At 31.1% G+C, this 72,089-nt stretch overlaps 3 protein-coding genes and 1 long non-coding RNA gene across 5 annotated transcripts; 1 reads left to right on the top strand and 3 right to left on the bottom strand.

The window, feature by feature from the left end:
- Nucleotides 1–348: 348 nt before the first annotated feature.
- LOC119602308 lies at nucleotides 349–6,681 on the bottom strand. The gene is made up of 4 exons (XR_005231331.1): nucleotides 6,637–6,681; nucleotides 6,514–6,567; nucleotides 6,262–6,410; nucleotides 349–542 (listed from the first exon to the last, which is right to left on the bottom strand). It is a non-coding gene; the product is annotated as an uncharacterized LOC119602308 (long non-coding RNA).
- An 11,840-nt stretch (nucleotides 6,682–18,521) lies between these two features.
- LOC119602302 (condensin complex subunit 3) lies at nucleotides 18,522–33,371 on the bottom strand. Its single transcript, XM_037953735.1, has 11 exons — nucleotides 33,033–33,371; nucleotides 32,795–32,971; nucleotides 32,115–32,731; nucleotides 25,189–25,627; nucleotides 24,700–25,125; nucleotides 24,135–24,627; nucleotides 23,681–24,063; nucleotides 22,576–23,475; nucleotides 22,354–22,500; nucleotides 21,764–21,917; nucleotides 18,522–19,391 (listed from the first exon to the last, which is right to left on the bottom strand). The coding sequence occupies exons 1-11, from the start codon at nucleotides 33,225–33,227 to the stop codon at nucleotides 18,724–18,726; spliced, it is 4,599 nt and encodes a 1,532-aa protein (XP_037809663.1). The 5' UTR covers nucleotides 33,228–33,371; the 3' UTR covers nucleotides 18,522–18,723.
- Nucleotides 33,372–43,504: 10,133 nt separating this feature from the next.
- LOC119602299 lies at nucleotides 43,505–44,236 on the bottom strand. The gene has a single exon (XM_037953731.1). It carries the CDS (start codon nucleotides 44,234–44,236, stop codon nucleotides 43,505–43,507), a length of 732 nt encoding a protein of 243 aa, XP_037809659.1.
- A 6,123-nt stretch (nucleotides 44,237–50,359) lies between these two features.
- On the top strand, nucleotides 50,360–56,077 carry LOC119602304. 2 transcript variants are annotated; one of them, XM_037953737.1, is made up of 2 exons: nucleotides 50,360–53,173; nucleotides 53,234–56,077. In XM_037953737.1, exons 1-2 carry the CDS (start codon nucleotides 50,405–50,407, stop codon nucleotides 55,736–55,738), a joined length of 5,274 nt encoding a protein of 1,757 aa, XP_037809665.1. In that variant the 5' UTR covers nucleotides 50,360–50,404; the 3' UTR covers nucleotides 55,739–56,077. The 2 variants fall into 2 exon arrangements, with proteins under 2 accessions (XP_037809665.1, XP_037809666.1); XM_037953738.1 differs by having other exon boundaries at nucleotides 50,360–53,584; nucleotides 53,659–53,757.
- The last annotated feature ends 16,012 nt before the right edge of the window (nucleotides 56,078–72,089 follow it).

Raw genomic sequence — 72,089 nt, forward strand, 5'->3', positions numbered from 1 at the left:
ATTTTGTGAAAAAAAAATGCCATACACCTCAATACTTAAAACTTTAGGAAAAAATCGCATGTCCCGGAAGATGTTGAACCTACTACATCATGCCTGTGTTGCGGCGTTCTTATCCGAAAAGTTTTGGAATATTGAAGGACAATTTGGATCAAACCGATTTGCAACTTTGTAGTAAGTCATAAACATTATGACTAATAAAGTCAGTTGTTTATTTGCGACTCCAATAGTTCCAATGAGATGCGATCTAATGAGTTCTATAATTGTTTGTTTTGTATTGTGCTTCGTTTCAGTTTTCGTCCGCGCAAATATAAACAGATAATGAACACCATTTGATATATGCGAAATTTTATTTAGTTTTCCAAGAAGAAAACGAAAATTTTGAAAATTTTATTGAGACAAATAGGAAATTAGATTACATTGCATTTATCTTATGATTAACATCATGGAAACTTAGAATGTATTGGAATTCTTAATTATATTTGTTGATATGGAGGTTAGAGAATATTACAAACCCTTACATCCTTAGATGATTCGCACCAAACCTGAAAATAAAGAATAAAAAGAATAGAACAATTAAGTAAAACATTTATTATAATTATAAAAATAAAATAAAATATCTGTATATATCTAAATTAACTTATATATTTAACATAATTCTTACTAAAATTTATGTAGTTTTGGTTTTATTTGTGTATTATATATATATGCCTTATCTAACATTCTAAAACGATAATATTATTATTCCGAACAGAAACAACTGGACACTTATGGACATACTTATACAACATTAATTTACGACCATTTAAATATTTTTAAGAAAATACTATTCTGTCTAACATAGGTTGAATATTATTATTATCAAATCGCGTTTAGTTCTTAAGTCTTTTGTTTTTGTTTAATTATCTTCACAGAACAAACAAAACGTTTTTTTTTAAAACAAAGTTTTAGCTCATTAATGGTTAATTTGCTTGGATACATAATAGTTCAGATTCAAAAGATAAGTTTAAGTGCATTTCTACCGTTTTTGTCGTTATACTACTTTTAGGTACTAACAGTTTAGAGTTTAATTTTTTTGTTTCGATTAAATCTACATTTAAAATGGAAGAAGGTCGAGTTTTAAGGTCTAAAAATAAGAACCATGGTCAAAGTAGATCAACGCCTGCTGCAACAACAACAACAACTAATCCCCATACGGTCACTACTACAACAATGACAACTAATACCATTCCGACACTAATGTCGTTAGCGTTTCCACAAATACCTGTAACATATCAACAAAGGACGACACCAACAGACACAGACGGAACTATAACGTCACCCCCATTTAGTTCACAGTTCGCGCAAGAAATTAGGCAACAGTATAATTCCCAACGAGTGTTAGGTTTAGGTCAAAGTGTAGGAGGAGGAAATGAAACAGTAATAAACAATGATGGTCTAACTCTACGTGATTATGTCAGTGCATCTGTTGGCGCATCACAAGCTATGATTATGTCACAAGTTAAGGAAACACTCCAACAACTAGTTCCACAAATAGTAAGGGAAGTTGTACGTACAGAACGAAATTGTTCATTTGATTCAATCAACGTAACATCAAGTCAGCCAACACAGATAAGAAACTTAGGAGAACATTCTGAAAATAGGCCACAAGAGTGTTCGAATCACCAGCAGCAACACCACCAACAACCACAACCTTTTAACTTTCAACATGTTCAGTCTTATCAACGTTCAAATACTCCGCTTGAATTGGAAAAATGGGGAATAAAGTTTGATGGAAGCCGAAAATCGTTTACCGTGGAAGATTTTGTATTTAGAGTAGAATCTTTGCAATTGGATTATAATTGTCCCGTTACAACCCTAATGAAAGGCTTTCACCACCTACTAGCTGGCAACGCTTACGAATGGTTCTGGACATTCCGTCGTGAGAATCCATTTTGCGAATGGCCTCAACTAAAATATAATCTTATACGCAAGTTTAGAAGATTCGAAAGCGATTCTGAAATCCAGAGATGTATAATGGAGAGAAGACAACATCCCTCGGAGTCCTCTGAAGCATTCATTGGGGAAATTATCGCACTTAAAAATCAACTCAGTAGAAACATAAGAGAACAGGAATTAGTGAGAATAGTCAAAGATAATCTGAAAGACGGAATTTATCAACTGATATATCCCATAAATATTACCAGTTTCGATCATTTGTTGGAAGAGTGTAGGAGAGCCGAAAGAAATATTGCGAAAAGAAATAATTATCGTCCATACTCGAACAGACGTGTTAATGAAGTGGAATTTGCCGAAGTCGTGGAAACTAAAGTGAGCGATGTAGAGGCAATAAAACTAAATCCACCGAAACAGTTGATCTGCTGGAATTGTAAAATAGTTGGACACTCATTTGTAGACTGCAATTCCGAACAAAGAAATCTATTCTGCTACAAATGTGGGTTCGAGAATATGATAACTCCCAAATGTCCAAGATGCTCGGGAAACAAGTAGAAGAACATGGTGAGAACTGGGGCATCATGTTCGAGACAAAACCAGTGATAAGTACTCAAAAACAAACATCATCGAACGACCACAATGACAACGAAAACCTCATAACTAAACAGGATACGATTAATATAGCTAAGAATAATAACCAAACAACGAACAATATAGTAAAACATTTGAGTCTGAGAAGTGAACCAAGAGTGAACCTGAACAACACACCTGATCCTAGAATAACGGCCAATAAATTACAAAGCTACGAGCAACGTTTAGCAAACTATGAGAAAGTTCGTGAGAAAATATTTGAAGATTTTGTCCCGAAAACCAACGATAAAATCCACAAAACCAGAAACAGATATAAAAACAGAAAAGCTGAAAGGAAAGAAATAGCGTCAGCTCGATTAGAATTGGAAACAGACATACGACCGTACATGGACTTAGAGATTAACGGTGTAAAGTTAAAAGGTCTCATGGACAGTGGAGCCTCAATAAGCTGTCTAGGGAAAAATTGTTTAGAAAATGCTAGGAAAATGGAGTGCAAAATACTTGATTTTAAATCCTCAATCAGAACAGCTGATGGAAATGGTCATCAGATTATGGGAAAAGTTAAGGTTACAGCTAAAATAGGTTCTGAGGATAAGGAAATATTACTATACTTAGTTCCAAATTTACAACAAGAACTTATCTTAGGTTATGACTTTTGGAAACAAACTGGACTACAAATTTGTACCGGAAGTAAAATTATTAACGAAATTTCACAGGATATAGATGAAGAAAGCAAAATTCATCGATTGAATTCACATCAACTAAAAGTTTTGGAAAAAGTTAAAAGTTATTTCAAATGTTACACTAAACATGGTTTAGGAAAAACGGATTTAGAGACACATGTCATAGAAACAGGCGATGCAACACCAAAGAAGATGCGTTATTATCCCGTAAGCCCAGCAGTACAAAAATTAACATATGCAGAACTGGATAGAATGTTAGAATTGGACGTTATAGAAGTTGCTAAAGAAGCGGAATGGAACAATAGAACTACTCTGGTTATAAAACCGAATAAAAATAGGTTATGTTTGGATGCGAGAGAGCTCAACAAAGTGACTAAAAAAGACGCGTATCCGCTCCCAAACATTGATGGGTTACTTGCACGATTAGGAGACACGCACTACATATCAGCCATAGATCTAAAGGATGCATTTTGGCAGATTCCTTTAGAGGAATCAAGCCGGCCCAAAACAGCGTTTACAGTCCAAGGTAGACCACACTACCAATTTAAGGTGATGCCATTCGGTTTGTGCAACGCTGCACAACGCCTGTGCCGACTGATGGACAAAGTTGTACCATCGGAACTGAAGGATAAGATCTTTGTTTACTTAGATGATCTCCTAGTTGTGTCAAGTGATTTCGAAAGCCATATGGAATTGTTAAAAGTAGTAGGAGAAAGACTAACAGCAGCAGGATTGACAATTAACATGGAAAAGTCTAAATTTTGTCACAAGGAATTAAAATACCTAGGTTATATCGTTGGTGGAGGAACATTAAAACCAGATAGAGGCAAAATCGAAGCTATCCTAAACATAAATCCGCCAAAGAGCGCTAAAGATGTGAGAAAATTCCTGGGTACAGTAGGTTGGTACCGTAGATTCTTGCATGATTTCTCTACAATTACAGCACCATTAACGGATACACTTAAAAAGTCAACGAAGTTTGTATTAACCCCAGAAGCTAGCAAATCTTTCGAAGATCTAAAACAACGCTTGGTATCTAGTCCAATACTATCAAGCCCAGATTTCGAAAAACATTTCTATGTTCAATGCGACGCTTCTAATGTTGGAATAGGAGCAGTATTATTTCAGAAGGATGAAAATGAAGGAGAACATCCAATTGAGTATTTTTCAAAGAAACTCAACAGTGCTCAAAAGAACTATTCGACAACAGAAAAAGAGTGTTTAGCTGTCGTGTTGGCTATCGAAAAGTTTCGACAATATATTGAGTTAATGGACTTCACAGTCATAACAGACCACTCATCATTAAAATGGCTAATGAGACAACAAGATCTCAATGGACGACTAGCCAGGTGGAGCTTGAAACTCCAAGGATTTAAGTTCAACATTGAGCACCGAAAAGGTAGTAAAAACGTCGTACCTGACATGTTGTCTAGACTCGATATGGAGGAAATACAATTGCAACAAACTAAAAGCATAAATTTCAATTCGGAAGAGTTCAAAAGTCAACAATACACGACACTTATTGAAACTGTATTGCATAATCAAGAGATATTACCAGATCTGAAAGTTTTAGATAATATTATTTACAAAAAGGTGAAATTTAATCGAGAAGATGAAGATGACGGAAATAATTGCTGGAAAATATGGTTACCAGACGCCTTAACGGATGAAATTGTAAGAAAAGCACACATTAACAATACATCTCATGGAGGAACTGCGAAAACTTTATACAATGTTAGAGAATTTTTCTATTGGCCATCGATGGTGAAAGATATACGTAATTACATAAAATCTTGTGATGTCTGCAAAGAAACCAAACATCCAAAACAAACTTTAAGGCCATTGATGGGTAAGGAAGTTGTTACTGAAAGACCTTTTCAGAAAGTTTACGTAGACTTTCTGGGCCCATATCCTAGAACAAAAGCTGGTAATACTTTCATTTTTATTGTCCTAGACCACAAGACTAAATTTGTATTATTAAAAGCATTAGCCAAAGCTACAACAAAAGTTGTTAGTAAATTTCTAATAGATGAAGTGTTCTATAAATTCGGAGTTCCCGAACAACTTCATTCAGATAACGGCAAACAATTTACTTCTGAAGCTTTTAAAGAGTTAATGCAGTCTTTTGGAATCAAACATATTAGGACACCAATACATGCTCCACAAGCAAATGCAAGTGAACGGGTAAACCAATCGATCCTATCCAGTATAAGGAGTTACCTTCAGGAGGACCAATCGAGATGGGATGAAAACCTTAGTAAGATCGAGAATTCGTTAAGAACAAGTGTTCACGCATCAACAGGAGTGACACCGTACTTTGCTTTGACAGGATACAACATGATCACACATGCAGAAGCGTATGATATCATTAGGAAACTTAATTGTGTAGAAGATGGAGAAACACTAATATTACCGAGGTCTGGACAAATGCAAATATTACACCAAAAGATGAAAGACAAAATGCATGCAGCATATGAAAGAAATGCCAGAGCTTATAACAAAAGAGCTAAAATAATAAACTTCAGAGAGGGTCAAGAGGTCTATCGAAAAAACTTCATACAAAGCAATTTTTCAAAAGCATTAAATGCTAAATTATGCAAACCATGGCTAAAATGTCGAATCCGGAAGAAAATTGGACAAAACCAATATGAAGTGGAAAACCTAAAAGGGCAATTGATCGGTGTTTTTCACGCACAACACCTTAAACAATAAGTTCAATAATTGATACAACAAACTCTGATAAATGTTAAGGGAAATGTGTCTTCAATTCGAAAGTCAGATTTTTCTTTGAAAAAGTAGCTAGAATAAAATTTAGATAATTACAGTCTATAGTTTGTTAGTGATTACTTAAAATTCCAATATGAAATGCGATGAGTTGGAACTAAACTACTTAGAGATTGAAAACTTTTATCTATGTCTGACTATAAAATATAGCAGAGCTAAATGGGGTTTTATTGTTTTCAAGGCTATTTATAAAAAAACACCTAATCTAAATAAATCCTATTGATATCGAGTTTCCTTTTTTTTACGGATTAGGGATGTCAATATTACTCACCATAATTTAAACTAAACTTTTGATATACATAAATGCTTTCCATAGACAGACGTTGAAGGTTGAATATATCACGTTCTTCTTGCTTTTTGATGAACACACACAAATTGGAAACCAGTCAGACAGACATCAAACACTTGACGGAATAAAAACTAGGAAGAAAAAGGAAAAAGTCAATATTAATATATATAGTTTTGATATTGGAGGAAAATTGATATATATTGTGAGAATACTATATTAATTGATTTACGGAACCAATTTTTTTGTAATCCAACAGCACCATCGGACTGAAGTATAACAACACGGCACCTGAAAATATATAAATTAATTCATTATTTGTCGAAAAAAACAAATTTTCTAAAGTGATTGAAAACTTACCACATGTTGTTAGCCTTTTGCTTATTTTTCACGACCTTGAAATAATGTTTTTGTTTATATAAATTTCAAGTTCAAGGTTAGCATCACATTTTATCTTACCTCATTTTCGTAAACAAACCAAAACGTTCCCGGACTTCGTATAGTTCCCTACTTTTGTAGCTCCACAGGCTTTGCTACAAAAGCAGGCTTTGTGACGGTCACTTGTTTTTTTTTATTTTCTTTCTCTTTTTTAATTTTAAATTAAATACATTTTGAATTTTAATTCAAAACTTTTGCAACTTCATTGCAAGCTTGCCATTTCCATTTTAATTGTTTTTGTTGTGATTATCATTTTTCGTAATTGTGAAGATGTAATCATTGCTCCTTGACACCAGAGGGCGTCAGCTTAGGGGTATGCAGGCTTTGAAATCACAATAGCCATACAGTTTATGTCCAAATATGAGGACAAATGAAAATGACCTTAAGTTGATATTGACATTCCGATCAAAAACAACAAATATATTGATTTTTAACGATTGTATTAATTCTCTATGACAAAAAAAAAACGTATGATCAGCCCAACGATAGCTTACACATAGCTTATCGATCAAAGATCAATATAACTCCAGCAAAGCAAGTCGTAGTGATGAAGTGAATTACTTAAAATATTGCAAATGTTTGAAAATTTAAATAAATTATTGAAAATTTAAATAAAGTATTGAAAGTTTAAATAAATTATTAAAAAATTCTTATCTAAACTAGTGATCGCATGTTAAATATTTTCCTGAAAATTGTAACCTGATTTATGATTATAAATTATAATTATTTCAAATTATTTATATGCAAAGAAAGGTAAGGATTTTACAAAAAAAAAAAAATAGTGATTTTTATGGAACTATTATCCTAATAATACCTATAATTTTATACTTAATCTTATTTGTCATTTATTTAAAATTTAAAACAAAATTAAATCAGATTTTGTATGAAATTGTGGTTTACTAGTATAAATGTTCCAGAATTATTATATATAATGTAATTAAGATTTATTCGACAAGATTAGAAGTTAATTACAATATCTTAATACGATTTTTTTTAAAATTCCGTGTAGTTAAGTGAAAAGTCATATAGTTGATTTTTTTTTGTTATCAATAGAAAAGAAATAAATCGGAAGTCAAAATCAACGCCATCTATTGAGGAAAAAGTGAACTGCGGTATTTTAGCGAGGACATACGTACATGGTTTGGGATATTTGAAGTACCAAGCTATACAGTACTATAGCCCGAAAAGTTAAACAAAACCAGGTCTGGGTAAGCCGATGTATACGGTGAATTAGGTTAAGTTTCAAAATTTCACCAACTATAATTAAGAAAATAATCGCACTTAGCTGAGTCGGAAAAAGTAAGCAGATATATATCCCATTAGATCAAATTAACCTTAACCTCTAATCGACCTTGACGTGACCTTATACTTAATGTCTTTATGTAATGTTTGCCCGTCATTATGTAATATATGTTTCACAAGAACACATCCGAAAAGAAAATTATAAACTGAAATAATTAAAAATCGTTAAGAAAACTTAACATCAATTAAAACTTTTATCTAATTTCCTTTTTTTTTTTTTTTGTTAAATTTCGTTTTTTTTTTTTTTGTTTAAACTAATATCTAACTAAATTTAAATAAACTTATTATTACATTATCCATTATATTATATTATATGGCAAATCATCTAAAAGTTAAAATTTAAGAAAAGAAAGATAACTTTGAGCTATTACGTTATTGTATTTCATTTGTAAAATAATAATTGAATTAAGATTATAATTTTCCTTAAAATACTCTCTTGATTCAATAATTATTTTACAAAAACAAATACAAATTTTAATTTGAGATCATTATAACTAAGTCCAAGATTAATACATTTTAAGTACTATAAATAAATATAATAACAATACTAATAATAATAATAATAATACAAATGATAGTATAAAGAATATTAATAATACTAACAACGAAATAAATAAATAAATAATATATAATTTATAAATAACTAAATATAATTTCGATTTATTTAATTGATCAATTAACAAAAATCGTCCATACTTAAGTGTTTAAAAGAATAAAAGTAAAATAATATATACACTTAAAATTTATTTAAATATTTATTGAACATTAATTTGAATCTAAATTAATATAAGTTAACATTATAAACATATATTAAATATACATACAAATATGTGTATTGATTCTTTAATGACTAAGAGTTCAATAAATATTTAAACAAACAGAAAACTAAATATAATAAAACTAAATATAATAAAATAAAAAATATATATATATATGGATAATTAAACGCTAATAAAATAAAACCATAAAAGTAGAAAAATCATCAGTAATAATAAAACAAAATAACTGAATAAAAGTATAAATTATTTCAGATTATAGATATATACACAAACATTTTTGTAAATATACTTATAAATAACTGATAAATTAAAATCAAATCTCAATATAATATATATGTTTAAACCATTACATTTTTTTTTATGTTATTTTATTTATTAATAAGAAAATCTTTAATGTTATAATTTTTCATGTTTGTTAATTCATATTTTTTTTAGTAATAATTTTCTATATCATATTGTGTAAATTTATCATCGGTATTAAAACTCATTTATATTATTAGTTTAATATTAAATAAAAACCATGTTATATATACATTTTAATGAAATTTGAAAAGATTTAAGTTTATCAACATGGAAGAGTAAAAACAAACAAAAGGTAATGGTGTGAATCAGATGAAGGTGATGTGAGTTTATATAAGGGGCTTCTAGAATAGAGAGGAAAGGTGACCAGAAGCCAAGGATGGCTGGAACAATGCCATATTAGGGGTGGGCAACCTACGAAGACAATTTCAGCTCTGTCTTCTAAACCTAGCTTTCATTAGCATATGGAATAATAATATCTGTTGCAATTCCGTCCGCTACATCAGGTAATACTATTCCCAGTCTATTGTCCAATGTTTTATGTAAACCCCAGGCACGAATCTTTTTTTTTTAAATGTGCATGAACCTAGTGGAAAGAACCACTCCCAATCCGACGAGCTCAAGCCGTGCTAAGACCAGCGTGCCATATTCCACTACGATAACGGTTCATCACAATGTTCATATTTAAATCGTGAATATGGGGTAAGGGATATCTGTCTGGTACAGTTACTACATTCAAACGTCTAAACTCACCGCACGGGATTTGGTAGCGTTAATGCCTCAACAGATTCATGAATTCAAACACACGACAAAGATAAAAAACATTTCTGTAAGAAAAATAAACACTGACAAATTGGAATGACCTGCTCAGAGCATCGTCTTAGATCCAATAGATTATTTTTTGACCGCAATTGATCAAATATTCCGCTGAAATAGCGAACAAAAACGGATTTCTTTTGAAAATAATCGTATGGGGAAAAGCAAGGAGAAGGGAAGGCGATTGCGAACAATAATGGTAAATAAAATACAAAAATGTCTTAAGTAGATCCAGATATTCAAATCAGAATCAAAATATATAAAAAATGTTGATATACAAGAAATTTAAATAATGATATATAAAATTTACACTTTATTTTGTCCGACAAAAAAGTGAATTTACTTTAATTTTGGATGTTATACAGAAAAATTTTAAGTAAAATAATTTTATTTTATTGTTATTTTTGTAACATTGTATATTAACTAAATGATTTTGATAAATTTTTCCATATTCAAGAATCATTTAACAGATTTTTCGCTGAAATAATATAGCATGAGCACTTTTGCTCTTTATTTTGTCCGATAGTGTATGTTTGTTTGTGCAATTGTTTATTTCCATATAGGTGGCTATTGTCTTGAAGGATCAGTCACGAGAGATTGGATGAACCGAATTTCCACAAATCTACAAATCCGATACTCCCAATACCATTCAACGAGAAATAGCCAGGTAATTATACCCTACACCACTATAGTGGGGAGGGTATTATGCGTTTGTTCTGATGTTTGTAACACCCAAAAATATTGGTCTTACACCCACCTTAAAGTATACCAATCGGCTCAGAATCACTTCCTGAGTCGATTAAGCTATGTCCGTCCGTCTGTCTGTCTGTGTGTCCATGTAAACCTTGTGCGCACTCTACAGGTCGCAATTTTTGAGATAATTTGATGAAATTTGGAACATGCACTTCTCTTGGTCGAGGACGCTATTGAAAATGGTTGAAATCGGTCCATTATTTCACCTAGCCCCCATACAACCGGACCCCCCGAATAGGGCTTTTGACCTGATAATTATGTTAAATGATCCACTATATCTACAAAAATGGGACAAATTTAGTTTTATATATGTCTTAATAATTATAGTGATTTTCGTAAAGATCGGGCATTATTTGACCCTAGCCCCCCTACAAAGTCCCCCTCAGAAAATTACTTGAATGTTCACAATTCACTTATAAACACTAGTATCACGATGAAATTTGGCACAAATGAGTTTTATATAAACATAATTCCCAACAATAAATTTTATAGGGATCGGACCAAGTTTTACCCTAGCCCCCATATAACCGGACCTTCCGATTTGGGCCTTTTAGCTCATAACTTTGTCAAATATACTACTATCTCTCCAAAAATCGGCACAACTAAGTTTGATATAATTATAAATAACACTGTCGATTTTTATAATGATCGGGCATTATTTGACCCTATCCCCCATACAAAATTCCCTTCAGAAAATGACTTGAATGTCCACAATTCACTTATAAACACTAGTATCATGATAATATTTGCCACAAATAGATTTTTGCCCTAGCCCCCATACAACCGGACCTACCGATTTGGGCCTTTTAGCTCATAACTACTATAAAAATTGGAACAACTAAGTTTAATATAATTATAAATAACACTGTCATTTTTCGCCATGATCGGAAATAAAAAGTAGCCTATTGCCAGACATACAGGAATGTGCTGTGAAAATTTAAAGAAAATCGGTTTAACCGTTTAGTAGTCTATAACGTTCAAACATACAAACATATAAACCCACAAACAAACAAACATATAAACATACAAACAAACACACATTCGTTTTTATATATGTATATAGATAATTCCCAATAACACATTTTATAAGGATCGGCTCAATTTCTGCCTTAGCCCCCATACATCCGGACCTTCCGATTTCGGCCGTTTATCTTTTAACTACGTCTAATATACTACTATCTATCCAAAAGTCGGCACAATGTGGTGATGTTTGTAACACTGAAAAATATTTGTCCTTATTAAGCTATGTCCGTCTTTGTGACCGTATAAACCTTGTGTGCACGCAATACATCGCAATTTTGAATATAATTTGTTAAAATGGGTCACATACTATTTTCTGGATCCACTGACGATGGCTGTTGAAAATGATTGAAATCGGTCTTTTATTTCTCCTAGTCAGCATACAATCGAACATGAACATACATTATTTGGAACCTATATAAGATTAACAGAAATGCTTTATTATTGAAATTAATCACATTTAATATTCGCAATTGGTGTAGGGTATCATATGGTCGGCCACGCCCGACTATAATTTCTTACTTGTTTTTAAAGTATCTTCTTCAATTCTGTATGCCAGACCCTATAAAGAAATATATATTTATATAAAAAAAGACTGTGTGAGGAGACCTTAATGCGCATTAATAGCAAGGTTTAAAAGAAAAAAAGGAATCTAAACTCCATATTTCCTGTGAGCCAGGCCATTTGTCTATTTCAAAGAAAATTTATCCTCAATACAGCATCAAAAGTGTTTGAAACAATTCTGAAAAAGAACACAGAAAAAAAACATTATATAAAATAACAAGTAAGAAAGTATAGTCGGGCGTGACCGACCATATGATACCCTGCACCAGTTATAAATATTAAATTGGATTTATTTGTCATAATAAAGCATTTATCTTCTATTACCTTGTTCCGATACATTTAAGCAATTTATGGATGAAAAACTAATTTTCTGAAAGAGGCTTTATATGGGGGCTAGGGGCAAATATGGACCAAACCCGATAAAATTTTGTGAATATATTTATATTTACATAATATTTTATTGTGCTGAATTTCATCGCGATATTTGTGTTTATAAGTTAACTTTGGACATTCAAGTAATTTTCTGAAGGGGACATTGTATGGGAGCTAGGGCCAAATGAGGCCCGATCTCTATGAAAGTTGGCAGGGTCATCAAGGCTTGTATAAAACTTAGTTGTGCCGCTTTTTATCGATATACAGGCTTATTTAACATAATTATGAGCTCAGAAGCCCTTTTCGGGGTTTCTGTTGTATGGGGGCTAGGTGAAATAATGGACCGATTTTAATCATTTTCAATAGGCTTCGTACTTGGGAGAAAGTAGTGTGTGCCAAATTTCATCCAATTATCTTGAAAATTGCGACCTGTACCTTACGCACAAGGTTTACATGGACAGCCAGCCAGCCAGACGGACGGACATAGCTTAATCGACTCAGAAAACGATTCTAAGCCGATTGGTATACTTTAAGGTGGGTATAGGACGAATATTTTTGTATGTTACAAACATCAGCACAAACCCAATATACCCTCCCCACTAAAGTGGTGTAGGGTATACAAATAAAAAGTAGGACTTATATTTTTTTTATAATTTAGTCAGTTAAGCTAAATAAGTGATATTGTGTTAACATATCCAGAAGTGAGGGTAATTGGTTTGAGCGTTTAATGAAGAATAAGACAATTTTAAAAGAGAAGTAATTACGTACATTAAAGTAACATTAGATACGAAGATAATGGTGAAAGATATATACATATAGGCAGAAAGAAAAGGTTTATGTTTGAAATTTACGTCTAATAGATAAGTGTAGGAAAATAAAAGAATAGTATGTTTAATGTTAAATATAAGTTAGTATTTCAGATTAGATGTATATTAATAATGAATAAAATGTTTTAAGAAAGAAATAGTAATACATTATAAGTGAAGCTTAATTGATCAAGGTAATGGCAATGGTGAACGTGTAGTGATGTAGTGCGGTTGAGTGGCCATCGGGTCGTATAAGAGAAGGTAATAGGACTATGATTATATATACGACATGGTTGGGAGGGCAATATGGGAATAACACCTGTCCCAATACACTTTAGGTTGGGTGTGTGGTGGTTTCGTATTTAGTGACAGTTTTTGTTTTTGTGTTACTGTTTCAAGCCGAGCTAGCCGAAGGAGTCATTAGACCTAACAGACCGTAACATTGTTTAGAATTACTAGTATTTATGTTTGAATTAATGTTAGTGTTTTCGGTTACTGCTGGTTTCAATCGATCGATAGATAAAGTTGTTATTTTATTGTTTATATCAACTTTGAAGTACTTCTTGTTCTTTTCTACCACTATATACGGTCCCTCGTATGGTTGTTGTGAAGTTTTTTTTATTAATTACACGCACAAATACAAATTTGCAATCTTTTAGACCTTTTGGAATATGAATACCTGTTTTTGTATTACAGTGATGGCTTATATTAGATCTTACATTTTTAAAATGATCTTTTAATGTGAACAAAATATCAGAATCAAATATCAGAAGCATAAATGACAAATATCTGAAATGTTTTATATTTAAGTATATTGCCAATAATTCACGGTCAAAAGTACTATATTTTGTCTCACTAGGAGTTAATTTTTTAGAAAACAATGCTAACGGCTCTGAAATTCCCTTATGAACTTGTTGTAAGACATCACCTAGGCTACCTTTGAAGGATCTACAGTTAATATTAAATTTGCTTCATTGTTGAAATGATTCAACAAAACCCGAGATGCAAATGATTACTTTCTCTTCAGATGGTCTTATACCAGCATTCGAGATGTTGTGACCTAAAAAATCTATATTTGAAACACCAAATGTACACTTCCCTGGTTTGATATTCAACCCATATTCTTCTAATCGTTGAAAAACTTTTTCCAAGTGATATAAATGTTGTTCATTGTCTTCACTATATATAAGAATATCATCGATATACTCAAACACAAAATCTAAACCCGTAAAAACTTCATTTATAAATCTTTGAAATGTCTGTGCAAAATTTCGTAAACCAAATGGCATACGTTGGAAATCAATCATTCTGAATGGAGTTGTAATTGCCGTCTTAAATATATCTACTAAATCAATTTAAAAAAATATATTTTTATCTTTTATGTTCATATTTAAATCGTGAATATGGGGTAAGGGATATCTGTCTGGTACAGTTACTACATTCAAACGTCTAAACTCACCGCACGGACGCCATTCGTTTGGGTCTTTCTACATATACCTGCTTTTACAAGATACTCAAATTCCGTTTTCGCTACTTTATATTTTACGGGGTCTAAACGACGGGGTTTTGAAAAAGGTAAGGCTCCTTTTGTTACTAATCTCTGAACTGTTGAATGTTTTATTGGTTTTGTATAATCGTGTTCTAATACCAGTGAAGGAAACGTTCTTAAAAGTTGTGTATATTGATTATCTACAGAAAACAATTTAGGAAGTGATACATTACATGAACTTGAAAACGTATTAACGGACAAATTTGTAAGTGGATCGATTAGGCACTTATGTTTAATATCTATTAAAAGACCATATTTGCAAAGAAAATCGGCACCAATAATAGGTTTAAAAATATCTGCAATTATGAAAATAAATGGAAATTCTCGTCGAAGACCTAAATCTACATTAAGCAATTTCTTTCCGAATGTTGCAATGTTTGAGCCATTTGCTGCTCTTAAAATAATGTCAGATTTCCTATTATCATTTTTGAATTTTGATGATGGTAACACAGATATCTCTGCACCACTATCGATTAGAAACTTCATTTTATTATTTGTATCAAAAATAAAAAATCGACTTGAATTGTAATCAACATTTCTACTGTTCGTCGCGGCAACAGTAGACGATTTTAGTTTGTTGAATTTTCATTCGAAAATGAACAAGGTTGTTCGCATTTCCTGGCTTGGTTACCAAATCTGTAATGAAAACGACAAAGCCAGTTTCCATTTGGTGAACGACCACGAGATTTTCGTGTTTCCAATTCCTTTTTAAGATAACTAACTTCCAATGTTAATTTATTTATATTTTCGCATAAAGAAGAGGTTAGGTTTTGAACATTTCGTTCTATATTAGAACTTCTAGAAGCTTGTCTTACACTACCTATTTCACCATTGTAAATTACTTCCCATAATCTATCAGCTAGTTGAACTAATTCATTATGATCACTTATATTTGATCCCGTCAATGCCACATTTAGGCTTTTAGAAAGCTTACGTAGCCAAAGTTTGGTTATTACATCTGAACTAAAATTGGAACCAGCGAGAAAAGCTAACGATCTTAATATTCCGATGGCTTTCTATCTCCCATATCATTATCAGATAAAATTTTATCTAATTTCGAAGTTTCGCTTAAAGAGAAACGTTCGATCAAAATCTTCTAAGATTTAGGTATCTTTCAGTTGTAGTCGGATTCTGAATAAAGACTAACACTTTTATAATAACTTCTTGAGGAAGAGCTGTTATTATATATTCACATTTGGTTTGGTCTGCAGATATGCCTCTTGTTGCAAATTGCATTTCTGCGTGTACAAACCATGCTTCTGGACAATTTGTCCAGAATTGAGGGAGTTTAATAGTCGCAGCACATATGTCTAAATCTATCTGGGAATTCCTATCAGTCGATTGATTACCAAATGTACATATTTGGATTTAAAACAGTATTTATAGTAATTAAACTAGATTGTGAAGTTGTTGAACTTTGTGTGTGTGTACTTGTACGAGGTAGAGAGCGTGTAGTCATTTTGGAGGCGAAGTTTACAAAAAAAATCAAAATGAAGATTATAATTGATATTAATTTAAGCTAATTATTTAATATTTCAGATTATGTGTACCTATGTAGGTATATCTAACGGATATTTAAAATTTAAATACTTAATATAAGCAGAATAATAAATGTTAAGATTAACGTAAGATAAATACTTAATATAGATGAATTCTTTTCCACGATATTTCAGATTGGTATTTTATTTAAAATGTTGTTGTTTGAACTGATCTGATCTGATATAAAATTTCCTTCGTTTTCCAACCGTTTAGATGAATTAGAATTGATATTTTTTTAAGAAGTTTTTGTTCTTGAGTATATTCGATTTTGAATCACTCCTCATTGACCAAAATGTTCGAATTGGTTTTTAACGATATAAATACTTAATTCTTCATTCAACGTTAGTTTCAATTCAAATTGTTAGTTTTAATTACAAGTTAATATTGTTTCATAGGCAGGATCGCCATTATAGTTGGTAACGATTTGTGAATAGGTATATTTTAATTAAATTAATATTTATTATAAAAAGATTTAAACAACTTAACAATACAAAATTTTATGTTGTAATAAAAAATATTGAAAACTCAATTTGATTTATAAAATTAATATTAAAATGAAAACTTAACTTTTTTATGTATAAGTCAAAGCTTGGAAAGAATGAATTCTATTTGGAATTAATTCCCTTATATTTTTAATTCGGCTTTAAATTTTTGAATGTACCATTCTTTAAAATCATTCTTTGAATTTAAATTCTAAAGCTGAATTCCTTGGCTTTATATTCCATTGAATTAATTCCTAAAAGAATTCATTCTTTATAGGAATTAATTCAATTGAATGATCATTCATATTTGTTTAATTCCTTCTATTACAAATTGAATGAAAGAAAAAAAATTTAATTCAATTTTTAATATACAGAATGATTTTGAATTATAAAACAAAACTTTCATTCAATCTATTTCAAATTGAATGGTTGAAAAATTTTTAAATTCAATTTGTAATAGATTGAATTCAAACAAAATTTATATCATTCAGAGGGAATTTAAAAATCAATAGGAATTGTTGAAATTTATTTTAATTCAATTTGTAACAGATTGAATGCAAACAAAATTAATTCATTCGGAAGGAATTTAACATTCTATAGGAACTAATTCATTAGAGAATTAATTCAACTACATCAAAAGCTTTAAGAATTAATTCTAGGAATTAAATCAAAGGGAATGAGTTTGAGGAATTGTTAATTCTTTAAGATATAACTCAATTTCAAAAAAAGAATTAAGGAATGAATTCTTTTAGAGCTTTGGTATAAGTATATAAAGTATATTATTTAGACACCTACAATCACCACTTCAAAAGTAGCACTAATTGTATTTTTTTTTTACCTTCTGAGGAAGTGATGCTTAAGATTTCCGAAGCAGTGAAAATAATTCTGTTTTTTCAATGTTGAAGATAGATGGGCTTTTGTAGAAAATGTGACTTTACAAACGACATCTTAATCGCATCTTAAAATGCGATTACATATTTTCCGCTGTATAAACCAAATATTTCCTTACAAATGAATACCCAGTTAAAAATGAGGAATTAGATGTAGAAAAGTCATTACAAACAACATATTTGAAGTACATCAAGTTTTGGTGAAAAACCAGAATGTGGTTTATTTTTGACATATAGGATTAGATGTAGTTCAGAGTTGTCAAAAATGAACAACATCCCTCCAATGACACTCTAATGTAAAATTCATAGGTTTCTTGCTGGGTACCCTAATTAAAGTTAATATTATTTAAGTCAAATTAGTTGTTTTCTATAATACTAAAATTTCACTTCCGAATAACTTCCAAAAAAAGAACATTAAAATTACTTCTTGAGAATGACTTCAGAAGTAGTGAATTTGGAATCAAATAAAAATGACATCTCTCCTATGACATGCATGTGTTAAAATCATCACTTCTTCAGGTCTTTTTCAGTACTTCCATGGAGTAAATTCTACACCTTTTTCGCTTCTTAGGAAGTTCGTGGAAAAAAGAATTGGGATAAAAACTATAAGAAGGAATAGTTGAAATAAAAAATAATTGTATTTTTAATAAAATTTTATTTTTTATATTTATAAGAGAACAATAAACTACTTACTAATAAAATATAATTATGTATGGATTAAAATTTACCAAAAGCAAAAATATAGAAAAGTAAGAAGTAATAATAAGTAATTCACTAGCTAATTTTCAAAAGATTCAAACTAATTTTTTTTAATATTTGGTTTGACTAATTTAAAATTTATATATTCCGTCGTCGAGAAGATTTGCCTGAAGCCATTGATGTGATATGAGTAGAAGTTGTTGAAGTAGAGGATGTTGCTAAATGACCCATCTTTAAACGTAATGATCGCCCTACAGGTATTTTACCTGAAACTATGCGCGAGTTTTTTGAAAATGTTTTTTTCTCCAAAGTGTTTTCTACTGGTTTATCCACATTTTTCGTTCTAACAGGGATGCGACTCTTTCCATTTTCAGATTTTGTACCAGAATTTGAATATGATGATTGTATAGTTAAATTTTCTTGAGAAAGCCTTTTTCTTGTCATAATCATTTTAGATATGAGTTCCTTTTTAGCCGAATTTCTTGTCGCAATACTTTTATTTAATTTTTGTTCATCTTTAGATGGGCTCTTCTTGGAGTCATTTTGAATACTATTGGACGGGGCTGATTTGCTAATAGCCGGTATTGATTTCCTTTTTTGTACTACGTTTTCCTTATTTGATGTAGGACTAATCACGCAAGGATTTGTTGCAGTTGTAGTATCCTCTGAATTCGTGTTTTCGCTCTCTAGACAAGATTGCATTAATACTGATGATGAAGCTTTACCATCGGTTGAATGATTTGGAGAGGCTTTCTTTTCTAATCGACGTTTACGCGTACTTCGAGGAGTTGAAGTCTTACTCGAATCTAAATAAAGAGGTTGAATAAATAAACAGAAACACAAAGAGAACATAAAAACATCACAAAACACCACATATCATTACAAATATGAAAACATTTATATACATTGAACACATATTATAGAAAATTAAAAACGCCAAAAATTGTTTCTTGAAAATTTTGAAGTCTTCTACTTTACTTACTTATATCTCGAGTTAATGAAAAATACGAAAATTTTCGAACAACAATTGCTTTGTGTACTCTTTTACAGAACTAACTCATCTTTATTTTTATGACATTATATATTACTAACATTTAATTATGCGTTGGTAACAATACGACTTATATATCGTCATCTGAAACGCAAACGGCCCTAACTAACCAAAAATTCCAAATCGATTTTATTGTTGATTATAATGTATTGCACCAAAACAAATTTCCACACAAAATATTGGACTCCTCCGACCAAAATTATTGACAAAAAACAAAAGGCCCTATCTACAAAAACATTTAAATATTAAAGGTAAATAGTCCAATTTATCCATTTTTATATACGCCATTGTCAACCATCGTAACTGATAGGTTTCACTATTAAACAATTTGTTTATTTACTACAAATAAATCGCGTTGATAGAAACAAACTTTTCAATTTCATAGTTTTTTGCTTCTCCTGTAAAATTTTAAAAATGCGTTTTAGGTGACGATATACAATGCGCTTCTTTATAATTTGTATGAAATCTTAGTTAATACAAATATATCCAAATTTTAAAGAATATGTGTAAATTCAAATTCGTTTAACAGACAAACAATTAATGCTGTACTACATAAAACGTTTTTATGTAGTATGAAAGAGTATCTATGAAATTTCCTGCTATAAAATATGTCATGTAGTCTCTTCAGTTACTCAAAAAATAAATTTTATTGACAGAAAACGCTGTCAGGCTAATAACGTTACTAAGATTTTTTCTAATGGTTTACACTAAACTGGAGTCATTTAGTGAATCAATATTAAAGGCCTACACAAGACAACAATAATACGACAATTTCCTAAAAGATTTCGTGCTCTTATGATGGCGCACACGATATTTTTTAAAAAATTGTTGCATTATTTTTGTCTTGTGCAGGCCTTTAATAAATATTCATTGTAATTTCAAAGTAGAATTTGTCTGAATTCAATTTTTATTATATAATTTATTTAATTTTCTTAACTATATTTAAGTAGAAATTTATAATCGGTTTTAACCTAGCCGATAATAAATAGGCTGTTGAAAATAAATAAATTAGTAAAATAAATTAAATAAAATAAAAAAAAATACAAATTTATTGTGTACTGATTCATATGTGTACCGAAAAAATGTATACTCCTTTTATTCGCAAAATTACTAAAGTTCCTTTTATTGTTTTAATGTTAGTAATTATTAACTCCTAATAAATTTATAAAGTTTTTTTCCAATAACAAAAAACAATATTTTTGCAGCGTTTTTGGATGTCAAAATTGCCAAAACGATTAACTCAAATTTTCTGATTATTTTTTTATGTCAACACACAAATTTTACAATGTATAATAATTTCGCAATCTGTATTTTTAATATCTCGTCAAAAAAGAGATAAAGCTGCAGAAATGAAATACACATCGTGTATCTGTATTATAACGGTTCCGGAATTTTATTTCCATTTTTTCCACTTTTTATTTATAATAATTTTGGCGTATATGAATGTGTACTATGTGTGGGCCTATTCGGAAATGCATCAGTAGACTGCATCTGATTATTAGTTTGCGATGCTAATGCAAATAAACGGATGCTCATTTTATGCATAGTTTTACTTTCGTTAAAAAAAAGAAAAAAAGAAAATAAAGTTCATGAAAAATTAAAATCTAAATACCCCCTCATTTTTCGCATCGTCCATTTTTATGTTGCGGAGTTTTCCGTTTTTTGCGTATCAGAATTTCGGTGATGCATTTCCGAACGTAGTGTGCATCTGATGCAGTGCAGTAATGCATTTCCGAACAGGCCCTATGTATGTATGTTTTGAACATTAGTTTTATTTCTGGCTTTCTTTTCATACCAATAACAAGTTATGCAAATTATAAAAAGTTTGAATTGATATAAATTTAGAATGGAAAATACAATAAATAACAATTCCGTTATAGTATAAATGAAATGTACAAAAATCGATGGTGAAAAAATGAAACCACGAGACAAACATTTTTCCAACCCTGAGTTAATGGTGTCAATATTTTTCTTGGATGATGATTGAAATCATTAACATGTAGGAAATAATGTTAGTTAAATGGTGTTAACCTTTTACCATCGAAATATAAATATATATACATGTTTAAATATTAGGTTAATAATGGTGTTTTGTAAGTGTTTATTTATAAGTTTTTTCTTAATTACCTATTTCAATGCATGGCTGTTTTCTAACAGGAGAGGACATGGCTGTAGAAGCAGCAGAAGCATATAATTTAGGAGAAGTTCGCAAAACACGCTTGCGTCCATTACGTAAAGGTGTGGTTGCTACCGTAACATGTGAGGATGATGTATCCAATGTCTAAATAAGATAAAGTATAGGTATTAGAGTGATTTTAGATAAGATTTTTGTCCACTGTCCCCTACTCCACTCTAGTTAATATTCAATTCGATCCAAAAAAATACTTAAAAGGCAGTTTGAAGTTGCTAAATTTGTAATAGTTGAATAGCTATGGTAAAATGATACACAGTTTTCAATTATTTTCAAATACATATTTTTTTCAGTATTAATAAGGGAAATATTGCCACAGTATTACAAAAAGTCGGCACAATTAAATAATTGAATGATATGCATGGAAGTAAATAGAGTTAATTATGATCTTATATGTATGTATAATAATGATAGACAAGCAATCTAATGGAGAACTGGATCTTGAATATTTTATGCGAACACGTCTTGCGTTTTAAAGTTGGAGTCTTGTTCGTCTGGTAGAGGACGTAGATGGTGTCGTACTCACTTTGCCTACGGGTTGGGAAACGTTGCGGAATGTACGGCTGCGCATAGAGCGCATTGTAGAATTTGCCCGCAAACGGGTGGTTGTTCCCGAAATAGTCTTCGGAGATTTGTCTCTTGGTGATTCTGGAATTACCTCCGATATATCGAGCTAAGCAATGAATTAAATACAATAAAAGGAAGGAATTAGCAAAATAGCTAAATGTTTTCTACTATTGATATTTACCTCTTCGGAAGATGTAACACCTGATTTATCATGGGTTCTTTCTTTATCAGTACGATTTTCATGTCGTAAAAACGAAGTCCCCCTGTAGCTTCTTTCCTTAGATACCGTTTCGTTTACAGTTGTATCTTTCTGTGGAGTTAACGTCTTTTCAGTTTGTTTTTCTGGCGTCCGAACTTCAGACGTATGTCGTAATTCGTTTTGAGATTTTGAAGGAGTTTTCGATTTTGTAGGACTATGTAAAATTTTTTCAATTATTTCTGGTTCTCTAGGTTTAAGTTTGACCAATTCTGTGTCGTCCTTTTCATTATCATTTTGATTTGTATTTCGCTTGCTATAACGTAGACTTCTTCTAGCCCTAGAATTCTCTGGTCCAGAATCTTTTGTCGGTTCTTTTAACTTCTTGTCCGAGTCGATTCGTGCTTCTATTCGAATTTTGTTAGGTCTCGATATTTGATCATTACCAGGAGTACCACTGCTATCAATCGAATTATTTCGAGAAAGATTGAGAGATTTTCTTAAAAATCTATGGCTTGTTATATTCTCACTCCCAAATGTAGTTGGCATATTGGCAGCTGAAGGCGACACAATTGTAATTTCGCTAGCCACTAGAGTTCTGTTGCTATTGCTTTCATTTTGCGAATTATTTGTTCCTTCTAAACAAACAGACTTTTCTTTATTACATTCTGTTCCGGTAGTCGGCGATGTTTCATTAATACCTTCAGACAACGTACCAACTGTTTCAGTTTCCATATTTTTTTCAGAAGGATTTGTTTCGGGATCATCATCTTCATCTTCTGATTCCATATCTTCATTTGTTCTCTTTGCAGGTGGATTAAAAACTCCATCGAGCATATCTTTAAAATCAATTATACATTTTACGGTTCTTGGATCAAATTTGTTCTGTAATATCAGAAATTGAAAGCAGTTTTAGTAAATACAAGTACATACAATTAGTTTAAAATTTCATTCGCTAAAACATTCGCAGAAATTTAGCGAATGCAAAAGCGTATGCGAATGTAAAAAAGTAGGCGAATAAATCGCATTCGCATATGCGAAAACGAGGATTCGTTACATCCCTTAAGACAAGAAGTATATTTACACTTACCAAAATTAATTTATCAGCTAATTCCTTCATTTCTTTTTTAAGTTCCTCTTGTTGCATAACATTGACTTCTAGTGTTGTTAATTCTTTTGCCAAAAGTTTACAAAGTTCTTTGTTATTTGAATTATTGACCATCTCATTTAAAAATACCGATGCTAACTTATTGTGCGAGTTCTCACAATTATTTCCAGAAACGGCATCCGGCCGTGTGGCATCTATAATAAAGCGGGTTATAGTTTCGGGTCTAATATCATGTAGTGGGCTGTCGTATGGTGCAGAGAGGACTGAATTAACTGTTATCATTAGACAGGGTTGTAGAAGATTTTGTTTTCGATGTTGAATCAGATTCTCCAGAAAAACGCCCAATATTTGATTAATCTCTGGTTCTAAATTTGATTAAGTAATAATAATGTTGAATAGATTACCATATGTTATAAAAAAAGAATAAAACACTTACCAGTTGCTGGATTAAAATATCGCAACAGTAATTTTTCCATAATTTCACGATTTTCGATGTGACCATGTAGAACTAATCGGCAGAAACCATTTATAATGGCTCGCACAATACACATATCGTCACAGGTGTCGAGAAAGTGGGACATCATATAAATAACTCCAACCCCTTGTCCCAATGTTGTGGACTGGCGAGTGTCATCGTCTGCATCAATGAACTCAAGCGTGTTATAAAGTTGACGACCAGTTTTTTTAGCTTTGCTTTGTTCTTCTTGAACAGCAAAGCTGTCCACTCCATAACGGTCAAGCATTTCAAATATACACGTTATGGCAGTTTCCCATATCCGAATATTATGATTTTTAAAGAACTGAGCATAAAGTTCATCAAACACATCTTTAGCCAAAGGTTCATATAGCATACTAAAAGCCGCTCCGCACTTTAATGCCCAATCTCGTATTGCTATTTGATTCGAGGCAATATTCCGGAAAATAAAATCCTGTAACAGACAAATGTGATTAAAAAGCATTGAGGTTATTTTATGGATTTAAAACTTTGTATCTCAACTTACATTGTATAATCGGCATGTGTTGTGGCCCAATGTTTTAACACGTTTTGACACCACCATATAATAAGTAATTTGTAAACTTCTTAAAATGCAGTCATGTTTTACGACTTTAGAAAATTGTGGTTGCGCTGAATCTCCAGAATTGCTGTTGCGCTTTTCTAGTAAAGGTCTTAACAAATTTGTGAACTCTTCTGTTGCAATATTTTTCTCTTCTATTATTTGTTGTGCCCTCACATAGTCTTTCATTTGTACGTAATTCATCTCTTGCTCTTCTAAATCTAATATTTTTACCTTCAGTGAGGAAAGCTTTAAATTTAAATCAGCATCTGTTGAGTTGGCCAGCAACTCACTAATTAAATTACGATCATGAACCAAGTCCTGTTGCTTGGCATTTAAACCACATATGTCGTGAATTATATCTAAAAAGAACTACAGAAATATAAAAATATAAATAAATACTTATTTGATGTGAAAGGCTGTTCTAATTATTACCTGATGTCGAGTGTTTTGATCAGTTATTAAATTTTCAGAACATTTTACAATAACCTCGATGACCTTTTCATCCAGAGCGCAATTTTTAAGAAGATGATGTAAAAGTTTCTGTAAATTACCGCGGCCAATTTCATCGCCCAAATCAAAGTTATAAAGAATTTCCATTAGCGATAGGAGAATATACTGAAACTCCATTGCTTCAAACTTATCCATGTCTGTTTTACGAGTTTTACAGTAGAACTCGACGTAAGAACAAAATATTGTTAGCTCTGGTATGATTTGATCCAACTCCTCTGCCATCTCATTTTGTAAATATTCCGTAAGACATTGCCAATAAAATGCCATCTCTAAACTGAGACGCTCAATAGGTATACAACGATAGTAATCACCATCCTCTTCAAGACATAAGCAAGCAACAATATCAGCCTTGTTTTGTCGTCTAAAAAATAATTAAGAACATTATTTTTTATGAATTGTTTAAATTACCTCTAGAACTATTATAAAGTTAAAATAAAACTTATTTAAATTTATCATAACTTCCTCGTTATTTAAATATAGTTAGTCACTGTATTCAATAATATTAATATGTATATAACATATGTAATCACATTTTTAGATGTGATTTAGAAAGATGTAGTTTGCACAGTATAAATTCAATTACTATTTGGTGGAATATACACTCCTTGCCACTTGAATAGCACATATATAATTTTTTTTCAAAGCTTATATTTTTGGATCAGGAATTTCTGGAAACTTGTTTTTTCCCCTCATTATAATATTTTTGTTCTGAATAAAATATGATACGAATAGTTGTCATATCTGCAATATTTGACTTTATATATATATATATATATATATATATATATATATATATATATGTTTTTTTTTGTAAATTAACCGAAAAAAGCTGGTGTTAAAAATTCGCCACTTGAATAGAACATCCCCCAGAAAAAGTGATTTTATACCAACTTTTTTAATTAAATCTTATTGATAGATTATTTACAACGATATAAATTAAACTAAGCTATTTTAGTAATGTATTGAACCTCCTTGGTTGACTAACACTTCACAAATCCTGTTTGGAAGTGATTCATATAGCTTGGCCATTTAATTCAGTAATACTGAGCTCCAGACTTCTTTAATTGCGTAGATTAGTTCAGGAATTGTTGAATACAGTTTTACTGACTCAAACTTTTCGGGCAACCCATTCCCACAAGTTTTCTATAATGTTTAAGTCTGGTGAATATGGATTGCAGCTCAACAATTCAACATTTTGGAACTCTATATAAGGTTTTACGATCCGAATAGTGTGGATCGGGGCGTTATCTTGTTGTAGGATCCAAGGGCTAGGTCCATATAGGTCATTGAAAACCGAAAAAATCCTTTTTTATTAACCCAATGTAGTTCTTAGCATTTATTCTTGAGCTTAAAAACTGATGCTCGAAGGTGCCTTATTTCTTAAATTTTAGAAGGCGAACATTTGTCAATAAAAATTTTGGTATATATAATCGACCTAATCTTGATGGAAATAATATTTTGAAAATTGTTATCCAATATGAAGTATAAAAGTCACATATACTGAATTAAGGTGTTTAGCGTTTAAAAACACAAATATTATTATGAAAATATTTCAAAGTGTTTTAACATATAAGAGGTTTAAATAATATCAGTAAATAATTCAATTTTTAAAGTGTCTGTTAAGCATAAAACAATTTTTTCTATTAAACATATTTATGTCATTTAAAAAAATCGAAAAATAAACAATTTTTTTCTAAAATTATATAAAATTATTTTGCATTTTACTAATATTTCGTACAATTTCGTATATATTACGAAACAATTTCGTGGTGCGAAATCACGAAGCATTTCGTACAATGTACGACATTTTCTTGTATATTAGGCATTGATTTTTTTCATTGAAGGTATTTTCTCCGTGGAAGTTGCAAATTTGGATATAAAACGTAATCTCTTTTAAGTTTTCTTTAAAAGGATCGATTTAATACAATCATTACCTCAACAAAATCATAGAAACTAGCAATGAGATATCAAATAAAAACAGAAATGTCCAAAGTAACTGCACTGAAAATAATCCATGCTTAATTTTACGAAAAAAAATTTCGTAACTACTTTTTTCGTAATATATACGAAAATTTCGTGTATAATTCGAAATATTGTTTAATCAACCCCTTTTCTAATTTTACGAAAGTACGAAAACCTGTCTTAATATCTTTTTTCGTATATATTAAGAAACTTTGTTTTCTTTTACAAAAATAATTTCGTTAAGGCATGTAATATTTAACGAAAGTAACGAATTTTTTTCCTAACAAGATTATTTAGTAATATACAAGAATTATTTTTGATTTCACAAAAAAATTATTTTGTTACGATTTTTTTTTTTATTTTCGTAATTTTAAGGGAGTTAAATTAAACGTAATTTTTAATTTACAGGAAATTAGCTGCCTAATTTCCTGTAAAATTTTTTATGTTTTTTTAAAAAACATAAAAAATTTGTTTTTTTTTTTTAATTCGCAATCTTTTTCTAAATTTACAATAATTATTTTAAAAGAACTAAAATATTTATGTCTTTAAAAAATCGTAAAATGAATAATTTTTTTTTCTAAAATTATATAAAATTATTTTGCATTTTACTAAAATATTTCGTACAATTTCATATATATTACGAAAGAATTTCGTGGTGCGAAAGCACGAAGCATTTCGTACAATGTACAACATTTTTCGTGTATGTATATTAGGCATGGATTATTTTCAGTGTGGTAACAAAAGTATCCTTGTAAAAACTCTTAATATCTACTAAAATCTATTATGACCTTATCACAAAGGGGTCAATATACTGGACCCAAGTGAGTCCCCAGTGATGACATCGCGAGGACGACCTGCCTACCTAGTTGTGTGAAGATATTAGGAACTCTTTTATTGATTTTGTAATATATTTTAGAACTTAAATCTAATAGGGTATTAAATATATTTGCTAAAGTGAAAATCGCTATACATTATACAATAATATTGGTAATCTATTAAAACCGTTTCTCTACACTGAAAATAATCCATGCTTAACTTTACGAAAAAAATTTCGTAACTACTTTTTTCGTAATATATACGAAAATTTCGCGTATAATACGAAATATTGTTTAATCAACCCCTTTTCTAATTTTACGAAAGTACGAAAACCTGTCGTAATATCTTTTTTCGTATATATTAAGAAACTTTGTTTTCTTTTACAAAAATAATTTTGTTAAGACATGTAATATACGAATTTTTTTCGTAACAAAATTAATTAGTAATATACAAGAATTATTTTTGATTTCACAAAAAAAATTATTTTGTTACGAATTTTTTTTTTTTTTGTTTTTTTTTTCGTAATTTTAAGCGAGTTAAATTAAACGTAATTTTAAATTTACAGGAAATTAGCTGCCTAATTTCCTGTAAAATTTTTTATGTTTTTTTAAAAAACATTGAAAATTTGTTTTTTTTTAATTCGCAATCTTTTTCTAAATTTACAATAATTATTTTAAAAGAACTAACATATTTATGTCTTTAAAAAAAATCGTAAAATGAAAATTTTTTTCCTAAAATTATATAAAATTATTTTGCATTTTACTAAAATATTTCGTACAATTTCGTATATATTACGAAGGAATTTCGTGGTGGAAACCACGAATCATTTCGTAAAATGTACAACATTTTTCGTGTATATTAGGCATGGATTATTTTCAGTGTACATATATTGAGCTAGTTGAACCCATAGTATTTTAATATCAATGAATTTTAGTGGAAATAAAATAATAGGGGTTATAATATACAAAGTCAGAGGACTGAACTATTGACTTTGTATATTATAACCCCTATTATTTTATTATACATGTCTGTTCTGTAAATCGATTCGGTTTCAAAAACGAGAAGCTTATAAACCTGAATTTGTTGTTGTCAGAAAAATAATCATATTTAAAATGAAAAAGAGTTTAAAATGCCCATAGCAATTATAATAAATTACAGTTATATTAAAAAACGCAAAATACATTTTTAATTTATTTGAATAAAATTAAAGTCGATTTACTTTCGTACTCGGCTTAAACACAAGAAACATTTTGAGAATTCGTTTTTTAACGAGAAATTTACTCGGATTCGGTTTACAGAACAGACAGGATAATCATAATTATGTCCTGTGACTCTATTGACAACTTTGTATAGACGGACAATGCACTAGAGGCAATGAACAAATAGTGCACTATGGCTTGAAAACAACTAATGAATTCTTCAAGTATAATGTAGGAAATTTAATTAATTAATTAATTATAACAGCATCAGATCGCGTACAACATTCTGATGTAAGATATAAGTAAGATATTCGTAAAAACTGATTTGTGTAAACTTTGACAGTCAATATCTCACTTAGCGCACAGGATATTTATGGCGATCTTATTTAAATATAATGGTCAAAAGAAGCTATGTGGCCATTTTCATTTAGCTATCTAAAATTATTTTTCTGGGCTATTGATCAAAAAAGTAAAGGCTTTTTATTACAATTACAAAACATTCAATAAAAAGAATTTCAGGGAAAGATAAAAACATTTCATAACAAGGTAGCGCTACAAACAATTTGTCCAAATAATTGGCTGTTCAAAGAAAATGGTAGCTAAAAGTTTAAACCAGAATTGATAAATTGATTTTGTATTCGACTTTTGAACTTTACATTAAATTTAAACAATAAATGGTTTGAAAGTCACTTCCAATGTCATAACAAACATTTATGTACAATTACAAAAGTATTAACAAATTTGTAATTTTTTGCCAAAAGATTTTGAGTTTTTACATAGAGTTATTTAATGTGATTTAATGTGATGTAATTAATCTTATGTTTTTGACTTAGTTTGGGCACAATGGCATCGCCCAATCGAAATTGTAAATATGTATGTGTTATCCACGTTTTTTACTAACAAGTCATTTTTTGTATTTATAACTTTCTCTCGACTTTAAATATTTCTTCTGGTTACAAAGAAAAATTAAAAAATATTTCAGTGGAAAATCTATTTTCTTCCAAACTATATGGTAGAATTTGATGATCGATTAAATGAAAGCTATTTATGTGTACTTTCTTCTGTTATTCAGTTATTATAGTTTTTTGGACTCGGGAAATTTTTATTTAAATTTAACTGAAATAAGCGTTGGAAAAAATAATAGAAACAAGTTTATCTATGTATAATGCCTTGTGTATGTAACGAAAAGTTTTAAAAAATATTTGTTCATTTCTTTAGAAAAATTTTAAATTAAAATGTATTTCTGAAAATTAAATAGACTTCTTGCTTTAATTTTTCACATTTAAGTTGGTTTTATTAACATTTTATTGAGTATATGGTCCTGACAACTGAATAGAGGGTCTCACTTTCAAAATATCTTAAAAAACATGAATATAAAATAAAATAAATTGGTAAAAGTACTAAAATCACCTATAAACCTGTTTTTGTAAATTATTTAGAGTCGAACAAATTTTGGGTCCATTAATAGGTATTGAAAACCTACCGGTTTTCAGGACAATTTTCGGTCAGTGCACTACTTAACAATTCGAACACTATAGAATGGGTAAAAATGTAATTATACATAAAGGTATTTCGATGAAATGTTAATAATATGCTGAAATAAGTCAAATTTAATACAAAAAGTCCATTTAGCATCGAAAATTCATGACAAATCATAACACAATAGAGAGTTTAGAATTTGGGATTAATTCCATTATAGAAACGATAAATGTATTCTATTATATAAAAATTAAAAATAAATATAAAAACCAAAACATTTGAAATAGTTTTAGTTTATTATTTTATCCAATGCCTATTTCAGTTAAATTTAAATAAAAATTTCCGTAGACTCAAAAACTATAACTGAGTAACGGAAGAAAGTATATACAAATAGCTTTCATTTGAGATATTGATCATAAAATTCTACCATATAGTTTGGCAGAAAATAGGTTTTCCACTGAAAAATTTTCTTGTGTCTATTTTTTTTGCCGGCACTGTATATTTGACTATTTAAGTTTCAAATTCATTTCTTATTGCAAACATTTGTTTTAAATGTAAAAAATTCGATAATTTCGATATATTTTTGTGATGAAAATTGTACACTCTCTAAGATTTCATTGAAAAAATAAAATGGAATTCATACTTTTCAAATGACATCTTAAATTTTTTTACTTTTTCTTAAATTTTATAAAAATGTTGTAGTTTTATTTAATGATAATAAATATCATTATGTTTAATTTCCCTAAAATTAAAAAAAAAAAATATTACGAAAGGTTTTCGTACTTTCGTAAAAATAGAAAAGGTTTTTATTAAAAAATATTTCGTATTATACACGAAATTTTTGTAAATATTACAAAAATAGAAGTTACGAATTTTTTTCGCAAAGTTGAGCATGGATTATTTTCAGTGTAGAAAAGTCACTGGTAAAAAACCAAAGATATTTAAATAAAAGTATCATGGGAAGAATGTGGTTAACTTTTGGCATCCTAATATCGGATTTTCACTAAATCATGTTCAAAGTTGTCAAAAGTGAAGGGAATTCCTTCAATGATAAGCTCATGGCAAAGCATACTGTGCACAAAAAAGTAATGTACATATTTCATTCCAACTAGGTTTAATAAAAAAAGAGCTACATCAATTAAAGAGCTCACAGAGTTTGAAAAAATGTTGTGAAAAATAAATGCATCACATAGGTATAACAGATGATCTAATAGCTTTCACAAAATATAAAAAAACTAAGTTGCCCGTCTGTTAGGAAAATATTGCCCTTAAGTGAAATAAATAGAATAAAATTTCCAAATAGGAACTTAAAACTTTCTTTCGCCCTTAATGCTAGTTTTCAATTTTGAATAAAGTAAAAACTAATTCAATAATTAAATCAGCTGCACTCACTTGAATATTTCACGCAGAACTTGTTTTCCAATTTTCCGATATCGATTTATTTCCGTCTCGTTTGCATCCAGCTTAAGAGCTCCTATCAGAGCTACGAAATCCTTTTGATAAGATTCTATCCATTGCTGCAACATTACGTTTGTAACAACTTTTCGCACAGATTCGGAGCGATCATTAAGACCCTGTTCGAGCAACGTTACTCGTTGTGATACTTTGTATGATCGCACTGGATAACTACTCATGTGAAGATAAGTATGTCGACGAACTTTCTCATCAATATCCCAGAGTCGATCCAGAATGTAGGGTATGGTATGATAGTTTCGTCCCATACTGGTAATGACAGCTTGTCGCACACGAGGCGAAGGATCTGAACAGAGATGATATTGATATGAACGCAGTACTGGGTCATCTGGGTTGTCAGGGACTTGTAGACGCTGCATTGCTAATATAGCCTGCACACGAACACTAGGCGATACATCAACCAAGCGCCCCACCATATACTCCATAATGTTGTCGCAAATAATGTCATCTAAAGTTGCTTCGCTCCCAAGAGCATTTAAAATCATATTAACAAATTGGCAGAGACGAAACCGAATGTGTGGATTATTTGAAATAGTCTGTAATTCATTAATGGATTTGAACAAAAGCGTATACGTATTGATAAAATTTAGAAAACTTACGGTTAACAGCCAACGACATATATCGGCCAGTAGAGGATGTGTCTCATCGCCTTCAAACGAACTAACGAACTTTGCACAAAACAAGAGCGTTGTATGTGCAAACTCATTTGTTTCTTCAGCAACCATTGCTGTTTTTATCATTTTCACAAAAGTAAAAATAAAGGCATCATGATCCATCTGAAAAATTGGACGTAATTATTGTATTTTCGTTCACTTGTAAATATGGATTTTTTGTTACCTTTTCGTACAGTTGCTTCAGCTCTTTAATATATTTTTTGTGAAAAGTTTCATTTAATTGCACCTTGGACATAATTGTATATATTGGTCCATTACTCAACATTGCAACCTGATTAGGTGTGGACGTATTACTAATTTGTTCTTCCTCATTTTCCTTTTCTTCATTAGCGACAGGAATTTTTCGTTTTCTTCCCATTTTAATTTAAAATTAAAAACTCAAACACACGAACAATCTAAATATTTTTTTTCTTATTTTTAATTCTATAGGAATTAAGTTTTTAAAAATTTTCACTTAAGTGAATAAAGTATGCATCAAGCTGCAGTAATGCCAAACAAATGACGCTTGTTTAATGTGTGTGGTGAATAAACAAAAGTGGTGAAATTATTCAAAATAACTGAAAAACTTGGTAGCACCAAAATATGTGTTGGTAAACGCAATACAAATCTAGCGATTTTAGAAACAAACTGAATACGGAAAATTTCTGATATATATAATATACCACGAATGCGAGTGAGATATTTATCAAAAAAATATTTTACCCAAAAAGCAAAGTTTTTGAGTTAAAATATTTTTATATATTGTATATTTTTCAAATATAGAAAAATATTTTGATAAAAATTGTCAAGCTAATATTTGCTGTGTTTTGTTGCTATCAATGAGTGTTAACGCTTAAAGTTAGCAACAAAACGAACATTACCTGACTTGGCATCACCCCACAGAAAAAATCTGCTAAATCTTGAAATTATTTACAATTTCTTGAAAAAGTTTTTTTATTTGAAAATTTTCTTTAATTTAAATTTTATTTTAAAATATTTATTTATTGTTTGACAAAAACACGTTAATATTTGTATTTTTGAATTGGTAGCACTTTTATCGACGTTAAAATTAACTTGTATAATTTTACAGGTCAAATCCTAACGTTTATAAATTTTAAATTTACATGAAATTGCCTTTGAACGTTAGCAACAAAACACAACTATTATGTTCACATATTCATGTTTTTAACGTGTTTTGGAAAACACAATGATTTTAAAATTTAAACACAACCGTTTACATATCAAATAATAATGTTTTTTGCTTAGAAATGTTTTTCCAAATAAAAAAAAAATATATTTTTTAAATAAAAAATTTCACTTAAATTACACTGAATTAAAGATTTTAACACAAATATTTATTAATTTATTTTTTTTTTAAATTCTTAAGCAATAAAATTAATAATTTTTTGTAATTTAAATTTTTAAATTAAATAATAAATTAAATAAAGTCATTTGTGTTCTGAAAACATTACGTGTTTTATAACTAAACACGCCGAATTGAGATGTTTTTGAACATGAAAAATGTATGGAAAAACGAGTCGAATTTGAATTGTTTTTTGTTTTAAGCATGATGTGTTTCAAAAAAAAAAAAAAAAAAAAAGAACACGAATATGTGAACGTAGTATAAATAAATAAGTTTTTTTATATAATTAAAATATTTCAGACTTTGTAGTGGAACACCTTTATTTATACTTTATTATTTCTATATATATATATATATATATATATATATATATATATATATATATATATATATATATATATATATATATATATATATATATATATATATATATATTTCAACTTAACTTTTTAACATTCTTAACCAACACCGATTGGAAGATTCTTAGGAATTACGTCCAGGAAACTGAGTTTCTGAATATGGAAAAATAATACATTCAGTGAACAATTTTTTTTTCATGAATTGGAGCGCACAACAGGCCCGATAGTGGAATAGGTGTATTTCTTCGGATTTGATGTAGTATACATCCTCCTATCAACCTAACCTAACTTTTGAGCCGACTTTTTTCGCCTCAAAAGCTAAGCCGTTAATTTGTTAAATTGAGCCGACAATTTAGACGCCGCCAATATTTCCTATAATAATCCGCCGCCGCCGATCATTTCGCATCGGCTTGTATATCTGCCTCAAAGCATGGCATACATAATAAAGTAAGGTGGCTGCGATAAAGCAGCTAATTATTTTTGTGTAGAGTGGCTTAGATCTGGTCCACACTAGAAAACTTTTGTTGAGAAACTTTTTCTTAATTCTCTTTTGAAGTTTTCTTAATGTCCACACATAGGAACTTTTGTTTCAGAAACTACGTATTAATTGCATTGATTTGTTGTTGTACGAATGAGAAGAATAACAAAACAAGTTTCCGAGTACGAGAAACTCCGAGTACGAGAAACTCTCACGCAAAATCAAAAGTTTCCCAAAAATAGTTTCCTAGTGTGGACCGGCAGTTAATGACAAAAGTTGTTATTGTTTACATCTTAAGAATGTTATTTGTTTACATTTCTTATATCATTTTTAACATTAGTCTGATTCTAGTACAAAAACAAAAAACATGTTGTTTCTGAATTGTTGTAGATGCTTCTAAGTGCGCCCTGAATTGCAATTTAATTGTAAACTTTTTTATTTTTAATAATAAATACAAATTTTATTAATTTTGTATGGTAAAACAAGACATTTCAGCGGAATATTTATTTTTTTGCGCACACACGATGTATATATATATATATATATATCGTGTGTGCGCAAACAAACAATCAAAATTCACTATTCCGCTGAAATTATATATATATATATATTTCTCTGCAGTCACTAGAAAATGAAACATAGTAATACACTTATTAATAGTATCACTTATTACATTTATATACATTAATTTATTTTCTCAATATTTAATAAATTTTAGCCAAATTATATTTATTTCATAAATTTTAAAATATTTTTCATAATTTTGTTTACCTATAAATCTTTACGATCATATGGTTGTTACATGTTGCTTTGTTTTGATTTGTTGTTGATTTATGCATGAGAATAATTGGTCGAATGTGCTGAATGTGTCTGAGCTAAATGAAGTCAGGGTTAGAGCTAAATGAAGTGGGAAATGAATTATTAAATGAGAACAATGGTTAATTTATGCGCTTTTAGAGAAATTTACATTAATTACCTTAAATAAAATTTCTCGGACATTATTATCATCAATCTGCGAAGACTGAAGAAACAATCATGATTGATTGCAGTCTTTGATGAAGATTAAAATAATTATATGGCAACTTAATGAAATCTCACATGGAATTGACAATTAATGTCAAAATTGTTCTAAAAATTTATAAACTAGAAGTTTCTTTGATCGAACGCATATGTGGTAGTGTAAAATATAAAAGAGAATATAAATGAAAAAATTATATGTTTGTACTTATTTGTGTTACTTGTGTTATTCATATTATTTGTATTATAAACAGAGACAGAAAATAATTATTATCCATGAAATTTTTGCTCAAAAAAAGTCAGTATGAAAGAATCGTCCTAGAAATGTTTTGAATGTACCAAGATATTTCCCAGACCTTTTTTAATCGATTTCTTCAATAAACTTTTTTTTCTTGATTTTTATAATAAAAATTGAAAATAAAAATTATTTTTGATTTTTATTCTATTTGTTTCAATAAAAAATTATTTGTGTTTTTTTTTTTAATAATACTCACTCAGTAATTTTTATTTATTCAAACAAAAAATAGAAATCAATCAATGAAATTTATTTTTCAAAACAATGAATAAAAATTACCTAAAGAATTTTAATTTTCCAATTTTCGAATCTAATTTCTGCACAATTTCAGCAAATTTGGTCGATGATATCAGTGGTAAAGACATTTTAATTTTTACGGAAAATATAAAAAATACAAATGAAAATCAATTTGTATTTTTTGAGAAATGAAATACAAATCAAATAAAATTTTTAAATTTATTTTTTTTAAATAAAAATAATAACAATTAATGTCTCTGTTTATAAATGAACAACAGAAGGAATGTATACATCGATGTATGTATGTATGTATGTATTGACGAAACAATGTACCCTGCCAGCAAATTTGAGTTTAATTTTGGATAAATGAACTAAATTTACACTATTTAGGCTCAACTTCATGTTTCTCAGTGCTAAATAAAAATATTCACAAAAACAAAATACATTATTTTCTAATTTTTATCCCATTTTTGTAAAATTTAAGTTCGATCTAATATACCAAAAAGAAACGTAAATGATAATAATTAGATAGAATAAAAATGTGTAAAAAGAACACTTTTTAATAAACTAAGAATAATTTAATTTAAGGCAGAATTATTTTTGCTCTCAAAATTTAAAAGAAAAAGTGTTTGTATATTTCAGTAAATATATTAAGTTTATAGTGATCAGTTGTGTGAATAGTAAGTAACACATTGTGAAATTTTGTAATGATTTTATTTTAAATTTAATATATAAAAAATAAATTTAATATATAAAAAACATAAGTGAGAGATTAGTGTGTATAAACAATTTTAAATTATTCATAAATTAAGAGAAATAAAGAAAATGTATTATAAAATCGCTTTTACTACATAAAATAGTGTAAAATTAGATAAATTTCCAGTTTCCCTATTGCTATGGCAAAACTGGAAATTTTACTAATTTACGCACTTTTATGCCATAAAAAAGTGACTTAAAACTGAAACGAAATCGCCTCACTAAGTAAGTATTAAACAGGAGGAACAGTTTCTTACCAACGCGGTCACTTTTCTTCCTTTCAAATTGTGCAATATTAGATGTTTATACCCTACACCACTATAGTGGGGAGGGTATTATACGTTTGTGCTGATGTTTGTAACACACAAAAATATTGGTCCTACACCTACCTTTAAGTATACCGATCGACTCAGAATCACATTTTAAGTCGATTAAGACATGTCCGTCCGTCCGTCTGTCCGACTGGCTGGCTGTCCATGTAAACCTTGTGCGCAAGGTACAGGCCGCAATTTTCAAGATAATTTGATGAAATTTGAACCAAGCATGTTTTTGACACAAGCCTATTGAAAATGGTTGAAATCGGTCCATTATTTCACTTAGCCCCCATACAACCGTACCTCCCGATTTGGGCTTTTTATGCCATAATTACGTCAAATATACTATTATCTCTCTAAAAATTGGCACAAATAAGTTTTATATAAGTATAAATGACACTGCAGATTTTCGTAATGATCGGCCCTTATTTGACCCTAGCCCCCATACAAACCCCCCTTCAAAAAATGTCTTAAACGTCTAAAATTGACTTGTAACCATTTGTATCGCAATGAAACTCAAAATAATTAACTATTATTTAAAAATATATCCTTTTCCCAAATTTAATGAGGATCGGCCCATGTTTGACCTATACTCCTATATAAAGCCTCATTTAGAAAATTTGTTTTTTATCAATAAATTGCTTAAATACTTTGGAATTAACGTAAAATTCAACATAAAAGTTTCTTTGTGAAAAATAAAAATTTTTAAAATATACTCATGGTGTAGGGTATTATATGGTCGACAATGCCCGACTATACTTTCCTACTTGTTTTTAGATATTTTTACCTAAACGTTGTTACGTTATGGATACTATTTAGATAGTAATTGTTTACAGGGGTGTGAATTTAATACACTTGTATGAGTATTTTTAGTTTTGTTTACATAAATTAACAAAAATATGAAAATACAAAATGTATCCGAATACACCATACCCTACCACATTGCGAGTAAATTGCAATAAGTAATATAATAGTTTTTAATGTAGAAGTTATGTATATTTAAGAGATTGATGTTTGCTTAACTGATGAATGTATTGCTCAATATAACAACATATAGTAACATTTTCGTATATATAAAATTTGTTGAGTCGAATTCTGTAATGAGCCTATTCTTGTATAGCAGCGGTTCCCACCGGTTTTTACTTCGCGGACCCCTTGAGGAACTTATTTAATTTCGCGGACCTCCATACATATTTTGATATCTTATTGTACTAAATAATTGTTCGTCCGAAAATTGACCTAGTCCATAAATCCCTAGGTCAAATAAATGTAGAGATGTCATATCTATAAAATATTCCCGATAGGTTTTTAATTGCATGGTTTTGAAGATAGAAAGACTTCTTTGTTGAAATGTTAACATGATGTTTAATTTTATGATCGTGAGACCTTTCATGTTCATTTTAATTCAAGGTAGCAAAAAGGTTTCTTTATCAAATATTGTCGACATGTGCTTAAGGAGTCAATGTTTCAAAAATTTATTGCGATTGCAGAGGGGTAATGTGAGCTAATTTTTCGGGAAAATAATATAAGAAAGTTGGACTTCTTCCATGTTGTTGCGGAATACGTTATCGGCATAATATATGACATGAACTCTTTTACTGCATGGTTTTGCCTACATATTTACTCGAAACGATATGGATTTTCTGATGTTAATTTAATATATTCTGATGTTAATTTAATATTGGTCGATAAAATCAAGTTAAATTTAGCTAAATTAACGTATTGAAGGTGCATAAAGAGTCACCTCAGTTTTTGAAATATATAATTTTAGTCCTTACAAACAAGAACACTTTTGCTTACAATTTGACAAACTTAAATCTGGTATAAGCTTGTCTTTGAATTATGAAATGTGGCCTAACTTCATACTCCGGAATACCAGTATCCCTTATTTAATTGTAAGACAGATCATTATCCGTCTGAAATAGAAAAACATTGTTTCACTACATATACAGGAAATAAAAATTATGTACATATCAGGCAATATCTTACTTTATAAAAATGATACAATATTGTTTATTCATGGCTTTTTTCGTTTGTATTCGCGGACCCCCTAGGATTTTACTACGGACCACTAGGGGTCCACGGACCGCCATTTGGGAACCGTTGTTGTATAGCATATACCGCTTCCAAAGAAATTCAATAGACTAATTTTATAGACGGAAAACATCATTACATTGACGCAAGTGTTATTAACTTCGACATAATCAAAATGCCGTCCCCATTAGTGTGGTGTAGGGTGTATTTAGACTGCATTTTGGCTGCATTAAAATAAACAAAAATCGTTTATATTAAGCGTTAATTCAAGCATTAACACAATTCCTTTGGCCCAATAGTCCCTGCTGCAGCAATAAACATTGTTAAAAGTTGTGTTTTTGTCACAAAATTATTAAAAACATTTTCAGAAAAAAACGAAATTTTCAATTGTTTTTATTTTTTTAATATTATTTTTAAGTGTCAATATTGGTCCAACCTAGCAAACACAATGAGTTTATTTCAAATTTAGAATAATTTTATTTATTTATTTGCCTATGGAAAAGTTCCTTACAGGCAGTGTTTATTGCTGCAGCAATAAACATTGTTAAAGGTTGTGTTTTTGTCACAAAATTATTAAAAACATTTTCAGAAAAAAACGAAATTTTCAATTGTTTTTATTTTTTTAATATTATTTTCAAATGTCAATATTGGTCCAACCCAGCAAACACAATGAGTTTATTTCAAATTTAGAATAATTTTATTTATTTATTTATTTGCCTATGGAAAAGTTCCTTACAGGCAGTTTTAAAAAGTAATATAAAAATGGTTTACAAAGTTATGAATTTAGCTTAAATAATAAATTATTTTTAATAACATGTGACAATGAGAAATCAATATACAAATAATATTTATTAAATTCATGGGACATCCTCCTTAATGGATCTGCACTTGCATAGTTAGCTCTAAAAAATTGTATTGATATCGGAGAAAAATATCGGGACGCACGTCGAGGAACATTAAACGCGATGTTGTTAATTAGAAAACTGGAACATACATCGCCAGTAATAATTTTGAAAATGAACGAAATATTTAACATTGTTCTGCGGCTTTTGAGTGTTGGGAGTTTAATTAAAGCAAGTCTAGCGGAATACGAAGACAAATTTATTGGATTAAAATTTAGTCCACGGAGACAAAAAAGCAGGAATTGCTTTTGGACAGATTCAATGGCGTCAGAATATTTTTTGTACAAGGGGTCCCATATAATGGATCTATACTCTAGAATAGGCCTTACCAATGATGTATAAAGTGTTTTTGTAACATAAGGATCATTGAATTCCTTTGACCACCTTTTTATGAAACCAAGTACACCTCTGGCTTTATTAACTGTCATCGTTATATGGGGAATAAAGTTTAGTTTGGAATCAAGTAAAACTCCAAGATCAAGGAAATTATCAACAAGTTCGAGCTCATATCCATCGAAGACATACTTAGCAGGGATAGGACTTTTTCTTGCAAATCGCATGTATTTACATTTTTTTAGGTTTAGTTCCATTAGATTTATGTTACACCACGTAAGAAACGAATTATGGTCATCTTGAAGATATTTCTGATCACACAATTGGCGATAACTAAGGAAGATTTTTACATCATCAGCATACATCAGGATATTGGAATATCGAATAATTTGAGGCAAGTCATTTATAAACAGCGAAAATAGAAGAGGCCCAAGATGACTTCCTTGTGGAACACCGGAAAGAACATCAATTCTTCTGAAACGGTAGTTTTTAAATATTACGATCTATTTTCTGTTGGTTAAATATGAATATATCCATTTTATACTCAGATCAGAGAACCCCATTGAATAAAGTTTATTTTTCAAAAGTACATGGTTAACTTCATCAAATACTTTACTGAAATCAGTATAGATTGCATCAGTCTGCTGCTGTTGAAGAAATCCACGATAAATAACGGTTGAAAGATGAAGAAGATTTGTGGTAGTGGAACACTTCTTTTGAACCCCATGCTGATAAGGGGATATTAAACTTGAAACTTGGAAACATAAGTTGTCGGTAACAATTTTCTCAAATAATTTTGGTATTATACTAAGTTTTGCAATACCACGATAATTTGAAACATCTGATTTATTTCCAGATTTATACAAAGGAATTAGGAACGAATCCTTCCAAACATTGGGAAAAGAGTCACTTTTAAATGAAGTATTAAATAAATATGCTAGTGGAGTAGTAATAGCGTCTGCACAATTAATTAAAATACTGCTCGGAATATTGTCTGGGCCAAAGTTATAGGAAAACTTGAGTTTTTTTTTATTTCCAGAGCAATGGTACAAATATCAATTAAAGGCAATGATACTAGTTGATTTGCAGTTATTTTAAAAGGATACTCTAATGAATCATTATAAGTTGCATCAGAATATGTAGTTGAAAAGAAGTTTGCAAATAAATTACTAATATAAGCCTCATCGCTGGATTCATATTGTTGAAATTTCATGGATAAAGGAAAACTAGTAGTTTTCTTCTTAGAATTAACAAATTCGAAAAATGATTTTGGATTTCGTTTAAAGTTGATATTCATTGTGTAAAGATAATTATTATAACATGATTTATTACGGATATTGTATTCAGCACGGGTAATAGAGTATCTCATATAATCAATGTAAGAACGGGATTGTCTAAATTTTTTATACCATTTATTCTTCCTATTTTTTGCATAAGCCAGTTGTTTATTGTTCCATGGTGGACCGGATAGATTTTCAGATTTTCGCATGGGAACACATAAATTGAGGAAATTAAGCTTCATATAAAAGGCTTTTAACTTATCATCAACATTTGTATGACAAGAAAATAACTTATTATAGTTGGCATGTTTAAATGAAAAAACTTTTTCATTTTTACTGGACGAAAAATTTAGTGGAATGGAAAATTTAGTGGAATGGATGTTCTTAATTCAATTGTTGGATGATAACGATCTTCTGGACATGAAATAGGAGATGAGCGTTTAATAAAACTATTTGACACATCATTTACGAATATTAAGTCCAATATTTTTGAATATTCGTTACGAATGCCATTAATTTGGAATAGACCCATATCATATAGGCTATTAAAGAAATCATCGAAATTAGAATTCTGCCTCGTCTGAATGAGATATCCATCATCAGGTAAGAATTTCCACTCAGTTGAGGGCAGATTGAAGTCTCCAAAGATAAAAAGAGAGTCATCATCTTTTGAAGAACGAGCTACAGATCTGATAGCTTCAGCATGCTTATAGTATAAAGATTGATGAGAGGAAGGAGGAATATACGAACAAGAAATAAATAATTGATAACCATTAATTTTAATAGAAACGGATTTAAATTCAATATTATCATGAGGAGATTCCATGACTACGAGTTCAGATGATAAATTACATGAAACAGCAATTAGGACGCCACCTCCTGTAGTATTGCTACCACGATCACGTCGGTAGATATTAAATTTATTCAGTATTCAGAAAATTTTCATTTAGCCATGTTTCCGTAAATATTAATATTTGTTGATCAATATTGAAACTATTCATATACAACGTTGTTAACTTTGTTCTTAATCCTCGAACATTTTGATAGACGATGGACAAGTAATCATTAATTAGTTTTTTGGAATATAAGATTCACGCTGTGGAAGAGCAGCAATGGTTTGAGGTCTGGACCTGTAAATATATTCCCGAACCAAAGTATTTATTGGCCAGAAATTCGGATCAAGCAATCTTTCGAAGAGATTCATAGAAACTGTAATCTTAAAAGACGATATTGATCCCGGTTGAGAAAAATTAAATTTTTGTATTGATATATCAGCATCATTACCAAGTTAATTTTTTATGTAGAAATCAAGTGAATCGGAAGTAGTATCGCTTGCTAGACGAGAAATGAATATTGTCTTTTTTGGAGGAATTGCTCGGAGAGGAATAATTTCAGTATTTATCAATTGCGGAGGATTATCAACAATCGGATTAATCACATTAGTAGTTACATTGGCAGAACATAAAACTGCGTCAGCATAACTAAGATGTAAATTATTACTACTTAATTCAGTAATATTGGATAAAGGAACAGTTGGATCAGATGCAGTGTTACACGAAGGTACAGGAACAGAAATATTAGTTATTGGAACGTTTGGATCAGATGCAGTGTTACACGGAGGTGCAGACACAGTTGGTTGATCATCACGTTTTTCTTTGGTTAAGTCTCTTGCCGATTTACGTCGTTTGGGAGAAGATTGCGGAGGAGATTTTAAATTATCCAGAGATTTAAAATCATCGAACATTTTTGCGTATGCGGAAATGCATTCATTTAATTTAACGGCTTCATCTTGAATTTCGGCGAATTTCTTTTTAGTCTCTTGGAAAAATCGATAATAGTTTACACCAAATTTTCTACAACTTTCACAGCACCAATGTAAAACTTTATTTTTAGAAACAGCTTCTGCTACTAGCCCTGAAAGTCCACTGCATTTAAAGTGCCAACATTCATGGCACAGCCAACAGACCACCATTCTTTCATCTTCACCTTTAATATCACAGTTTTTTAATAAACAAGCCATTTAAAAAAAAAAAAATAGTATATATTATTTTGCAGAGTGTAGAAAGAAGATAAATCAGATGGCAACTTTATCATTCAATTTGACAAGCAAACAAAAGATATGATCAATGTTTGTTGTTGTAGTAAAGCAAAACAAAACAAAAAGGAATAAGAGAATGATACTTATCTTTGTATTATCCCAGGGGTAAATGAAACAAAGTACTTAGATAATATTCGATGACATCAGTATGACGTTCTAAGCGAGCAATCTAAGTACTTAGAGTGCAATGTATGCGTAATTTAAAATAATTGTGGTGATCTAAATGGCACAAACGGATTTAAAAATTGGGGTAAATTTACTTCATACATTCTAGTTTTAATACTGACAATTTCCTCTTGTTTGTTTACAGGATCTATAAAGGAAGATGACCGAAAGTTTCAAAAGAAAATTAAGATTCATTTCATTTATCTTCGTTAAAATTGTTTAATTATATTTTTATTGAATTAACTATAATACATGTTTATTATTTGATGATAATTTTTAAATAAACTTACATAATTTGAAATAAACGTAAATATAACAAAATCGGAAGACATGGTACTTTAACTTAACAAATGCAAATAGGATTGTAATCTATATACATTACATTCTTATTTGCAAGCTTTTATAGGCGTCTCATTAACTTCGCTTAGAACTCCACACAATATGTAAGTGAAATTTTAATTTGTCTTAATGAAACTGTGGTTTACATTCTAAGCGAGAGCACATCGATGAGGCAGCCTAGGACACTTTTATGTTAAATCAAAGTGGAAGAATAAGTGAAAGCATCACCACTGACTGCCACGAAATATCACTTAGATAAGCGAGTACATAATGTGTATTTTTACCGCTGGGATGTTGTTGTTATAAACGTGTAGATGAGTACAAGGAGAGGAATTGATGATCAATTATTTATCTCTGTTGTTGTAAGCTTTTCTTTATATTTCTTTTATGTTTTATTAAATGTTTTCGGATCAAAATTTTGTTTTTTATTTAAACAGATTAATGTGGAAAAATTAGTCACGATCCAAATAAATAAACACACCTATAAATAGCAAATTTTTTACTGATTTTATTAAACAAAGTCTCAGATTTTAATTAAGTTTAGTTTGTAAGATAAACTTTAAAAACGCGGAGCGAAATTAATTGCAGCTTTATACTTTACAAACTTTCTATCTATTTCTTGAATTGGTCAACTGAAATTTAATAAAAATGACTAATTAAAACCATTATTTCATAAAATATCGAAATATAATATCAAACAAAAATATTAAAACTTTTTAAACGATAGAGTTTGTGTTTGTTGGGTTATATATTTTTTAACTAATACATTCTCACGACTTAGGTTTTTGACAACAGACATAGGTTTTGTCATACTCAGATTCGCTTCTATGTATAAATTATTCTATGCAAATGGATACATCATCCCAATGAAATCAATGTTAATATTACAAATTTAACTTCAAAAAAATTAAATAAATGAAATAGTATTACTCCACAAGGTAATATATCATTAAAAGAAAAAGACAACAAAGATATAATTGAAACAAATGAAGGACGCAGTGCTCAAGTTATTACAAACGAATCAGAAAATAATACAGAAGACTCCATTTTATCATCATCACATTATATTTTGGAAAAATCTTTAAATAAATTCTCCAATAATATTTCTAATTATTATACCCTTCACCTTCGTGAGAACTGTATATATAAGTTTGTCATTCCGTTTGTAATTTCCAAAATATAATTTTCCGACCCCATAAAGTATATATATTCTGAGTCGATTATGCAATGTCCGTCTGTCTGTCTGTCAGTTGAAATCAATTTCGAGAAGTTTCCTATTTAAAATCAGCAAAATCCGTTCATAGACAACGGAGATATGTATATGTAAACAAAAATCCGAGACAACCTCTGAAAATTTCATAAAAAATAAACAACAACAACACTGCTTATTCATTGCCTTTGTATTTTGTTTTTTGAGTATTTCGTTTCGTATGTTTGAATGGCTGTGTGTTTCATTGCCATGTGTACATCAGAGATACAAGCCGATGCAAAATGATCGGCGGCGGCGGCGCAACCATTTTAGGTCGGCGGCGGCGGCTTATTATAGAAAATATCGGCGGCGGCTAAATTGTCGGCTCAATTTAAGTTTTTCTTCAGAAATTGAGCTTATAAGCGTTTATTATATTGAAAAATCTCTGTATAATAGTCCGTTATATAGAAACATATCTCTATATAAGGTTTTTTTCTGAAGAAAATGGACATTTATAGTAGTTTTCACTCTTTTAATATTAGCACAATATTGTGTGGCAACTTTTTTCAATTTACCATAAGAATTTAAAATAGTGGCAACTCTATTCAAATTGGTGAAATTATTTTCTGAAATACATGTGCGATTCCAATATTTATCAGCGGCTACGTTTAAGCCGGCTTAGCTTTTGAGCCGAAAGAAATCGGCGGCGGCGCGGCTTGCAAAATATTACCGGCGGCCAGCCGCCGTCGTTTTGAGCCGTCTCGGCTTGTATCTCTGGTGTACATATATTGTTTTTGTTTCTTGGTGCATTCATTTGCCTTGTGTATATTGTTTTTGTTTTCTTGGTGTATTGAATTTCGTATGTTTGGATGTCTGTTGGTTTCATTGCGTTGTACATTTTGTTTTTGTTTTTTTCTGTATTTCGTTTCGTATGTTTGGATGTCTGTTGGTTTTACTGCCTTGTGTATTTTGTTTTTTGTGTGTTTATATCGTTTAGCGTTGTTGTTGTTCATTATATTTTGCTATTGCTATAATAATGATATAGTCGGGAAAATGAATTTTTAAATACACTATGGTGAAGGGTATATAAGATTCGGCACAGCCTTGTTTTAATAAAGCGGAGTCACCAGATATAAACGAAATAATATATATTTATACATATATAATTAAACCTCGATATGTAGGAAGTAAACAAAATAAATGTTTGAAAATATTTTCTACATCAGCCTTGAAAAATTATATTCATTTTGACAGAATAGATTATTATCCTATTGAAACTTTTAATATTAATGATATATCTATAATGATTCGAAATGATGAAGGAAAATATATTGCTTTAGAGAAATACATTCCAGTTTATTGTACTTTACACTTCAAGAAAATATATAATGACTATATAGGTACTTAAAAAATAAGTCATTTTTAATTAATCAATCTGGAAGTAATGTGCGAAATATTGATGAAATATACCATACACGAATAATTGTACAATATGGACGTGGTATTGGGTCACTGTTTTCATCTCTGTTCTCACACCTGAAACCGTTCTTGAGGACAGGATTAAATTACTTAAAAAATAAGTCATTAGATATTGGAAAAGAAATTTTGGAGGAAATCGGAACAAAGCCAGTGGAAGATATTCTATTTAATCAAGGGAGATAAATTATGAATAATATTAAAGAAGCTACTATTGAAAAAATAATAACAATGCAGAAAGGCAAAGGGAAGCATATAAAACTTAAACGTTTAAAGCAAAAACCACAGAATAAATTCTTACGTTGTAGGGGAAAGAACTTTAAAGATATTTTTGGAAATTTAAAATGTCTGGATTTATAGAATGTATGAATTGGATTTATTTGAATCTCCCCCAATTCAAACAGAAGTAATATGATATAATCAAATTGCTTCATTGGACAATTCTAGTACTGTAGAATTTGTATCATTGGGGAATGGTGAAACATATAGAGATCTTAATAGTATTTATCTCAGACTAGTAGTTGAATTTAAAGGAAGTGGGGGTGTTGTTAATAACATGTTACATTCCATATTTAGGAATTGCACAGTTCATCTTAATAATAAAAATGTATCGCAGCCTGACAACAATTATCACTATAGAGCGTATATCGAAACATTATTAAATTATGGAAATGACGCTAGATCTACACATCTAGAATCGTGTGGTTGGTTTACTGATGTTAATAAAATTAACTCATTAATCGAGAAAGAAAATCCTGGATTAGATAAAAGAAAACAAATATTTAAAGAAGGAAAAAGGTGGAGCTTTTTGGTAAACTTCATGTAGATGTATTTAATCAGCAAAAGTATTTGCTTAACAATGTTAATCTTAAAATTACCTTAAATTTGGAGAAGTCAGAATTTTATATTTTAGAAAGTGGGGAAAAAATCATCTTAGAATACATGAAGCTAATTTGTATATAAATCATCTTACTATAAATAATAGTATATTAATGGCACATCATAATGTATTACAAACCAAAAATGCTATTTATCCATATAAGAGAGTAGAAATTAAGACTTTCACTTTACATGCAGGAAATCACTCATTAACTCTAGATAACGTTACACTTGGACAACTACCAAACCTTTTAATTTTTGGTATGGTATCTAATAACGCATGTACTGGGAATTGAAAAGAAAATCCATATAACTTTCAAAGATTTAATTTGGTTGTTAATGGAATTCAATTTCCTGCACAGCCAATAGAATTTAATTATGACAACGGTGGAATATTAAGCACTCGTGGATATCAAACTCTATTTAAAGGCACTGGAATTCATCATTTCGACAAAGGCCATCAAATTACGAAAGAACTTTTTGATAGTGGTTATTTTTTGATATCTTTTGATATAACACCAGACCATAATAACAATTCAAATTGTGGTAATTTAATTAACCAAGGAACTATTCGCATTGAAGGACGTTTTGGAAAACCAATTACAGAAGCAATCACGTGTTTAGTATATTGCAAATTTGATAGTATAATAGAAATTGATAAATCTCGTAGTATTATTCAGTCGCTATGAGCTAAATAAATATTATAAATACTTTAAATTCAAATAATTGTACAAAATATAAATTTAAAGGAGTTTTCCCCAGTAATAAATTTAATAAATAGCCAACACTGATCCATCTTGTAAACCTGGACAGCATTGGGTCACTTTTTTTGTTCTGCAGGTCAACCTCCAATTAAACCATTTATTTAATTTTTAAATCGAAATTCTAAAACATTTGTCTACAATAATATGCGAATTCAAAGTGAAACTTCAATGTTTTGTGGTGTTTATTGTTGTATTTTTATTTATTTAAGATGTAAAAATTTAACTTTTAATAAAAATTTAAATATTTTTAATTATTTTAATTTACATGTAAATGATATGTTAGTTTTAAATTTATATAAATATTTTTATTTGTTTTATAGAAAATAAAAAGAAAGAAAAATATATATTATTTTGTTTTTATTTCAAGTTCTTTTTCCACATTTAGTAAAACTTCCAATAAAATTTTATCCTGGCCGTCATGCAATGCAAGGAATAGTGGAATGTCTATAGGTGGCAGTATTAAGATTTCTTGAATTTCAATTCTTGGTCCTTGTTTGAATTATAATTTGATCCAATTTTAAAGTTGTTGGATGTATCCATAATTCTGAATATGTTTTTCTTGATAGATTGTCTTTTATTTACAAATTTAAAATTGCAGGAAATTTTTATTAACAAAAAAACAAAAAATTGTTTATGTTGCATTATTTATAATTTTTTAATATATTTTTGCTTTAAAATTAACATATTTGATATTAAAAATATTTTCTACATTAACTTATTTTAGGCGTTTAGATAATAAATAATATCTTTGTCGTTGAGGGCAATCCTGTTTGATATATTGTTTATTATTAGGTGGCATCTTTGTTTGTTCGAAATGTTGCTAGTATCTATGTTTATTAAAGAGGGGAAAAAACTTACGGTTTCTTGTATATTAAAGTCAATAATTTATGTAAAGCTAAATTAAATACATTGGAATTGTCCATTTTTTAAATAAGTAACTTGTTACAAAGCAACCATTTCTAAAGTCTGTTTTGTCACGTAATTGTTAAAGTCAACTTGTCCTCGTTTTATATTGCCTACAAGAGATCGACCGAGTAAGTTTTGTTTAATCTTAAGATACTTTATAAATAATAATTACTTAATTTTAGAGAATAAACTGAGCCTTTGCCAAAATTATACTGTTGTTTATTCTTGCCGACCTTTTATTAAAACGAGTGACAACTTTATTCTTCGTCAGCCTTATGAAACAATTAATTTGCCATTTGCCTTATGTTGGATCCTGCCCCATTTAGAAGAAGTAATAGAGATACCAAAGGAGTGCCGCCAGCCCGTTATATAATGGAATCGCAGAATGAAGCCAACAATTTGCATACTCCAAGGAGTGCAGCTGCACCAAATATTCAAACGGGTACACCTAGACAACCAGATGCTTTAAGACAGCCACATGAAGTCTTACAAAATGAAGTAAACAATTCGCAGACACCAAAAAATACTACTCCATGTAACGTCCAAACAGGTTCGTGTAAGAAACCACCAGGTGCTTCAAAGCAAATCGCTGAAATACAGAGAGAGTTTCAGCGCCAAATGACGTCTCTTCAAAGTCTAATTATCGCCAACAATAATCAGACGAAAGCTACAGTTGGAGAATTAAGACAAGAAATTCAAACCATTGCCAAAGCAATACCACCGACAACAACACCAGTATCTGATAATACTCCTCGAAATAATGGTCAAGAAACGGGTGAGTCCTATTCTAATTTATCTTTTCATAGTCAAAACTGCCAACCTACCAAATCAAAGAAAATATATCCCCTTCCTAAATTTGAAGGCCAGCCTGAAGACTGGCAAATGTTTTACGAAGATTTTATTGCCACTACTCAAGAATTTGAATATACTGATCTTCAGAACATCATTAGAATTCGTGAAGCTCTTACGGGACCCGCACGAGAAACCGTGGAATGCCTTCTTTCCAGTTCAAAAAACGTGAGTGCCATAATTGAAACATTAAAAGAAACATTTGGACGTCCTGAAATGCTAATAAAAAGCCAGATTCAAAAAGTGAGGTTATATCCGAACGTTCCCGATGGTAAATTGGACCAACTTATAGGTTTTGCCAATAAAGTTAACAACATGGCCACATTTCTGAAGTCAGTAGAAGGAGAACACCATTTATATAATCCATCGCTGTTGAGCGAATTAGTTTCAAAATTGTCAACAACTAAACAAATGCAATGGGCAGAAAAATGTTTAAGTTTAAATAAGACAGCCAATATTATTGATTTTAGTAACTGGCTGAACTGTATGAGAAAACTTGCTAACATGGTATCTGATTCGCTTCCAACTTCATTGCAAGATAGCTCCAACCGCAAATCATATAATCAACAACCTGCATCACAAAAAACAAACAAATATGCAATGCTTAGCATGGCCCACAAACCGTGTTTTATTTGTGATGGTGAATGTGCGGACATATGTAATTGTGAAAAGTTTTTGAGCATGGAAGTAGATGATCGCTGGAAAATTGTAAAAGAATTACACTTGTGTTTTTGTTGCTTAAAACCGAATCATCAATTAAAATCCTGTTACGCCAAACATGTGTGTGGTATAAATAATTGTCCTCAAAAACATCATAATCTCCTACATAATATTAGCCGAGAAATGCCCACAAGTTCATCAACTATTTCATCCACCGTTAATTGTCATGTAGACTGCCAACTTGATAATGTTTTGTTCCAGATTATCCCAATAAAGCTTTACAATAATGGAAAAGAAGTGTCTATTTACGCCTTTATAGATGATGGGGCTAATGCAACAATTCTAGATTGGGATATTGCTCGTCAGCTAGACCTACACGGCACAACAGATACGCTAAAGCTGCAATGGTTAAATGGTCGCTCGTCTAGTGAATCCACAGAAATTGTTGATGTTTATGTAAGCGCTATTGACGATAATAAAAATAAATATGAAATGAAAAGAATTTACTTGTCAAAAAATCTAGAATTGCCAACCCAATCGATTGTTAAAAATCAGCTGACTGTTAATTATCCCCATTTGACAAATATACCAATTAACGAATACATTTCAATAAGACCAAAAATGATAATAAATATTGCTCACGCATTTTTAACAGTTCCCAATGAAGTTATAGAAAATCCATCGTATTTTGGTCCGATTGTTATAAAATGTAAATTGGGATTAATTATTTATGGTCCCGTGAAAAATTGTGATTCAAAGGCCAAGCAAGTATTTTGTACAAATGCAGTAAAAAATAAAACGGCCGATGAAGAAATAAAAGATATGATGTATAATTACTTTGAGGTTGAATCTTGTGGTGTGAAAAGTAATATTAAAACAATTTTGTCAAGTGAACATGAAAGAGCATTAGATATAATGAACACAACAACAAAGTTCATTGGTGATCGTTATGAATGTGGCTTATTGTGGAAAACTAACGATATCTCGTTTCCACCAACTTATGAAATGGCCCGAAAAAGATTAGAATTAACAGAAAACAAATTTAAAAGGGATGATGTATATGCTAAGAAATACTGTGACAAAATTGATGATCTGTTTAAAAAGGGATATGCCAGACGGTTAAGCCAATCAGAGCAAGCAATTACACCAAAAACCTTTTATTTGCCTCATTTTGCCGTTAAAAACCCAAACAAAGATGATATTCGCGTCGTTTTTGATGCTGCATCCAAAGTCCATGGAATTTCTTTAAATGATGCACTTCTTTCTGGCCCTGATTTAAACAATTCACTTATTTCAGTATTGTTTAAATTTAGAGAAGCACCGGTAGCGGTTTGCGGAGATATTCGTGAAATGTTTTTGCAAGTAGCCATAAAGAATGATGACATAAATTCTCAAAGATTCTTGTGGAGAGGTTTAGATTGTAATGATTCCATACAACATTGTGTTATGACAAGAATGATATTTGGCGCCACTTGCTCTCCTACTATAGCTCAATTTATTAAAAACAAAAATGCCCAGACATTTTCGGAAGTAAGCCCAAGAGCCGAGGATGCTATAATTTATCGTCATTATGTAGATGATTACGTGGATTGTTTCCAGTCATATTCGGAAGCAATCGAGGTTGTAACAGAGGTGAGAAAGATTCATAAAAAAGCTGGTTTTGATTTATGCAAAATAGTTTCAAATTCCCAGAATGTTATTGACGCATTTCATGGCTCTAATGTACGTTCAGTAGATGTGTCAACGGATGGAGTCGAAAGAATATTAGGTTTGCATTGGAATCCAATTACTGATGAATTTGTTTTTATTTTAAAATTTCATCGAATAACTGAAGATATTATTGAATTACGTCGCAAACCAACGAAAAGAGAAATGTTAAGTGTAATTATGTCTATTTTTGATCCGTATGGTTTTTTGGCAAATATTACAGTAGCGGGAAAAATTCTGATGCCAACACTATGGAAATACGATTTAAACTGGGACGATGAAATACCGGATTGTTTGAATGGTAGGTGGGTTGCTTGGCTGTGTGAAATAAAGAAGGTAAAGGACTATAAAATATCTCGTTGCCATTTTTATAATTTTTGTAATACTGTTAATGAGTTACATTTGTTTAGTGATGCTAGCGAACAGGCCATGGCGGTTGTCGGTTACTGGCGAATAAAAACAAATACTGGTTATAAAATTTCATTTGTTTGTGGTAAAACTAATTGTGCATCGACAAGATATCACTCAATACCAAAACTGGAGCTTCAAGCCGCTGTTATAGCTGTTCGACTTCAAAACCAAATAATTAATCATTATTGTGTTAAACCTGATCGTGTGCAGTTCTGGACAGATTCTCATACAGTAATGAGATGGATAAAATCTGATTCACGAAAATATAAACAGTACGTAGCGAATCGAGTTGGTGAAATTTTAGAAGCTACGACAGTGGATAATTGGCGGTGGTTACCGGGAACTGAAAATCCTGCCGATGATGCAACGCGGTCAAAACCAAAATTTGAATTTGATAGTCGGTGGAAAAATGCACCAGAATTTTTGTATCTTCCAGAAAATTTGTGGCCTTCAATGAATGATACTTCTTACCATTTAGAACCTGAGTTAGAACTTCGAAATAAATATGTCTTAACATCTGTGGTATGTTCACCTTTATTTGATTTTAATCGATATTCTAATTTTCGTAGATTGAAAAGAGCCATGGCTTGGATAATGAGATTTATTAATAATTCAAAAATATCTGAAAATAACGGTAGAATCAAAGGCGAATTATCAGTTGAAGAAGAAGATCACGCTGAAAAGATTTTGTGTCGTATGGTACAGCAATCAACATTTTGTTCTGAATATAAATGCCTCCAAATGAACAAACCTATTGAGGCTCGAAGTGATTTAAAAACGTTGTGCCCATATTTGGATGATTTTGGGTTGCTTCGTGTGTATGGACGTATCGATAATGCACCATTTGTTGCCATGGGTACAAAAAGACCGTGTATATTGCCAAGAAAACACCGGTTCACAGAATTGTTGGTTTCGTGGTATCATCATAGATTCAACCATATTAATGTCAACACGGTAATATGCGAAATAAGGCATAAATTTTGGATTCCATCAATCAGAAGTGTAATCAATAAAGTTCAAACAAAATGTTGTATATGTAAAATTCGTAAATCAAAGCCTAGTCAACCAATAATGGGGCCATTACCAATTGACCGTGTCACACCGTTCTTGAGGCCCTTTTCATATACGGGTCTTGACTATTTTGGGCCGGTTGAGGTTACTATAAGACGTCAAAGAGAAAAAAGATGGATTGCGCTATTCACTTGCCTTACGGTCAGAGCAGTGCATCTGGAAATCGCTACAAATCTCTCTAGTGATGCTTGTTTAATGTGTATACGAAATTTTGCTAATCGCAGAGGAGTGCCAATACAAATAAGGAGTGATAATGGAACAAATTTTGTAGGCCTCCAGAAAGAATTACATGGTGAGAGGAATTTTTGGGATAATGAAGTCATTACTGCTGGCCTTGCTCCTCTTGGCATAAAATGGAAATTTAATACACCATCTGACCCATCTGCTGGTGGAGCATGGGAGAGATTGGTTCAATCAGTAAAAAGAGCTTTATACGCAATGTTAAAAGAACATGCCCCACGCTTAGAAACTCTATACAGTCTGTTGGTAGAGACCGAAAATATGGTGAATTCAAGGCCACTTACTCATATTCCGATAACACCTAACGAGCCCGAGCCATTAACACCAAATCATTTTATACTTGGATGTACCAGTTCAACCCAAACTCCCGCAGAATATGAACATCGTATTTGCGCATCAAGAAAACAGTGGCGTATACTGCAAAATCTAAAGAATGGAGTATGGAAGCGTTGGATAAAAGAGTATCTCCCAGAACTTACACGCCGTTCTAAATGGTTTGCCCCATCCAGTCCATTATGTTCTGGAAGCCTTGTGTTAATTTGCGATGTGAATGAACCCCGCTCAAAGTGGAAGAGAGGAAGAGTTTTAAGATTAATATTTGGTAAAGATGGAGTTGCCCGTTCCGCAGATATACGTACATCAACAGGAGTTTTAAGTAGACCGATCAACAAGTTAGCTGTACTAGATGTAGCGGATGGATGTAGTGAATCTCAGCCCATGAAGTCGATTCACGGGGGCGGGGATGTCGTTGAGGGCAATCCTGTTTGATATATTGTTTATTATTAGGTGGCATCTTTGTTTGTTCGAAATGTTGCTAGTATCTATGTTTATTAAAGAGGGGAAAAAACTTACGGTTTCTTGTATATTAAAGTCAATAATTTATGTAAAGCTAAATTAAATACATTGGAATTGTCCATTTTTTAAATAAGTAACTTGTTACAAAGCAACCATTTCTAAAGTCTGTTTTGTCACGTAATTGTTAAAGTCAACTTGTCCTCGTTTTATATTGCCTACAAGAGATCGACCGAGTAAGTTTTGTTTAATCTTAAGATACTTTATAAATAATAATTACTTAATTTTAGAGAATAAACTGAGCCTTTGCCAAAATTATACTGTTGTTTATTCTTGCCGACCTTTTATTAAAACGAGTGACAATCTTCTTATAATATCATCTATTTTGCTTATATGTAGTTTATGTATTCTACAACTGCAAGTGTCAGGACCAACGTTTGCATTATCATTCGACCATGAACAATTTTTGAAGTGTAATCATTATAATTCCCATTCCCATTTTATTAATAAGTGCCAAATACTGTTCCAATATTTGTTGATGGTCAACAAAAATTAAACCATCAAAATCTTGAAGAAATTGTTGAATTTTTATATGTGACACCTTTATTATAAAGCTTTATTTTTAGAATTAATTTATTTTTAAGAAACGTTGATACTTATATACTAATAAACCAATTGTCCTTATTAAGAATTTCTTGAAATTTTTCTATTTACCCAACCGAAAAATTATTGAGAATTTGGTATGAAAAATTCTCCCAGTTCGTCTTCTCCAGTGGGATTTTCACTGATTAGTTCTTCCAATTCCAAAACATATAAACCATTTTCTAACTTTCTCTTTATCTTCCAAATTATTATATCGTTTGGGAAGATAAAATATCCACTCATCAAGCTCTGCCATCACCACATTTTCATATTTATTCTTATGGCGGAAAATATTTAATACCTTATATGGCTTTGATGTTAGTAAATCTTTTGATGCTAGATATGGTCTTGCTTTTAATTAACTGAACAATATACGCAACAATATAAGAATTCGTAACTTTACTAGATACCATTTTTGTTCCACCTTTTAAAAGTCTTATTAGTCAATTAAAATAATTTTACTTCCACCATTTATATTTATATCTAATCCAATTCATCTCCAAAGACTGAGTAATTTCTCTTTAATATTTCAAATTGAGAAAATCTTAATTTAGGTTACATATGTAAACATTGTCTCCATGCTAAAAATTAAAATCGCAAATAATTGTCTACCTGTTAAACATTTTTTGTATGGACTTTTAACATAACTACATACATATGTATGTATTATACAAAATAAATATATTGGTGTCAATTTTCACTAAAAATAATTTCTTCCCATTCTACAAGTTTGCAATTTTACAAAAAATATTTTCTTCCCCACAAATTCAAAAAAATATTTTCTTCTTACCGAAAACAAATGGGAAGGCAGACTTTCTTCTGACTTTCCATTTCCATACTACTAATATCGGTCCACTTTTTGGGATAGTCCCCATGGCCTCCAAAAACAGCTTTAACGGGCATAACTGCTTTGGAAGTACGAGTATAGCGATGAAATTTGATATAAAAAAGTCAAAGTCAAAAGCCTAAATCTTTCTATCAAATTGTTTGAGCATCGGTCCATAATTGACCATATCCCCCATATAAGGATCCCTTCCGAACATTTTTTTTGGATCGGCCCATAAATGACCCTACCTCCCATATAAGGTCCCCTTCAGAAAATGACTTTAACACTGACTTTATTACTGGCCTAAAAATTCGAGAATAGCGATGAAATTCGGTATAAGTAAGCTTCTTATGAACCAAAACCTCTTTACCAATTTTTTAGGATCAGCCCATCATAAATGAGCACCTTGGTTCCAAATTTGTATAATATGAATAAACAAAAGTAATATTGTTTTGCTGTTTCATGAAATAAAAAATATTCTTTTAAAGAAGTTTCAAAAATTCTATTATTTTGAACAATAGAAAAATGATTTTTTGCATTTTTTTACATTAACTAAAGTTTTAGTAAAAACATGAACTATTGTAAATATTAGAGGTATTCGATGTTCGATGCGTTTTGTATTGTAAAAGTTTAATCTTGCAAATATTTTGCTAACGATTATGAGCGGTTTCTTTCTTTGATATTTGCAATGCAATGCAATTTAAGCTTTTTAACAGCTGATAGAAGTCAACAATTAATGAAAGTTTTTGTTTGATTTTTTCAATAATCTTTAGAAGAAGGAAATAACTTGGACTGAATGTAAGACTTTCGCCTACTTATAAGTGGTCTGTAGATACCTAACTTTCCATTTATGTATACGGCCTCAACAAACATTAATTTTTGTAACAGTTCCGCGGTTTGTAAAAAAACACTTACAAATTTGTTAAAAAAAACGTACTTCTATACTTGGTGCCTCCTTCTGTTGACCACTTTTTGTTTGGTTTTTCACTTTTTAATTTATTTGTAATAATTTTTGCCTCTATTGTTTTAGTTTAATTTATTTTGTTGTTTACAATTGACAGCTGTTTTAATGAGAGAATTGCAAACGCAATAACGCACCAAGAAAACTACATATACCATTTAAGTATTGCATCTGGTAGATATTCTTTCAGTTAAGAAAATTTTTGTATGAGAACTCTCAATATATCTTAAAGTTAAATTATAACTAAACTTAGTGAAAATGGGGGTTAGTCTATTATTTTGCACTGCACTGTATATAAGTTTGTCATTCCGTTTGTAATTTCTATAATATAATTTTCCGGCCCTATAAAGTATATACATATATTCTGGATATTTATAGATAGCGGAGTCGATTTAGCCATGTCCGTCTGTCTGTCTGTGTGTATGTAGAAATTAGTTTTCAGAAGACCCCAGATATCTGCGAAATCCGAATATAATTCTATCAGACATACGATCGGGAAGTACGCTATTTATCGCTATATCAGCAATATCGCAAAAATCCGAGAAAACCTCTGAAAATTTCATCAAAAATTGAATTTTTTATTCATGCTCAGAATCATGAAATTTAGTATGTAGAGCCCGAATTAGGTACAAACACATAAAAGTAGATTTTTTTGGTACTTTTTCGTTCTACAAAAGGTTTAGATTTCTTGAAGATGTGTATATTTTTCGTCAGGATTGGAGCTCTATTTACTGGAATTTAAAGCTAATAGTTTATACCATTTCTATTGATTATCCTTTGTGAACTGTGCTTGATGATACGATTGGTCCTCTCTGTCGGATTTTCTTGTGGAAAGTAAGGAACTGCAAATTGCTTCTTAACACCGAGAGATTCAACATATTTTTTACATTCGCGGCTAGTAAACTGAGTTCCATTGTCAGTCAAGAGATCGTAGGGAACACCAAATCGAAAGAATTTCTCTAAACGCCTTCCGCAATGTCGCGGAACATACCCGGTCAGTAATATAATTTTGTTACTCGCGCTGTAGTTTAATTTATACCCAAATGACCAGCTGCTACGTCATCGTCACATTCAGAAAGAACACGATACCGTTCTTCTTTGGGTAGCACTAATTTCTAAGGAATCGGATCCTGCTGGCACTGGAATCGTAGATATGCCGTCGTAAATTTCCGTTTATATCAATTTGGTAGTCTGAAAGTTGTTCAGGTGAATTTTGTACCAGCTTTAACTTATTTAGAAACCATTTATCATCAATCACTCTTCCTTTGACAAGTGTTTGGAGTATAGGGGTTGTGTTACTACCTTGCTCTGCAGGGTATCTGGAACGTAGCTGGTGCCGAATGAAGACCAAAAGGCATTACACGCCACTGGAAGAGACCACGTGCGGGAACTGTGAAGAAAGTATAGGGCTTACTTTCTGAGGACATGGGAATATGCCAGTATCCATGTCGGAGATCGATTGTACTAAAAAAATTAGCTATTCTTAAGTTTTTCTAATATTTCGTTTATTTGGGGAATCGGGGAAGCGTCACGTATAGAATTCTCGTTGTTTTTGCGGTAATCTACACAAAGGCGCCACTCGTTGTTCTTCTTCCTTGCCAGAACGATTGGGGAGATATTTGGGCTTTTTGATTCTTCCATCTTTGATTAATCCGTCAATTTGATGCAACAATAGACTGTTATCACTCCACGCATTCCACAATCCTAGCAAAATAAAATTTTAGAATTGGAGCAAGTTCTGCGAGTATGACCCTGTTCACCACAGCGAAAACACAAATTTGAATCACTATTAGCAGCAACCGTCGTTTGTAAACGTCGAATGCCTTTTTTTTGTACAGTTTCTTCAGCGTGAATGCTTTCAAATTCCTGAGCAAAAGTAATGAGTTCACGTAATCTAGAAAAATCTCTTCCCTTTATATAAATTTTTTATTCGGCACGACAATTTTGGTATATTCTCTCCAGTTGTTGTTGATGAGATAAATTCGATAGCCTCGAGTAATTTGAAATCATCAACGAAGTTACTGTAAGATTTCCAGGACATCTTATTAGTAGCTCAGACATAAAGTTTAAAAGACTATGTTGTGGAATTGAACAACAGGTGACAAGTTCGTCGATTCGTCCCAGAAAATCTAACGGATCCTTTCCACCATCATCTTTAATTCCCCTTTAGGTCTTATCACAAACCTCGGAATGATTCTCCGAACTCATTTCCACATTATCCTTTTCCGATGTCTCCGACATAGATGTAAGCTTTTCGATCAAAATCTCGTGTTCCTTGGGAATGTTGGTTTTATCCAAATAAATTCGCAATCGAGCCCTCATTTCATCTAAGCTACCTTCATCATCTAGGCCCAGATTATTAAGCGCTGCACAGAGAACGTCCTTCTTGAGCTGATTGATAAATACACGGCTCATGCTGAAATTTTATTATTTTATTCCACTATTCTTTTAATTATTCTTTTCAAAATATCAGAGTTAATAATTAAAGGATTAAATATTCTTTTTTTTTGTAATATTTTTATATATTTATATTTTTACCACACGATACAGTTCTTTTTTTAAATATTTTCTTATGTTCCGTTTATATTTTCACCACAGTATTCAGTTTTATTTTTTTATTTTTAAATCTAATGTTTTTTCCACCACAGGACACAGTTTTTTTCTCTTTTTTACACAGTTTTTATTCTTTTTTTTTTAATTTAAATCACGAATTATCGTCCCTGTCGGGCGCCATTTATAATAGGGTTTGCCAGGATACTATTTTTTAATTGTGTTTTTTTCTTTTTAATTTTATTTTCAAAATTTAAGCTTAATAATTTTTAATAGAAGGAAACAACTAGAGAACACAGCAACCTCGACCCGCAAGTTACCAGACCAGACTCCTTGATTTAATCAGGGACCAGACCTTAAGTATGTTTATTTGATTGATTGTGTTAGTGTTTTTTGTATATACAGTGACGGACAATACAATAGAATCACTACATATAAATTTAAGTAAATCAGTAAAACTGCAGAATTTAGTTCAAAAATTTAAATTGTTTCAGTATATCGAGCCCTTTTTGCAAAATGGACGTAAGCGACTTGATTTTCGATTTTCGTTTTTTTATAGAAATCAATAATTTAGGTCTATTAGTATCATCTCTGAAAATTTCGTAGCTATAGATCCAATGGTTTCAACTTTACAAGAAAAAGAAAAAAGACGTAAGTACACATTTATTTTCTGTTTATGAATTTTGTAACAGCAAGGTGTCGGTTACGTCTAACAAGTTTACGTTTTAACAAGTTAACGTATTAAATTTGTTTGTGAATGATATGCCCCATATCTGAGTATAATTGTAATAAATTCATGTTATTATCACTATGCCATTGCAATTTATGTGCTAAAATTTATAATTTTCTATATTATTACCATTTAACCTACTGTAAATTTGTGGATTTCAGAAGGCGAACCTGTATATGGACTCTTAATGAATCAATAGTCCCAGAATTTACTTATTTGTTCGATATAAGGCGAATTGTACTACCATGTATGGATATTAATGTGGACATCAGGGTGATTTTCAGAATACGGCCTTTAATGAGGGATTTGGTCAATTGTGGAAAGAGGTCTACAGAATTTAAACGCGTAATTAGTTTTGAAAACAAATGTTTTTGGTAGAATTTCATCATGCTTTCTTAATTTTTGAAAGATTTATTGACTGTAAACTTATTTTCCGTATGAGGGGCATAGGAACCCATCCTAAAACATCATCATACATCAAATTTCGTTGCTATACTGATATTTTTATATCATTCTCTTATAATGTCCATATATGGAGGCTAGGGTTAGATATTGCCTGACATCTGTCATACTTCCCAACATAACTTACAGGTATATATAACCGACTTATTAACGTTTTAACTATAGTCCGGGGAGCTCTTGTATGGGAACTAAGTGAAATCATGAACAAATATTGCCCATTTTTAACACCAAATAATATTTGTCATCAATGAGCATTTTTGGAGAATTTGATCACTCTGGCTCCTAACGTTCGGAACTTATCCGGTTTTCAACAAACAGACTGACATGCAGACATCGCTAGATGATCTTAAAACATTATAAAAAAATATTTATTACACTCTTAAATTTCAGATATATACAAATTATATAAAGATATACACAAAAAATTAATTTTTTAGACAGAGAATTTAGACGTAATCGCCTTAACTTTGTTTATATTATAAATATTTGTCTCGGCAAAAAAGACGTAAGCGACAAAAAAATCGGATATAGCGTAAATATAAAATCGAAACAAACTGCATCCTATATTTTAGATGTAATAATATTTATTAACGAAGTTTTGGAGTAATGCTGTGTCCTACTTCGAAGATAATTAAAAAAAATGCTCTCCTGTAAAGTTTAGTTTTTGTGCGAAAATGGCTCGATATATTAATGCCTACGGTGTACACAAAAAATAAATAAAACTAAAATAAAAAATAACACATTCTTATGTTTAAAACTATGACAAATATAAAAAAACTAAGTGAGATACGCGACATTACAATAGAATCAATTAGTCTAATATTTATAAAAATTAAAGAACATCTTAAAAACGCGTCGTTTTCCTAATATTTTGTTGCATAACCATTATTTTTAATAACAGCATCACATCTTTTTGGCATTGAATTTACCAATCGTTCGCATGTAGAACGAGGAATAGCGTACCAGATTTCCTGAATTTTTTGCCATAATTCTTCCTTATTTTTCGCTTTTTCAGGTCCAAGTTTATCTTTGACTATTTTCCATAGGTTTTCGATAGGATTTAAGTCAGGGGATTGCGAGGGCCATCCCATAATATCAATTTTGTTATCTGAAAACCACTTTTTCGCAAGACCTGAAGTATGCTTTGGGTCGTTATCTTGCTGGAATACCCATTTTAGGGGCATACTCCATTCTGCATGTGGCTTCATAACATTTTCCAAAATATTAAAGTACAGGTGCTTATCCATATTTTCAACATGCGTTGGTCCAATTTACTGGATTAAGGACCCATGTTTTACCATCGCTACCAATCAAATTAATTTTTGTTTCATCCGTCCACAACACATTTCGCCACTTTTTTATATTTTCTGGGCCACACCAATCCTTATGCTCTTTGGCAAATTTCTTTCTTGCTGCGACGTGCTTTTAGTGAGCATAGGAACTTTTCTTGAAGTTCTGCCATGAAGACCAGCATCCACCAATCTTCTTTGAACAGTTCTTGTGGATACTTCACAACCAACCTCCTTCCGGACTTAAATGGATCTCGTTTGGATATTATAACAATTAAATTATCTTCATGCTAACTAGTTTTTCGTGGTTTTCCTATGGAACGCGGTGGCTTGCGGATGGATAAAGCATTGAAAACAAATTTCTGAGATCGTCCAACTATTTTAGCAATTTCACGTTGAGATCGGCCAGAACAACTAAAATTTTTGATAATTTTTCTTTCTTCTTCAGTGCAATGTTTTGCGCGACCCATTTTGTATACCCTACATCACTATAGTGGGGAGGGTATTATACGTTTGTGCTGATGTTTGTAACACACAAAGATATTGGTCCTACACCCACCTTAAAGTATACCGATCGATTCAGAATTTTTTGAGTCGATTAAGACATGTCCGTCCGGCTGGCTGGCTGTCCATGTAAACCTTGTGCGCAAGGTACAGGCCGCAATTTTCAAGATAATTTGATGAAATTTGGACCAAGCATGTTTTTTGGCACAGGGACGAAGCCTATTGAAAATGGTTGAAAGGTCCATTATTTCACCTAGCCCCCATACAACCGTACCTCCCGATTTGGACTTTTTATGCCATAATTACGTGAAATATACTACTATCTCTCTAAAAATTGGCACAAATAAGTTTTATAAAAGTGTAAATGACACTGCAGATTTTCATAATGATCGGCCCTTATTTGACCCTAGCCCCCATATAAACCCCCCTGCAAAAAATGTCTTAAACGTCTAAAAGACTTGTAACCATTTGTATCGCAATGAAACTCAACAAAACTAACTGTTATATAGAAATATATCCTTTTCCCAAATTTAATGAGGATCGGCCCATGTTTGACCTATACTCCTATATGAAGCCTCATTTAGAAAATTTGTTTTTATCAAAAAATTGCTTACATAATTTGCAATTAAGTTAAAATTCAACATAAAAGTTTCGTTATGAAAAATAAAAATTTTTTAAATATACTCATGGTGTAGGGTATTATATGGTCGGCCATGTCCGACTATACTTTCCTACTTGTTTATAAATATTTTATTACCGATAGCTAATATTTAATAATTACTAGTAAAATAATTTCTCATTAACAAAAAAATCCAAAAATGAAAAGTCAAAACCAACTTTTTATTTTATTTTTTAATGTGATTCTATTTATTGTCGCAATGTATTCAACAAAATTTACGTTTCATATCATTTAATTTAAAAAGTAACAATGTTATTAATATTGTAATAAGTTGTAATTTTAAGTGTTGACCACGCAGACAAAATTCAAACGCAAAATAAACAAGTAAGAGTGTTATATTCGGCTGTGCCGAATTTTGTATACCCACCATCAAATCATTGCCAAAAAGGAATGCTTCATTATAAATAAACTTTGATATTTAAGAATCCATGCTTTTATTATCCAAAAATTTTCTCATTTATTACATCTATGTATAGAGAAATTTTTGTCGAATTTTGTCGCTAAACTTGCATTTTTAAGGTAGTAAAAAGCGTTTAAGTTATTTTCTGAGAGGGACCTTATTTAGGGGGGGACGTTTGGTCAATTATGGACCGATCCTCGTCAAATTTTCTAGAACGATTTTAGTTTAGTCTAGTAATGAGAGTTAAGCCATTTTCAGAAGGAGACGGGTTAATGTCAATTATGGACCGATCCTTATAAAATTTTACAATAATATTAAAGTTCCTATAAAATATGTTCGTGTCGAATTTCATCGCTATAGATGCTTATTTTAGACAGTAATGAGCCTTAAAGCCATTTTCTGAAGGCTCAATTATGGACCGGGTAGGGTCAATTATGGACCGATCCTTATAAAATTTTATAAAGATATTAAGGTTCCTATAGAATATATTTGTGTCGAATTTCAACGCTATAACTGCTTCTTTTAGTCAGTTATGAGCGTTAATGTCATTTTCTGAGGGGGGCCTTATATGGTGGATAGGGTCAATTATAGACCGTTCCTTATAAAATTTTACAATGATATTAAGGTTCCTATAAAATATGTTTATGCCAAATTTCATCGCTATAGATGCTTATTTTAAACAGTTATGAGCGTTAATGTCATTTTCTGAAGGGGACCTTATATGGGGGGTAGGGTCAATCATGGACCGATCCTTATAAAATTTTACAAAGATATTGAGGTTCCTAAAAAATATGTCTGTGTCGAATTTCATGGCTATAGCTGCTTCTTTTTTTAGTCAGTTATGAGCGTTAATGTCATTTTCTGAGGGGGGCCTTATATGGTGGATAGGGTCAATTATGGACCGTTCCTTATAAAATTTTACAATGATATTAAGGTTCCTATAAAATATGTTTATGCCGAATTTCATCGCTATAGATGCTTATTTTAAACAGTTATGAGCGTTAATGTCATTTTCTGAAGGGGACCTTATATGGGGGGTAGGGTCAATTATGGACCGTTCCTTATAAAATTTTACAGGTTCCTATAAAATATGTTTATGCCGAATTTCATCGCTGTAGATGCTTATTTTAAACAGTTATGAGCGTTAATGTCATTTTCTGAAGGAGACCTTATATGGGGGGTAGGGTCAATCATGGACCGATCCTTAAAAAATTTTACAATGATATTAAGGTTCCTGTAAAATATGTTCATGTCGAATTTCATCGCTATAGATGTTTCTTTTAGTCAGTTATGAGCGTTAAAGTCGTTTTCTGAAGGGGACCTTATATGGGGGCTAGGCGAAATCGTGGACCGATATTGCTCATTTTCAACACCAAACAAACTGCATCAATATAAAATATTTGTGCAAAATTTCAGCTCGCAAGCTGCTTCCGTTTGGACTCTATTTTGTTTTCAACAGACGGACAGACGACGGACTATATCGTCTTAGAATTTAATAAGGATCCAGAATATATATACTTTTATGGGTCTTAGATGAATATTTCGATGTGTTACAAACGGAATGACAAAAACAATATACCCCCATCTTTTTTGATGGTGGGTATAAAAAGACAATGTTGTAAATTTTCGTATGGTACAAGAAAAAAAAATCAAACAAATTATTTATTTTTTCAATATTGCAGATTAAAAAGCCAACATACATTCTTCTAAAATGTTTATAGATAAATTATGTTGCAAAATATTTAAAGAAATCTTTTAAGATAAAAATTTAACCCCCATTTTCTCATTGTCTGATTATGTTTTATCATAACGATAAATTGATATTTTACATACAAAAATTATTTTAACCGGCAGTATATCCACCTGTTAAACGATAACCGGAGGTTGAGATATTGGCCCTAAATGTAATAATATTTTTCAATATTTTTAAATCCGACTTTTTGCAACTATGTTGGCTGGAGAATTCTACTAATATATTCTTAGAGTTATGTACCGACTCAGTCGGTCCGACTGACAGTAGACTTAAGTACTTTTTGACAGCGTTTCACTTCTTGATGTTCAGTGGTTTAGGCAATATTGCTACGGACGAGTGAAGTTAATATTTTTTGAAGCGTCAATTTAAATTTTATATTTTTAGATTTAATTCCGGAAATTTTGTGTGGATTTCTAGTATTTGGCAATTGGAACGACTATTGGGCAGAATTTTTGGATTTTTGCATTTGGTCGGTCGATAAACTCCTTTTTTGACAAACGAATTTGTCGTATATTCTATACGTGTATGTGGGACGCCATTTTATGAATTTCTCAAAATTTGAGATTTTCTGATGATGGGTGATCCTAAGGCACTTTTGCCTGATCCAGGTCTGTTTGACAAAGTGCCACCGGATAAGTCTCAATTGGACGTAAATTTGAATAGCACCCAGTTGGGTAGGAAGGGTGCCAATTTATCATCGAAATTTTTGCTATCGGCTAATGATTCAAATGTTACACCGGGCAACTTATGGACAGATTTAAACTTTAATGCCTTAAAATCGAACATCGGCTGTACATCTCAAGCCACTTATCGGTCGGCAAGCAATTTGAATGTCATTTCGGGAGGAGGAACCGATATGTCTTCAGGCGCAAGTTGAATGGTTTAAATTTTCCAATGGATGACTATGATGATGTGCGTTCCTCAGGCACATTGGATGCAGCTATGAGTCTTATGGGATTTCAAGAGGTGACAAACAGGGCCAAAAGACCTAGAGTATCACCGAGCAAGTATATTCAACCTTATGTTTCTCGATTTGGTTCCGTTGGAATCAAAAACAACAGATTTTTGGGTCAAATTAACATTGAACAGAAGATTGCTGCAGGTTCGCAACTATATAATCGGGAAACGAATGAAGCTGGGGTTAATGAAAATTCAGGTAAGAGTGAAAGAAAGTCTTTTTGTCCTCCTATTATGTTGTACAATGTAAATGTTGGAAAGCTGGTAGATCAACTTAATGAAAAGAAAGTTTCTTTTAAGATTGTTAATAAGGGTAGGAATAAGCGCAAGCTTTATTTTGAGGAATTACCTGCTCATATGATGATGGAGTTGCTACGTAATCAGGGCATAGAATCACATTCGTTTACACCACCTCAATTGAAAAGGGTGTCCGTGGTTTTGTGGGGTTTGTATCATATGACTGAGCTCACTGATATTAAGGATACTTTGGAGGCTTTGATTCCCGGGACGGTGGATAATGTCACGAAGTTTAAAACACCGGAATCTATTAAAGGGAATTATGATACCGATCTTTTTTGGTCACTTTGCATCCGGGTAGGAAGAAGGATGACCTGATTGGTATAAGGTATCTATTTCACCAAACTATAACGTGGGAGTCATTGAAATCTAGATCGAGGGAGATTCAATGTTACCGTTGTCAGAAGTGGAGACATACTGCGCGTAACTGCAATAGGAAATTTTCTTGCTCGCCCTCCTGGCGAGTATCTAAGAAGGACAATGGTACTGTACCAGTTTGCGTCAATTGTGGGAATAGCGGTCATACCGCCAATTTTAGAGATTGTCCTTCTTTTAAGCAATATGTTCATGACAGGAAGGCTCTTTTGGATTCTGCTTTGGCGAGGAAGTCTCAGCGGACAGAGAACGTTAGGGAGGCAACATCACGGAGTGCTGTTGTTCAGGGCAGATCTTATGCCAGTAATTTTTATGTCGAGAAGGCTCCTTCATCTAGCGGAAATAGACCCGCAATTATAGATAAATTTCTTGAAATAGCGGAATATTTTGGTGAGGAATCCTTGGAGACAAAGATTTCCAAATTTATGCGGAATTACAGTTCGGTTCCTAAGGAGGATGCTAGGAGGGAATATCGTGAACTTCTTCGGGAGGTAATGGCACAATATGCCCCGTAATAGTTTGAGCATAATGACATTTAATTTTAGGTCTTTAATTGAGACCAGTAGCAGGATTGAGTTGAATAAGGTACTTATGGATAGTGGGGTGGATATTGCTTTTATTCAGGAGACGAGAATTTCTTCTAATTGTGACCTTCGTTTGCATAATCTAAAACTGTTAGGGATAGTTCTACTTTAGGGACGGCTATATTTATTAGGAAGAATATTGATATTGGCTTCAATGGCTGCTTTATTGAATTGGATTTGACGTGTTCCTCTCATTGTAGGAAGTTTTTACTTGGAAGTGTTTATATACCCTGTAATTTTCCGGCCGCGGACACGATTGCTAGTTTAGATATGATTAAGCAAGATCCCTAATTTCCTAACGGATCGTCTTTTCTTGACCACTTTTTGTTGAGCGCGAATCTGTTGGATTATGACAGCAATAACATTACTGTCTCCTCTCTGGCCACATTCTCTGACCACTTTCCTCTGAAATTGGATATTACATTTCCGAGCTTTGATCTTATATTCCAACCTTCTCGTGTTTTCACTTCGTATAAGAAAACAATATGGGAGGACTTTCGGAGGGACTTGGACATGGAGTTGTCCTCCTTGCCTATTCCATCCCATAGGACTCTTGGTAATTCCGAGATTGATATGTACATTGACAACTTTACGGGTAGGATTAATGATGTGTTTGATGTCCACACCGAATCCGTTGAATTAGGCAACAGAAATATTTTTGTTCCGGAGGACATACATAGGCTTTTCAAGGTTAAGAATGCCTGGCAACGAAGACTGAAGATTTTCCATAGCAATTTCAAAGGACTAACACCGAGTACAGGAATCTTTCAGCGCAATTGGTCCTTCTTAAGATTTTGATAAAGGAGAGAGTGGAGATTGGCAGGCAAATGTATTTAATGACAGACTGCGGAATATTAAACCTGGACGGATGCGTACAGGCAGATTAAGTGTTTATTGGGGAATGGGAATAGGGAACAGTTTTCAAAATTGGTTATCAATGAAATCACGTACGTGAGGGATTCCGACAAAGTGCGGGAGTTTGGTCGTAATTTTTCGCGGATTTACTCCGCTAATTTGACATCTTCACATACTGAAGTTGACATTGAGATTCGTGATTTTTTGGTTGATGTGCCCTCAAGGGTATGCTCTTTTGATAATGATTTTGGAACCCTTGATAGTGCCGATAACGCTCACTTTACTAATTCTTCGGGGCTTGTATCATTAATAAGGACTTTGAATGCGAAGAAATCTGCGGGTCTTGACAATGTCTCAAATTATTTATTGAGGAAGCTCTCTACGTTGGCCTTGGATTATTTGTCTACAATTTTCAACAATTGTATAAATAATGGATATTTCCGGACAGATGGAAGATTGTTAAAGGTGGTATTAGACGACATGTATTTTACATATGTACTGTCAAAATTTCCATCTGTAAAAGTTGTACATATCGTCTGATACATATGAAACATTGCATATGTAAATTACATGTGGAAATACATATGCAATTTTTTCGATTAGAGCGTGCTCTATTTTCGTATGACAAACATAAACAAAACAGCTATTTTGTGTTTAAATAAAATTGTTAAACAAAAATTAGAAAATAAAATAATAAAAAAAATTAATAAAGAAAATGAAAAAGTAAGTATATTTCGATTTTTAGTAAACTTATTAATGTTTATTATATTTAATACAGTTAGATTGGCCAAAAGAAGTAATTCTTGAAATGATTGCGTTGCGCCAAACTTATGAATGTCTCTACAATCCCAAAGATAAATTTTACCACAACAAGCTTTCCAAGTATGCTGCATTCAATGCGATTGCAGAAAAGTTGAAGATTTTTAATGAATCAATTGGACCAACCGATATAAAGGTATGTGTACATTCATTCATTCATTTTCTTATTTTGAAAATTTTATATAGAATAAAATGCAGTATTTACGCGGACAGTTTACCCGGGAGCTTTCTAAAACTAAGGATATAAAAAGTGGAGCAAGTGCAGATGATATTTATATCCCAACTGAGTACTGGTTCAAGGAATTGAATTTCATAAATGATTTTGTAAAGATAAGAAAAGGAAATTATAATTTACTTGTGAGAAATAGTTTTAAATTGATGGAATATTTTTATAGAAATAATATATAAAAAATAAATGTTTATCTGCAGGGACAAAGCTCTTCACAGTTTGAGGATTCTAATGACTCATCGCAACTCCTTGAAAGCCATGTATTTCCTGCATAACCTAGTAAACGAAGTAAAGTAGAGAATCATACGCCAGTGTCAAGCCGCAGCATGAATCCAGTAGATTCAGTTCATGAAGCAGCAGTGAATGCTTTACAAACTGTATGCAGTGCCAATAAGACTTCAGTTAATGAGAAGGATGAAAATGAATATATGTTGTCTTTATACATATTTTTTATTATAAAATTAAAAATTGAATTTTTTTACAGCATCATTTTGCCAGCGAACTGAGACCACTATATTAAAATATTCGGAAAATGTATCCCGTACCTCTCTGCCCTCATCCACTTTTTCAATTTCCAAATCTATTTCCCTTTGAAATATTTGGGATTTGTTAGCCAAAATTCCGAACGCATTTTCAACTACTCGACTTGCCCGACTTAATCTATAGTTAAAAATTTTGTTTGTATTGGCTGACCTCTCCCCATAAGGCTTCAACATTCTTTTTGTCAACCGGAAAGCGTCATCTGCAACAAATATGAAGGTTGTTGTTGTATTGTTGTTGCTGGGGTTGACAGCCCTTGGACGAATAATTCGGGTCATTCCGGTACGTAGAACCGGCTGTCGGGGAAGGGAAAACAAGAGTAGTTCTGGCACAACTGAGATCGGGATGGAGCAACAGGCTCAATGCCTACTGGTCACGTATAGACCGTGCCGTCTCCAACGAATGTCCTGCATGTGGTCAGGGTCCTCATGACACCCACCACATATTCAACTGCTCAGCCAACCTTACTTCACTCTGTCCAATGGATTTATGGACGCATCCAGTTGAAGTAGCCCAATTTTTAGGCCTGGACATTGATGCAGAACCCCCCAACTAGATTATTGTATATTTTTAGCTGTTACAACAACAACAAATATGAAGGGAACTTTTTTGTTTGTCCCTGGTAAATAATCATCAGAAGGAAAGTCAAATAGGTTGTTCGTTATGGCTTCACACAATGACGACTCATTAAATACTGCTGCGTCGTTTGCTCTTCCATTGGAACCAACATTAACATATAAAAAGTTATAGTTTGCGTCCACAACGGCCAGTAGTATTACACTATGGAAACCTTTATAATTGTAATAATATGCCATCTTAAAAGAGAATGATAAAAAATTATCAAAATGGTGTATAATATATATATACATATATAT

The sequence above is a fragment of the Lucilia sericata genome, unplaced genomic scaffold (genome assembly GCF_015586225.1).
Source record: "Lucilia sericata isolate MDLA Ls3-8-SP2 unplaced genomic scaffold, ASM1558622v1 Contig000220F_arrow, whole genome shotgun sequence".
Lineage (NCBI taxonomy): Eukaryota > Metazoa > Arthropoda > Insecta > Diptera > Calliphoridae > Lucilia > Lucilia sericata.

Excerpts from the sequence above, each read along its gene's own strand:
- LOC119602302 (XM_037953735.1), bottom strand. The coding sequence starts at position 33,227 with ATGGGAAGAAAACGAAAAATTCCTGTCGCTAATGAAGAAAAGGAAAAT. Across the intron at positions 23,476-23,680 it reads TAGCTGATAAATTAATTTTG|AACAAATTTGATCCAAGAAC; the intron begins GTAAGTGTAAAT and ends CTGATATTACAG. Across the intron at positions 21,918-22,353 it reads TTTCCCAACCCGTAGGCAAA|ACATTGGATACATCATCCTC; the intron begins GTGAGTACGACA and ends TATCTTATTTAG.
- LOC119602299 (XM_037953731.1), bottom strand. The coding sequence starts at position 44,236 with ATGGCTTGTTTATTAAAAAACTGTGATATTAAAGGTGAAGATGAAAGA.
- LOC119602304 (XM_037953737.1), top strand. The coding sequence starts at position 50,405 with ATGGAATCGCAGAATGAAGCCAACAATTTGCATACTCCAAGGAGTGCA. Across the intron at positions 53,174-53,233 it reads CAATCGAGGTTGTAACAGAG|AATGTTATTGACGCATTTCA; the intron begins GTGAGAAAGATT and ends TCAAATTCCCAG.